General features: G+C 39.8%; 3 protein-coding genes across 3 annotated transcripts; 2 read left to right on the forward strand and 1 right to left on the reverse strand.

Moving 5' to 3' along the window:
- Positions 1–23,786: 23,786 nt before the first annotated feature.
- On the reverse strand, positions 23,787–26,015 carry LOC107767294 (dof zinc finger protein DOF1.4-like). The gene is made up of 2 exons (XM_016586241.2): positions 25,854–26,015; positions 23,787–25,689 (listed from the first exon to the last, which is right to left on the reverse strand). The coding sequence occupies exons 1-2, from the start codon at positions 25,914–25,916 to the stop codon at positions 24,595–24,597; spliced, it is 1,158 nt and encodes a 385-aa protein (XP_016441727.1). The 5' UTR covers positions 25,917–26,015; the 3' UTR covers positions 23,787–24,594.
- Positions 26,016–40,819: 14,804 nt separating this feature from the next.
- On the forward strand, positions 40,820–41,146 carry LOC142172064 (uncharacterized). The gene has a single exon (XM_075235829.1). The coding sequence runs from the start codon at positions 40,820–40,822 to the stop codon at positions 41,144–41,146; it is 327 nt and encodes a 108-aa protein (XP_075091930.1).
- A 442-nt stretch (positions 41,147–41,588) lies between these two features.
- On the forward strand, positions 41,589–43,428 carry LOC142172065 (uncharacterized). Its single transcript, XM_075235830.1, has 4 exons — positions 41,589–42,058; positions 42,399–42,595; positions 42,777–43,019; positions 43,133–43,428. The coding sequence occupies exons 1-4, from the start codon at positions 41,589–41,591 to the stop codon at positions 43,426–43,428; spliced, it is 1,206 nt and encodes a 401-aa protein (XP_075091931.1).
- Positions 43,429–72,089: the final 28,661 nt, after the last annotated feature.

The raw sequence follows: 72,089 nt of genomic DNA on the forward strand, positions 1-72,089 counted from the left end.
GAGTGGCCTTCCGGCCCCGGGTGCCAAGTTGTTGTTTTCATCTTGAAGGCCGACTTCGTGGTCGATAGGTGAAGCCATTGCTGATTTGAAGTTGCAAACTGGCGTGTACTTTAGATTTATATCAAACGATCACTGTTACTTTTATCCCTACGGTGGGCGCCAAAGTGTTTACCGAAAAAATCGGATAACGTTAGATTTGTGTATGGTTCTAAGGATATGCGATACAATTCGATATAAATCGTGTGGAGAAATAGAAATATGTGTATTGTTGACTATGAGAATGAAAATAATAAGCAAAAAGAATGAATAAGTAAAACAAGCACAAGGGGATAACTATCAATATAAGAAGTGATCTTTTGTTGCAGTGCCTTTAGCTTACAAGGATCCCCCTTTTATAGAAGAGGGTCATTACAAAAAATAATAAAATAAAACATATACTGGAAGGCCCAGGATGACTTGTCTCTTCCTTGATTTCCGCCAAGATTCTCTCTCTTGGTGCGGTTGCAACGGCTCTTGTCTGTGAGCTCGATACTGGTTCGAACTCGTTACTGGGTCGGGCCCTTCGGTCTTGGCTTGAGTTCGACCTTCGAGATGGGCGTCGCGCATTTCCGACCTCGAAGGAGTGCCTTGCGGATCGATTCGGTCACGAGCTCGATAGGATTATCGAGCCGACTACTCGAGTGACCTTCGGGCTCGAGGCTCGTTAGTACCGACCTCAGAGCTCACTCCCAAAATCTCATTCCGACTTTTAAACACTCAAACTCGATCGAATGTAGGAAGACCGAAATCTATTTCGACCGTATACAAAGCTTTTCTGGCTCATCTACATTAAAAATTTATTGCCATTTGAATAATGATAGATATTTTCTGCAAATGCATGCACTTTGCCACCTTTAACCTAGAGCAAATTGTTACTCGAATATTTAAGTAATCTTTCTCTATGCAAGAAAACACCAATCGCTTATTTTGCTACTTGTATTTAACACTTTCTGTGTCAATCGTCATCGTTTTACACTTTTACTAATAAATCTGAATTAGTTAAGCCAATAAAATTTGAATACTGAATAAGGGAAAAAAAGGAGAAGGGGTGAGGCATATCTAACGTTTTGTACTCTTAACAACAATGTTTGTCTCGGATTCTGGGGAAAGTGATAAGGATATTGTTAATTGTTAAGGTTTACAACGAGGAAACGAATTTACGTGATGATGTAGTGTTATTCCCGGTCAATATTGCTGTATTTGTAAATATTAATTCTGCAAAATATAAGTTAACGTAATGAAACAATAATAATAAATTCGAGCCCACTGAATTCACAGTGTTTCCTTAAGGAATTTAATCCCCTCCTAGTACCCAAGGTAATGGATTATTTCCTCCCGGGATAGAACGAATAACACACTGGTGTAGCGGTACTTCAAACCCCAGTGTTTCGGCGAACACAAAGTTCGGTAGCAAATCACACTTACAGTTGCTTTGTTTGAAGTTAAAAACAATGCAGAACGAAGGAGTATATACTCAGAAGAGGAAGAAATGCAATGTATAGCCAATTTGTTGAGCGAATTGTATGTTGAGTTGAGTATCTTTCTTCAACATTTGCTGCTCATATATATAGCAGCCAAGAAGGAGTGCAAGACCAAACGTCCACCCTTCATGGTGGAGCAAGCATTACATGTTTGTGGAGCAAGCACTTCATGTTTGTGGAGCAAGCACTTCACGGTGGGAAGACGTTTACAAATACGGATAATCTTACGTTAATATTTACTATTAACAAATAAATTTGGTCCAAAAAATTAATCAATTAATCAATCATTTGACCGGAGCCGGAGCCGGAGCCGGAGCCGGAGCCGAGCCGAGCGAGCGAGCGACGACGACGGCGCGAGGCTTGCTTTCTTCTTAACTCTTTAAGAGCTACAAGAAGAGCAATTATATATATACCCACCAAAAATGTCTTCCACTTCCAATATGGGACAATGTCTCATTGTTAAGAGGGGGAAACTTAAAATTTTACTCAAAATTTTATTTTCCCTCCATTTCCCATTCACCCTCATTTTAAGAATATTACATCTTAAAATGAAACCTCAACATGTAGAAAGTAGAAACGTATACTAAATTTGCAAATTCTCTTCAATTATTTTTGTGTAAGAATGTTAAAAAATCACAATACCGTAGAATTATCACAAATATTGATTCTAATCGACTATAACGTGTATTAATTATTATCAGCGCATTGAGCCCTTGAATGGAGGCACCAATTTGGAACAACAATATTATTTTTAATGCAAAAAAAAACTAATTAATCATCCAAAATAATGTATGTAATAATTATTCAACAATTAGTAATCTCGATATTAAAATTTTTTACATTATAATCCTTACGCTAATTTGTCTGTGAAACAAGATGGCTCCTAACTGTACACAAATGACAAAACAAGCAAAGAAGAGCAAAAGGAACAGAAAATACAAGAGGGGAATTGAAGAGACGCAAAAGGGACAAGGTCCCTCGGGTCAAAAGAATCTGCCTTGAGTGAGTGGAAACCCACCCCCACTTTACAATTAACTCAAATAGTCATTCACACTATCACTTAAATTAAAAATAACTTGTGAATCTTGAATGAGTGGAAATTAGTTGGGGGGTAAAGTCGTATAGTGTGAGACTTCAGGGGCCCATGAACAAAGAAGATAATGATAATCATGAGTGGAATTGGATGTATGGGGGAGATCTTACTTCTTCTTTTTTTCTATCAAAATACACCTCCAGTTTATGCACTTTGAACCAGTGTAACCCCTTTTTAAGGGATCAGTGACACATGCATGCAGGAATAATCCAGTGTGTGGCTTTATCACCACATTCATAAGTAGATGATTTTCAAGTGTGGACAATTTTTCCTCAACATCATATCATATCATCCCTGCATTTTATCCCATTGGTCCCACTTTCAATTAGCCTTTGAACACCCCCCATGGCTATGGACTTGGGACCCTACCACATCATCATTTGGTCAGCCAGTCTTATGGTTGAACAACCTGGTCCAATTATCTTTTTTTTTTGTTTTCCTTTAAAATATTTAGTTAATGAAAATATAACTCACCTAATTTGCCTAAACATGGATGGAATTGCTGGATAAATTTAGTAGGCGTTTGGACATAAGAATGGTAAAATTCCAAAAAAATGATCGAAAATATTTTTCAAGTGAAAATAATATTTGAAATTTAGAGTTGTATTTGGACATAAATTTCAGTTTGGGTTATTTTTGAAGTTTTGTGAGTGATTTGAGTGAAAATTTTGAAAAATAATTTTTTGTAGTTTTTCAAATTTTCGAAAATTTTCAAAATGTATCTTCAAGTAAAAATTGAAAATTTTATGAACAAACGTTAATTTCGAAAAAAAATAATTTTTTTTGGAAAAAAAAAATAATATTTTATGTCCAAACGGGCTCTTATTGTGTTCACTATGAGTACATAACTCACCGAAAAGATGGACTATTTATATAGCTCGAATTCACAACTTAAATTGATTCATAAAAATAATTTATTCAATTCAAAAAAACATTTGTTTTGAATTTGGTTTGTTCAATATGGTCATGATAAATAAGTATATGTAGTAACTATATAGTTAAAGAAATTATAGAAGAACAAATAGGTAATTGGAAATATATTATGACTTGGACAAATTAGATTAGCTTAAATAGATTCGTCCATCTTGTTCCAAGCAAATATTGGGTGATTTATAGCCTTTCGTTCCTAGCATATCTCGTCCGTTTGGCACCCCTATGTAAGACTTTTAACTAAGGTTTAATATGAGAGGTATGTGTTTATCTTCAAAATCGGTTAATAATTAAATTTGTATGTGATTTTAAGGATATGCGGATTAATTTGATACAAAATGATAAATTGAGTTAGAATGGACAAGTAAAGATACAATAATTTCAAACCACGCGACGAGGAGGATTCCAGCCTTGGTGAAGCATTCACCCTCGATCCGGGCTCACAGTGGACAATTTTGATGAAGGGGAGAAAAATCTTACAATTAATAGTGGAAATAATAATATATTATTTTGGAATGCATGTTACCTAGTGTCTAATGAATTATCATACCCCTCTTTATATAGTAGGGGAATCCTACTCTAAGTACAACTTTATAAAAGGTAAAAAATCTTCTATTTAACTGATTGCCGGTTCTTCATCGATACGTGCCGAGATCCACGCCGTGATATTCGGCGGTCGCGGATATTACGGCCTTCTGTTAGTCGTGTTCGATTACCCGAAGTCTTCCAAGATTTGGATCTGTCACGACCCAAATTATCCCTCCGTAAGGTATCGTGATGGCACCTAGTCTTTACGACTAGGTAAGCTTAATATTGCGAAAAATATAAAGAAAACACAACATTTTAAAGATAAACAGCATATTATGAATAGCCAAGAGTAACACGACTCGGCATATACAAAATAATTTTCCAAGACCCGGAATATCACTAAGTCACAAGTTGTTATAATCTATGTAGCTCTATACAAAAGTCTGAAGATAATAAAGAAAGTATTTAGCGAGGAAGTAGAAGGGGACTCCGAAGATCTGCGGACGCGAGCAGTGGTACCTTGAAATCTCCTAAAATCAGCAGCACGTACTAACCCCGAGACTGATAGCTCGCACCTGGATATGCACACGAAAATATGTGCAGGGAAGGGCATGAGTAAACTACAATGGTACCCAATAAGTGCCAAGCCTAACCTCGGTCGAGTAGTGACGAGGTCAGGTCAAGGCCCTACCGGAGTAGATATAATAAATTAAATAGTAAGAGATATAAGAAAAATTTATGGTGACACAGTTAAAGAGATTTTCGAAAATTTAACAGTTAAAGGAGCCCTCGGCTCAAAATAAGGTAAACACAGTAAAAAATCTCCCGGGATGCCGTCCCGTAGTTCCGAATAAATATGCAGTACAGGGAGGATTTTTTGGAATATGTCCATAGTTTTAAAGTAAATATGCAGTGCTGGGGGATCTCCCGAAATATGTCTGTAGTCCCAAAGTAAATATACAGTGCTGGGGGATCTCCCGAAATATGTCCATAGTCCCAAAATAAATATGCAAGACAAGGGGATCTCCCGGAATACGTCTGTAGTCCCAATTTAAATATGCAACGCAAGATGAAATGGCAGATTTGGCCTCGAGTTATACAGTTTATGCTGAACACAGATAAGGAAAATAGGGATTTAACTAAGCATGGGGCACAGAATGTCAAATAGGCAGTTAAAACACGTAAGCATGCTTTTCTAGTCTAAACTACACAATTAAACATATTAGTACAATTTATTAAAAGAAGCAATTTATGATTTAAAAAGGATAAATAGGATTTTTGCAATAATAGCCTGTGTACGTACTCGTCACCTCATGTACACGGCGCCCACACACCAAATAATATCAAGATATCCTAAGGGGGAAGTCCCCAACACAAGATTAGGCAAGCCACTTACCTCGAACCGCTCAAATCAACTCGATATCATGTTCTTGCGACGAGTATCCGACTCCAAATGGACCGAATCTATTCAAAACAGTACAATACCATCAATACGCGCAAATGGAATGAATCCCACAAGAAAAATTATAAAATTAGGCCAAAACCCAAAATTGGCTCAAACCCGGCCGGCCCCCGGGCCCATATCTCGAAACTCGACAAAATTTATGAAACTAGAAAGCTCATTCACTCACGAGTCTAACCATATTAAATTTACTAAAATCCGACACCAAATGGTCCTCCAATCCACAATTCAAATTTCCAAATCTCTAGCCTCCAACTTTCAATTTCCATCTTAAATATGCATTAACTAGGTAGGAAAATACAAGGCAAGGCAAGATTATTGACCAAAAATTAGCACAAGGAACTTACCTCAAGAAATTCCTCAAAACTTTTCTCAAAAATCGCCCTAACCCGAGTTTGCAAAGCCATAAATGAAGAAAATCGTGAAGCCCTTCGGCTTTAATTACTGCCAAGGTATTTTCGCATTTGCGGAACCTGGGCTCGCACCTGCGGGTGCGCTTGTGCAGAAAAAGTGCGCATCTGCGCAATTCACTTGTCCCCTCCCCCTCTGCCTTCGCACCTGAGACGAAAGGGCCGCACCTGCGGACATCCCTTCCGCTTCTACGCATCTTGCGCATTTGCGAACAGCCTTGCGCATTTGTGGGCATCGCAGATGCGAAACTTCCTCGCACCTCTGACCCTAGGCCAACTCTCGACTTCTCGCATCTGCGCTTCCATCTCCGCATATGCGAGTCCGCTGATGCACATAAATTCTCCGCACTTGAGGAGACTGCCAAGTCCAGCTCTTCTCACACTTGCGCCTCCATCTTCGCATGTGCGGCTCGCGCACCTGCAGTCTTTTTTCCTCAGGTGCGAAACACCAGAACCAGCAAAGGCACCAGATTTTACCTAAGTCCAAATTTCTTCCCGTTAAGTATTTGAAACACACCCGAGGTCTCTGGGACCTCAACCAAACATACCAACCACTCCTAAAATACCCTACGAACTTAGTCGAGCCTTTAAACCACGTCGAACAACAACAAAATCATGAATTAAGCATGGATTCAAGCCTAAAAATTTAAAATTTTTCAAATTCTACAAACGACGCCGAACTACATCAAATCTAGTCCGAATGACCTCAAATTTTACACACAGGTCACAAATGACAATACGAACCTACAGCCACTTTCGGAATTCTATTCCGAGCTCAATATCAAAATTTTCACTATCGGCCGAAATCGCTGAAAAACTAACTTTCGCCAATTCAAGTCTAAATCTACTACAGACCTCCAAAACACATTTCGGATGCTCTCCTAACCCCAAAATCACTCAACGGAGCTAACAGAGTCGACATAATTCTATTCCAAATCCGTCTTCACACAGTTCCGACTACGGACCAAACTCTAAGGCTTAACTCACAACTAGGGACTAAGTGTCCCAAAACTCCCCGAATTCCATAACCAAACACTCCGGCAACTCCGAAAAATAGAAACAAATATGGGGAAAGCAGATATTAGGGGATCGGGGCTCTAATTCTCAAAACGATCGGTCGGGTCGTTACAGAATCAATCTCAACTCATGACCCCGATATTTACGAAGGCATACAACGTGCCCCCGAATTCTGACTCGATGAGACCTTTACTTCGATCCCGATCCTTCGCATTCAACTTCGAGCCCGTTTTACCCTAATGGAGGTCGGAGTGTATCATGAGCCCAGTTTTTACCTGTATACAGATAGTCCTCTCATTTCTCGAAAAGCAAGCTGATGAGAAACGGCATGAGCATCCCGATTCCTTCTCCAATACATCATGTTGTAAAGATATGGCACGACAAGAAGCCCGAAATGTCTCGTCAGTCATGTCATAGTGGCATTAAATGCACGTTAGCCTCCGGTCGGCTATCCCTGGAGGCAAAGAGTCGCTGAACCACTATAAATAACTCATTTTTATTCATTCTTTACTTACATTAAACTGTTTACCCTCGTACCCTTAGGATTTCACTACTCTTTTTCACGTTCTAGCATTTTTACCTCTGTTATTAGAGATCCCTTTGAAATTTTTACTCATCATCTACTCTAGCCAACACATCTGAGCTTCCAGCTTTCAACCATTGTCAATCTCTTTCAAGCTTTCCCCTATAATTATGGCAAAAACGTCAAAATCTATTCCCCAAAAGGTCGCTTCTACTTCCCAAATGACTGTCGAAACTACTTATGATGTGCTCGACCTCGGGAAACCTGCTGCTAACGTGGCTATTGATGAACCAGCTCCTGAACCTCCCTTGAAGATGTTCATTCCCGGAGGTGGATCGGCGTTGCATACGAAAGTTGGAAGAAAGTGCAAGGGCTAGAGCAAAATGTACTAGTGTGTCGCATAAGGCGTGGCATAGAGCGATGCATTAATACAAATGTTCGTTAGAAATTTGAGTAGTTCATAGACTTATAGTTTTTGGGTTTGCCAAAAAAATACACTAGTGCGACACATGGCGCGTGGCATAGTGCGATACATTGGTACAAAATGTTGTCATACAAGCTAAGTTCAGAGAGCAAATTACACTAATGTGATGCACCCTGCGTAGCACTGTGCGGCGCATGAAGTGTAAAAAGTTTTTGGATAGTGTTTTTGAATGGAATTTTGACCTATGGAAGATTGGAAGAGCACTGGAGATAGAAAGCACAAGGATTCATCATTCTTTCCTCAACTCAACACCTGAGTTTGGATTGAATTCATGTTTTTTTATAATTCAACTTTATTATCAGGTCGACCAGCTCTGGGCCGAGATGGATGAAGTCAAGGCTATGACCGAGGAGTAGAAGGGCAAGATGGACCGATTGGCTTCGAAAAAGGAGACCGCCCGGGAGCAGCTGACCTTGGCGGAGGCCCAACTTCGATTGATGAAGGAGAAAGCTGAAACCCGATCCCAAAGAATCGAAAACCTTTAGTCTGGGCTGGGATCGGCTGTTGCCGTAGGGGATACCCTTGCCAAGGAGCTTGAAGCAGCCAAGTCAGCGGCGAAAATAACCAGGGCCGACACTGAAGAGATGGTGGCCCAGTATAAAGCTGATGCTAAAGCGTCTCAGGAATGCCTAAAGGCCATCGTGAAATATGTGAGGTGGCAGTCTTGGGGGGAGGCTCTCGAGGAAGTTCATGCATGGGGGTTCGATTTATCGATCGAGATTGAAAATGTTAAGAGGCTTGAGGTCAAGAAGTTGGCATACCCCGAGGAAGAGTAAGATTCCGAGGGTTCGGGCGGATCCAGGGACGGGGAAGACCCCGATAGTTCCAGTGATGAGGCGGATCCGGCGAAGATCGGGCTTCTTAGGTGCCTTCTAGATTTTCCTTTTCTTTCGTACTTTTGTATTTGTTTTAGGCCGTTTGGCCGTTGTAAAAATTTATGTATATATACAAGGCATTTTCCCTTCGACAAATTTCAAGCTTGTTTCTTTTTGCTTCTTTCTTTACTATCGCAAAGATTTTAAATGCCTTAGCACGTAATAATTAGGTCTTGTTGAGGGTTCGAACAATGGTCGTTCTTGATATTATTTTTCTTAAGACTCGTGGGGGATCGGTATGACCAGAAGCTTTCCCCGAAGTGCTTACTTAGAATGTTTTAGATTATAATTTTGACGAGGGTAGCCTTTGAAGCGATTTAGAAATTTTGAAGGCCTCTTAAATTCGGGTGTTTCCCAATGGGCTTATTACCTCGAGTCATCGGGCTTGCCCAGGATAATAGTCCTCGAATGGGGATGGCCGTAGCCTTTGAAGTTCGGGCACTGCTTAATAGGTTTTGTGCCCCCGGGCTTCATAACCTGAGCCGTCCGAGCTTGTCTATGACGGCAGTCCCCGAGCGGGGGTGATCTCTTGGATTCGGATAGAGGTAGCCCTTGGGCCCGATGTCTTTAAGAAACAAAATACAGTAATATTTTAAGAGACAAAATATGTATCTGCAAGGTAGAAACTTTCTTTTATTTCTGTGCAACATACAAGATTACAAATGTGTACAAGCTTCATGTTATGGCTTAAGTGGTCTATGTGGGCACGGTTCATTTGACCATTTGGCCCTTACAACAAATCATATCCACCAAGTCCAAACTCGTTTGAGAATAAAGTTTTCTTCCTTGCCAAAATCATTAACCGAGGGTGACGGCCCCTAGTATTCGAGGCCGATCTTAGAGAGGGCTTGGATACTATTGATGTGAACTTTGACTCCGGTGCATAGCCGGTCTTCAATTCTAAGTTAGCACGATCCACTGTTGCCTCATTAAAAACCTTGCCAGAAAACCCATTTGGGATAAAACCGGTTCAAGAGAAAAAAAGTGCAATGCGTGCTTTCAGGCCTAATAGTTGCATCATTCCTTGGTCATTACCTGCAAGCGTTAGTCCAATTCGTGATATATTTAAAGAAAAGTAATGAATGGGGTCGTACCTTAGCAGTAGTATCGTTTTTAGTGGGTTATGTTCCAGTTGTTTGGTAGTCATTCACCGTTCACCATTTCGAGTTTGTACGATCTTTTGCCTATGATTTCGATAATTCGATATGGACCTTCTCAATTCGGCCCCAGCTCCCCTACATTCGAGTTTCGGGTGCTCAGAGTTGCCTTTATTAACACCAAGTTCCCAATATTGAAGTGTCGAAGGTTAGCTATCCGATTGTAATATCTTTCAATTCGTTGCTTTTGGGAAGCAATCGAACGAGGGCGGCCTCACACCTTTTGTTTAACAGTTCCAGGTTCATACTCATAGCCTCTTCATTCGACCCTTCGGTCGCGTATCAGAACCTGAGACTCGGTTCTCCTACTTTGACTGGTATAAGAGCTTTGGCACCGTAAACCACCGGTACTGGATTTTGAGGTCGTACGATATGCCCATAGGACTTCGGGCAAGATTTTCTTCCATTTTCCTTTGGCGTCGGTCAACCTCTTTTTGAGGTTTTGGATTATAGTTTTGTTCGTGTAATCTGCTTTCCCGTTTCCACTAAGGTGATAGGCCGTTGATAGGATCTTTTTGATTTTATGGTTCTCGAGAAACTTGCTCACTTTGTTGCCGATGAACTGCTTCCCATTGTCGCACACGATCTCGAACGTCATTCTGAATCGGCATATTATGTGGTCACATATGAAATCAATAACTTCCTTTTCCATGACTTTCTCAAATGCCTGGGCTTCCATCCACTTAGAAAAATAATCAGTTATGAATAAGATAAATTGAGCCTTATCGGGCGCCCAGGGCAGGGGACCAACGATGTTCATTCCCTATTTCATGAACGGCCAGGGTGACAAGACCGAATGCAACAGTTCCCGGGGCTAATGGATCATCGGAGCATGCCTCTGACATTCATCGCATTTTCGCAAGAACTCCTTTGCGTCTTTTTCTATGCTGATCCAGTAGTAGCCGACTCTGATTATCTTCCGAACCAACGACTCGGCGCCCGAATGATTCTCGCAGGTGCCCTCATGGACTTTTCTCAAAACATACTCGGTGTCCCCCGGTCCTAGACATATGGCGAGTGGGCCATCGAATGTTCTTCTAAATAGGGTGTCGTATTCCGACAAGCTGAATCGGGCCGCCTTCGTACGTAGAGCTCTCGATTCTTTAGGGTCTGAGGGAAGTTTTCCGATCTTCAAGTAATCTATGTATTAGTTTATCCAGTCCCAGGTTTAGCTTGTCGAGTTTATCTCGGCATGGACTTCCTCCACTACCGACTTCATGAGTTGTACGGCCGTCGCTGAGTTAAATTCATCATCATCGACTGACGATCGCAAGTTAGCAAGAGCATTGGCCTCGTTGTTTTGATCTTGAGGCACATGTTGTAAAGTCCATTCCCTGAACCGATGTAACGTCACCTGTAGCTTATCCAGGTATCTTCGCATCTGTTCCTCTTTGACTTCAAACGTTCCTTTGACTTGGTTCACTACGAGGAAGGAATCGCACTTAGCTTCAATCACCTCGGCCCCCAGGCTTTTAGCCAGTTCAAGACCTGCAATCATGGCCTCATACTCGGCCTCGTTGTTAGTCAATTTTATAATTCTAATAGATTGCCTAACTACATTACCCGTTGGTGGCTTCAACACGATGCCAAGCCCGGACCCTTTTGCATTCGAGGAACCATCTGTAAAGAGAGTCCAGATTCTGGAAGAGGTGCCCGAGTTCAAAAACAAATCCTTCTCGACCTCAGGAATTAGGGTCGGCGTGAAGTCGACTATGAAGTCCGCCAAAATTTAAGATTTGATGGCGGTTCGGGGTCGATATTCGATATCGTACCCGCTAATATCCACGACCCATTTGTCCAATCGTCCCGAGAGCTTGGTTTTATGCATTATGTTTCTTAATGGGTAAGTAGTCACAACACATATAAGATGGCATTGAAAATACGGTTTTAGCTTCCTAGAGGTGCTTAGCAAAGTTAGCGCCAATTTTTATGGGTGAGGATACCTAGTTTCGGCCTCGCCTAGAGTTTTGCTAACATAATAGATAGAAAATTACGTACCTTCCTCTTCCCAGACCAGGACTCCACTTACCTCTACCTCGGATACCCCTAAGTACAGGTACAACTATTCGTCTGCCTTCAGACTTCACTTAACTCTACCTCGGAAATTGCGTACCACTTGAGTCCTTCCAAGGCTTGTTGGCACTGATAGGTCCATGAAAACTTATTCTTCTTCTTCAACAGTGAGAAGAATTGATGGCTGTTGCCAGAATACCTCGAGATGAATTGACCCAAAGCGACTATGCGCCTGGCTAACCTTTGAACGGCCTTGACATTATCAACAACGGTGATATCCTCGATGGCCTTGATTTTATCGGGATTAGTCTCGATTCTCAGGTTGGACACCATGAATTCGAGGAATTTACCAGACTTGACTCTGAATGCGCATTTCTCCGGGTTTAGCTTCATGTTGTATTTCTTCAATATATTGAAGGTTTCCTGGAAATGTTTCAAATGGTCCTCTGCTCACAGGGACTTAAACAACATATCATCAATATAAACCTCCATTGATTTTCCTATTTGCTCTTCGAACATCCGATTTACTAGGCGTTGGTAAGTGGCACCGGTATTTTTTTAGTCTGAATGGCATTACGTTATAGCAGTAGGTACCGTATTTAGTGATGAAGGACGTTTTTTCCTGGTCACCCATGTCTATCCGAATTTGGTTGTACCCAGAATAGGTGTTGAGAAAATTGAGGATCTCGTGACCGGCCATTGCATAGATCATGCGATCGATGTTTGGCAGAGGGAAGGAGTCTTTGCGGAATGCCTTGTTTAAGTTTTTATAGTCTATACACATTCTTAATTTATTCCCCTTTTTAGGGACTACTACTACGTTTTCTAACCAATCCGGATACTTAACCTCCTGGATGGACCCTATTTTAAGGAGTTTAGACACATCGTCGTTGATGAATGCGTGCTTGACTTCGGACAGAGGCCTCCTTTTTTATTTGACCGGATGGAACTTCGGATCTAGGATCCGCTTGTGAATAGTTATCTCCGACGGAATCCCTGTCATATTGAGGTGGGACCAAGCGAAATAATCTATGTTAGCTATAAGGAATTGAATGTGTTTTTCCTTGAGCTCGGGACTTAACCCCGTTCCTAGGTATACCTTACGATCGGGTAGATGCTCGATCAATATGACTTGTTCCAGTTATTTGACCGTTAATTTGGTGGAGTCGGAATCATCGGGGACAATGAAAGACCTGGGAACTCCGTAGTCATCGTCCTCACTCGTCCCCTGCTTCTCCGGTTCGATCGAGGTTGGTGTCGATAATTGCTATTTGGTTTCCTCTTTGGCCACCGGACCTAGGCCCTTCGATGTCGAAAGTGCGGATACCGGGATCACCTCGTCAACCACGAACATCTCCTTTGTGGCCGATTGTTCTCCATAAACTGTTTTAATCCCTCATGGCGTCAGGAATTTCAGCACCTGGTGCAATGTCGAGGGTACTGCCCTCATGTTGTGAATCCACGGTTTCCCGAGCAAAGCATTGTACCTCATGTCTCCTTCGATTACGTAAAGCTTTATTTCCTGGATGGTTCCGGCGATGTTCGCCGGTAATGTTATCTCTCCTTTAATGGTCTCACATGCCATGTGGAATTCGTTCAGAACTCTAACTACAAGCACGATTTGGTCTTGTGGACCTAGTTGTTCCATGACCCTCGATCTAATGATATTGGACGAGCTACCTAGATCAATTAACACACGCTTAACTCGAGATTTATTTATGAGTACATATATTACCAGTGCATCATTGTGGGGCTGCACGATGCCTTCAACATCCTCGTCGTTGAAAGACAAGGTTACTTCTAGTACGAAATCTCGAGTCCGTTTTTCCCTCATGATGGATACTTTGGTGCGCTTTAGCATCGGCCTCTGGGGAACGTCTACCCCACCGATGATCATGTTAATGACATGGTGAGGCTCCTCCAAATCGATCTGCTTACTAGAATCTCTATTCCTGAAATAGTTTTTGGCTCGATCGCTCAGGAACTCCCGGAGATGTCCGTTGTTGAACAACCGGGCCACTTCCTCTCTCAATTGTCGGCAATCTTTTATCATGTGACCGTGAGTGCCATGATATTTACACATTAAGTTGGGATCTCTTTAGGCTGGATCGGACTGTTGAGGTTGAGGCCACTTGGTGTCTTTGATGCGTCCGATGGCAGATACGATGGCAGCAACATCGACATTGAAGTTGTACTCCGATAACCTTGGTGCTTCCTTAGGCCCGATGGGCCTATCGAATCCGTTTTTGATCATGAGTCCCCGATTATTTTGACCTCGATCACTTCTCCTTTCACTTTTCACAGGGTTTCATCCTGGCTCGTTACCCCTACAATCACCGTTGTACGGTTGATACCGATCTCTACTTGACCTCAATTCATGATCACTGTCTCTTTTAGATCTGTAACTAGCTCGAACGGGATAGACAGACCCGGAAAGGGCCACAAGATGATCATCTTCGACAATAATTTTTGATTGATACCGGTTAGGCACATCGGCCCAAGTTACAGCCGGATATTCAACCAGATTTTGCTTCAACTACTAGGAAGCCAATGAGCTTCGAGTATTTAGTCCTTGGGTGAAGACCTAAATGACCCAATCGTCTGCCATCGGCGGCAGGTCCATCCGCTCTATTTGAAACCTTGACACGAATTCCCTAAGCATCTCATTCTCTTTCTGTTTTACTTTGAAAAGGTCTGACTTTCTGGTCTCGACCTTGATGTCCTCGGCGTTTGTTTTTATGAATGAGTCTGTAAGTATAGCAAATGAGTCAATATAATTAGGGGGTAAATTGTGATACCATATCATAGCTCCCTTTGACCAAGTTTTCCCGAACCTTTTCACCAGGATGGACTCTATCTCACCATCCTCCAAATCGTTCCCTTTGATGGCGCATGTGTAGGAGGTCACATGCTCATTCGGGTCGGTTGTTCCATTGTATTTAGGAATCTCGGGCATGCGGAACTTCTTTAGAATTGGCTTTGGTGTTGCGCTTGGAGGAAAAGGCTTTTGAACAAACTTCTTGGAATCCAAGCCTTTCAATATTGGGGGTGCTCCTGGGATTTGATCGACCCTGGAATTGTAGGTCTCCACCTTTTTATCATTGGCTTCGATTTTCTTCTCCCCCGATTCTACCCATTTTGTCAACTCATCGAGCATCTTTATAATCTCGGGGTTAGACCTGGGCTTGGCGTCACTCAGACTTTCCACGACCGGCTCGTTTCTACGAATGGCTTCTTGGGGCGGCTCTAGCTCGACCCTGCTGGGGGTGCGACTCTGGTTCTGCAGCTGAGCTATTGCTGCCTATTGAGCCTGCAACATTTCGAAATCATTCGCAAGTTGACCCCATCCCCTCTAATGTCTTGTGTATTTTGGGATGGCGATCGGGCTCCACCGCGGACGCTTATCTTGGGGTCGGTAGGCAGATTCACGTTGATGACCACATGTGAGTTAGCGTCGATTGGGTCCGCGACTGGAATTTTGATGGGTTCAACGGGTAGTACCTCGCCACTAGGTACTATATTGTTATTCTCTCTGTGATGACCGGACTCAGTGTCCACATTTAGAGGGCCAGATTAGGAGTTCGGCATTTTAAACTTTGACCTGAAATCAAAGACACTTCAAAGAACAGGGGTGAAGTAGGGTGTGTTATGGAAATTTATATCAAATTGCCACTATTATCCTTAGCCCCACGGTGGACGCCAAACTATTTACCCTCAAAATCGGATAACAATTAAATTTATATGTGGTTTTAAGGATATGTGAATTATTTTGATACAAAATGATAAATCGAGTTAGAATGGACAAGTAAAGATACAATAATTTCAAATAACGTGAGGAGGAGGATTCCAGCCTTGATGAAGCATTCACCCTCGATCCGGGCTCACAGTGGACGATTTTGATGAACGAGAGAAAAAACTTACAATAATAGTGAAAAATAATATATTGCTTTGGAATGCGTGTCACCTAGTGTCTAATGAATTATCATACCCCTTTTTATATAATTGGGGAATCCTATTCTAAGTAAAACTTTATAAAAGATAAAAAAATCTTATGTTTACTTGATTGTCAGTTTTTCATCGATACGTGCCGAGATCTACGCTGTGATATTCGACCGGTCACGGATATTACGGCCTTCTGTTGGTCGTGTTCGATTACCTGAAGTCTTCCAGAATTTGGATGGATCTCGGCTCATGACCCCGATATTTTCAAAGGCAGACAACGTGCCCCCGAATTCTGACTCGATGAGACCTTTATTTCGATTTCGATCCTTCACAATCATCTTTGAGCCCGTTTTACCCTAATAGAGGCCGGAGTGTATCATGAGTCCGGTTTTTGTCCGTAAACAATATGTAGCTATAAAATCGGAGCTCCTCAGTAAGGATGATGAAGCCCTTTGAATAAGTGAGTGGTAAGGTTCGAGCTAGTTGTAAATTTGGAGTTCGAAGTTCTTTAACTCTTGAATTTTCTGAAAAAGGGAAGGGAAAAAAAAGGACTTTGGTTCAAGGCCGGCTCTAATGTTTTGAATGGTAAGAAAGCTCTTTAGATAAAAGGAACTAAAGCTCTTTAGATATATAAATAAAATAATAATTTGACTTACTTAAACATGGGTAGATGAATAGTTTTCTCAACATTTCAATTTTCACTTCTTACTCATTCATTAGATAACGTGTAAAAATTTTACTCTCTATTTCTTAATTTGTCCAAGTCAATCTTTCTTTTTCTCAATCTCTTCATATTTCAGAAACGCCTACATATTTTTTGTCTTTCTCTTTAATATTATTCCTACCCTTCTTTTTCTAAGAAATTTAAGCTTTCAATAGTTCTATACTTCTATTACTCTATAAAATCTTATCTAAAATTTATAATATCTCAAGAAAGATTAAATGGATTGGCTATATAACCAATTGAAAAAGAATTATTAGAGAAAATCGATTATAAAAAGGATTTTTAACAACTTTGTATCTCAAAAAGTTAAAAGAATAGAGTTTAAATAAAAATATATCTTATAATTTTTAAAAAAAATTAGGCTTCATATTAAACTTTGGCTTTAAGCCCCGCCCCGCATATACTTGAGACGCGAAGCTTAGGTTTATGCGCTAAAACCATTTGTGCACATTTTGTTACCATAGTACTTAATTACTTATTAATGCCATAGCTTTTTCAGTTTTACATTTATAAATGTCTCGAGTACTTGAGAAGAAATTATGAAACTAAAAGGAGTGATTGGAGTACATGGAATGGACCTTAATGATTAATGTTAGATTTGCCAATTAGAGAGAACCAACTTTTTTAAGTATTGACATCTTTTACAAGTAAGCTTAAAATATTGTTGCTTTTTCTACAATGTTATCAATCGTTCTAATGATGGGTAATTTTGAAGGATACGAAATAAATTAGCTTTCCTTACAAACCTTAGCATATTGAAGCCCACGTGTATTGGTTCTCTAAATTTTTCTCTTCAGCCATAAGCTTCATTTTTCATCATCAAAAGTTTGGGGAAATTCCTAATTATGAATTATTATTAGAATAATTGAAAGAAAAGTACTCTTTTAGGACCATCCATAGCACGTTTACATCTGGCTTATTGACAATTGAGTACTACTTGAAGATGATGATCATACCCCATTTTTGGTGTCTCCTAAGTGCCATTGTTAGAATCCTTGGATCCCCAAATTAGGAGAGGCTGGCTCTTTCCGAGCATTACATAATCAATCCGAAAAATGACACGGAAAATGACACTATATAGTCACTTTCAAAATAATAGCCGAAAATATATATATATATATATATATATATATATATATATATATATATTTCTTGTATGTATATATATTATGTATGTTATATACAAAAATGATATAAATTATATATATATTTTTGGCTACTAAATATAAATAGTTTTTGGCGTGGACTAAAAGTGAAAAAACCCTAATTAGACCTAAGCACAACAGCAAAAAGAAGAATTATATTTTTGTTTGGATAAAATGGGCCTCATCATTCCCTTTTATTGTTTACCTTAGCTATTTTTGTATTTCATACGTTTATAGTGAAGAGGATATATGCTTACTTTCTCTATCTTATGTTCAGTGAGGTTAAAGTGATGCCCTACTTTACCATTGTTTCTCAAAACATTATTTAGTGAAGTTTTAATATTTTAAGATATTTGTCAAAATTAATACTGACATAGCGTCCATTTGGATTAGCCGATTTAAAATAGATGATAAGTTCTATTAAATATTAAAAAAAACACTTTTTGATATTGAAACAAATTTTATAAATAAGCAATTATATATATATTTGGCAGTTTGCATAGAAATGCTAAAACTAGTAACAAGCTAATTGTTGAAACAAGTGCTAATAAAGAATTTTTCATGTTATGATAATGTCCTTAAAGTTATTTACAAATAAATTAAAAAGTATATGTACAAGTAGAAGAACGAAAGACGAAAATAGAATGGAGAGGGAGTTAGGAGCTCTCTATTTTGAGAATTAGTAAAATTTTTAGGGATAAAATAATAAAATATTTGATCAAATCAAAAGTATTTATAAGTTAAAAAGTTAAAAGTTAAGAATGACCAGTTTAGCTTATAACGCTTCGAATGTCCACCAAACATGTAAATAAGTTAGTGTTCATAAACTAATTGACCAGATTATAATCTTTGGCTTCCTTTTCGTATGTGAACAATGGATTTGATGCTTCTCTGAAACTTGTTCGCCTTATATTATCATTAGTTTTGCTTTTAAGTTACCCTTTAATTTGAGCTAATGACCACAACTTCTTTTTGGAATTTTGTTCACTCAGAATCTTTGGTTTTCTCGGACTTCCTGGCCTCCATATCATTGGCTTTGCTTTAATCTTAATTTACATTTAAGCTAATGACTATAATACCTTGGAATTTTTTGTACATTCTAACCTCAGATTCTTTTTGTTTTCTTCCAATTTAATTCCTCAGCTAGTCCTTTCTTGATTATCTGAATATTTAAATCTTCAGCTGATCTTTTTCTAATGTGAATATTAATTACTTATTTCACATACTTTTTTCATATTTCTATCACTGTTAATCCAGGTAGGAACTTTGAGTCGCCGCGGAAACAGTCAGCAATAACAGGACAATGTTAGTAGTTTTGAACATTTGGAAGTTTCTCATTATCTTTGCCTAAAGTTTAAAATGTTGTGTAATGTTTAATTTAATTAATTAGGTAGAATGGTTGATATGCAGACAAATATCAAACGAACCAACATTCTTGACTTGTCATAGAAGATTTCATAACTTATAATTCATGCCCCTTTTACAATCGATCGAAGAGTTAGAGTAACAACGTTGAGAATTAATACTTGCATGCATTAGTTCCCAAAGGAGACAAGATTAGTTGAATTCTTTCTATTTGACTAAAATTTAGTAAATAGTAATTACTCGATACTTATATTTGTATGAAGTAGCAAATAACTGATGGACTAATTATAGTACATGCAATGTCCTGGACACTACAATTTCTAAGAAAACATTATAATCTGTAAAACATCAGTGTTATATGTTTCGTAAATTAAATCACCTATTCAATAATCTGAGCGTCAAAAATAACTCTAGTTATACCTTTCAGATCTTATTCTTTATTTTAAAAACATTGTGTTTTATTGTACTTGTTATGTAGTTTCCGATACTAAGCTAATCATTTTTCACTTTCACCAAAAAGTAATTTAGATCGATTTTTAGTCACTGCAATTGAAGATTAAATTTATCGTGGAGGTTCATATCTGAGAATCTGAAAGCTAGAGGTCAATGTAGAAGAATTGAAAATTACGTATGGTTTTTTCGTAAAAAGAAAGGAAAAAAGGTATACAATGTTGGTTTTACCAAAAGAGTAGAATAGTTTCTGGGCTTTATTCCACGACTGACGAGACATGGTGTAAGGCCCATATTTAAAAGTTCGTTGTCGGTATCATAGAGCACAAAGCCCATTATGACCTTCTTTGCTTAAATTTCTTTTTCAGAAAATACTAATAATAAAAATATAAATAATAATAATAATAATAATAATAATAATAATAATAATAATATCAAAGCAAAAAGATTTTAATGAAATTTTTGAAGTTTGAAGTTAGCGGTAGAGTTGGTATCTTAAAAAGAGAGATTTTCATAAACTTGCTATTAACTTGCTATTAACTTGCTATAGCTACCATTTACTTAATTACTTCCTATAATTATGTTTTCACTTGTTATAGAGTGTATTCGATGTATTCAAGCTATTGTATTCACGAATACATTAGCAAAATTCGGCGGAAAACAAGGAAGTCCAGCTAAACATAGACTGTATTCATATGTATTCGCGAGCTGTATTCGTGAATACAGTAATGGAAATCTGCGAAAAAAAGGTCTTCAATTGTTTAAAACGGTAAGTGATAACGCGATAGACTCCTAATATAACTCAACAGACTCCTAATATAACTCAACAAACTCAATTATAACACGCAAAAATTATATTTTCAGTTATAGAAAAGATTCTCAGCCGAAAAATACCTCAAAAACAGAGCAATCTTCAGAGATTCAATCCATCCTTTCTTTTTTTAGTGGTATCTTTACTAAAATATTTTTAATGGTATCTTTTACAAATAGATTTATATATTGAAATTATATAATTACATTGAATACAGTTAAATACATACAATAAATTGAATACATGAAGTATAGCAGGTCATCTATAGTGCAAAAACATATGAATACATACTGTAGATATATTTGAATACATATTTACATCTGAATACATAAATTATATTAATTAAAATTATATATGAATACATTCTACAATACATTGAATACATATTGCTGAATATATACTGCTGGACAAAACAGTGAAACAAAGTGAAGCTTTAAAATTATATAATTAAATTTAATACATTTAAATACAGTGAATATATTGAAAAAGTAGAAAAAACTAAATTTGTTAATACAATGAAATACATGGAATACAGCGAGATACATTGAATACAATGAAAATAAAGGTAACGGACTCTTCAAGTTCCTCAGCCCCAAACTCCGTCCCCAATCCACCGATATCCAGGCTGCCGCCATATGAGGCATCGCCGCCGGTACAGGCGCCCTCTGGGTCGTCCAAGTAGTGATTCTCTCATTTCTGCTTTGAAAATTTTGAGATCTGCACTTGTATTTCTTCAGATCTTTGTTTCTCCTTTATCCTTTTCTGTTTCGTTTTGTCTTGTTTTTTCCATTCAATTCCAATACCAGTAAAAATCTATCAACTTTAATACTTACCATAACTTTTTGGAGCAAAAAAAATATAAAATTTTGCGAGACAATGAAAATGAATCAGTGGAGAAATAAATATCTGGAAGCCTTTAATTATCACCTGATCTTCTCTTTCCTTTCCCTTCACCGACAAGCCTCTACCACCACCAAAAGAAACTATAAAAAAACACCAAAAAAATTACTATGCATGTAGCATTATTGGTTTGTGATAACTTTTAAATTTTTTTTTATTACATCAGGGAGAGGGGAAGAAAGAGGATGTTACGCTTAGAGTAGTAGCCAGATTTTCAAATTTATGGGTTTAGGATTCGAATCGTTTTAAGTCATTGGGTTTCAAATTAATAATTTATACATATTCAATGGATTTTTTAAGACAAATACAAGGTTCGAACCAAAGATATTGGGTTCGACCGAACCCGTTTCCGACACTCTAACTCCGCTCCTGATAACGTTGATGGAGGTTAAACCTTCAATCTTATCTTCGAAGGCGCCCGTTCACCAAGTGTGCTAGCCCTCAACTCCGGTTTATAAAAATTGAAAGCATAAAAAATAATTTTTTTTTCCTTGTGAAATGAATAGTCAATTTGACTATGAAGCGTTCCGTCAAAATTACGTTGCTGAGGTTCATCAAATTTGATCGATGATAATGGTTTCAATAGACAAAAAAAAAATATAGAAATTGTAGTCTACTTTGGAAATTTTCAATTTGACTAGATTCTATGTTAGTGGAGCTGGAAAAAAAAAATAGGGATAAGCAAAAAGTCCATCACCTAACGGAGGCAAAAATCAGAACTGAATATAAACTGAAGCATTTCAGTCAACAGTCAAATGATGACACATTTGAACTGGCATGGTACAACTAGTACTTAATTAGTAGTACCAGGTTTGTAATGTCTGTCTTTGACTCATGTTTTAATGAAAAGTATTACCGGACAAGATAAGAATGGTTGCTCTGGTGTGGTGAGCATCTCTCCACTTATAACTAAGAGGTTGTGAGTTTGAGTCACCCCAAGAGCAAGGTGAGGAGTTTTTGGAGGGAGGGAGCCGAGGGCCTCGTCTATCGGAAACAGCCTCTCTATCCCAGAGTAGAGGTAAGGTCTGCGTACAAACTACCCTCCCCGTACCTCACTAGTGGATGTTATTATAAGACAAATTATACCACCAAAACATTCCATCACGACATACACAGTGGAGTAAGTACTAAAAGGGAAAGCTGCGAAAGGCTATAGGTTTCCAATATGTAAAACTATTAAGTTTTTAAGTTTACCCACTGGAGATGCAAAAAAAAAAAGTTTGTATAATCATTAAATATATTTTACACTATCAAAATATAGAACTTGTACACTAATATTATATTCATCTTGACAAGGAGGCCTTGATTTCAAATTTTGGTTTAAAAAGCTTATTAAAGTATCTCTTTCCACCTCAACCACCTTTTTTTTTCTCTGTAAGGAGAAATTTAGTGACCAAAAAATCATAAAGCAGTGTTTAGTAAACTTCTCTACACATTATTGATCAATCGGATCTTCTTTACTTATTGGTTAATTATATAAAGGAAAAACACTTAAAATTAGAGCTTCACATACTTTCTTTTCCATAAAAAAGTCCGAATGTTTTTGTATCAAGAATGACGGTATATATGTATGTCTTTTTTACCAAAAGAAAAGGTAACAGTATGTAGACCACGCATTCTAGTATAGATCTTTAGTTGCAAAAATTAAAACGTATTGATTTGTTCATGTATTAGATTTGTCACAGTTGATAATCAAACTATAGATACTATAATTGATGCTCGAGCCACGATGAATAGTGTCATTCGTTGAATATGGAAATTTATATGTATACATACATATAGTCATATACGTGGATAATATATTTTTCTTTAAAAATACGCATTTGGAGATAGTCTACAAAAACAATTACAAAATAAACATCATTTTGAAATAAAAAATAAAACCTTAATCCCTCAATGCCCCCAATTTCAAATAAAATTATATACAAGTCGAATGGTAACAGGTCGCTAAATACTACTCACGCAAATTTCTGCTAATTACACTAATGTGATAGGGATAAGATGAGTGGGCTGGTACAATGTCATAGGATAAAAGTTGAAAAACGTGACATAACAAGTTTTTTATTTATTTATTTATTTCTTCTGAACAAGCTTTTAGAATGTGGTATGTCTTGTTTGAAGCTTGGAGGGGAAAAGCAAATTGTCAGGTAAAGAAGAATATCCCCACACAAATATTGAATCAACATGAGCATGCTTCCCACTTTTAAATATGTAAACAATTATTTTAAATTATTTTAAAGTTAAAGAAAATCAATTCACCCCGAAAATTATGTGCAGTGCCACTGTGAAATCAATGGTTAAATCAAATCAATGTGTCCTTTCGCAACAAATTAAACCGCTTTTTCTGTGTAAATTATTATGCATTTGAGTCAAATTCACATAGGAAATCAAGAGTGCTAGTATGTGAAAGTCGTAAACAAAAATGATGAACGAAATAAGCAAGAAAATGGCAATGCCAACTTAATAACATGATAATCATATTAAAACAACAACGTCTCTCCCTCTCTTCTATACCCAAATATACCCAACCATTTTCCCCTAAACTACAAGGAGGAAATTCTTTCCAGTAAAATGGAAAAAAGAAAAATAAAAAATTTATCATTGGTTCCTCTTGTACGAGAACTCCAACATTGTAACCCCCACCCAAAACCAAATACACATTCTGAAAAATACATCAAGAAAAATCGCAATGTCATGCATCTATATACATACAGCATAAGATTAACATTAAAATTAAAATTCACTCACTGGAATTAGAAATGGTACTCAGGTTCCTCAACTTCAGCTTCTTCGTCAACTCTGAAATTTGTCTTCATATATAATTAAGTAAACTTGATTTGACGAGATGAAAGGGATCCGAGGTTCCTCTCAGCGCAAAATGAGAGATTTCTTTCAACCCTTTGACTGTAAAAATAGCAGGCTGAAATATTCTTGCAGCTGACATGATCACTCCGATCCAACTCCTCCCATCAATATGAAGTCATGTTGTTCTCTTTTTTCTACAGTCTTGACATTTTAGTAGAAGGAGAAAAATAAGACAAACAAAAAGCTATGCTGTTCGGATACTCTAAAAATTTCGTCAATGCATTTTCTAAGGTTTCGAAACATGTTCGACGATATTCTTGAAGGATCCGAACAAGATAGCTAAAAAGTACCTACCTAGCTACGAAAGACACATGTTAATAAAAAGGAGAGGGAGATCAAGATAAAAGAAAAAAGAAAAAAAAGAGACAAATGCTCTTGTCCTAGATGAGAGAAGGGACTGAATTAGACCCCATATTAGAAGGATCAAGCCAAGCACCATTCCAAGAAAGTGAAGGATCAGAGGTATTCATTATTTGTTCATGAATCTGATGATTCTGATGGTTAGAAAGATTATTCCAGTTCAGCCTGTTCTGACCACCACTTTCCATTTTCTCTTCTTTCAACATTGTCATCCCATTTCCACTTTCAACATTATTATTATTATTATTATTCCCTGACATTTGCAAATCCTCAAAAGGAGCCGAGCCATGAAAATTGTTACCGTTGGAGATGAACTTCTGTCGCTGAAGGCTTGAAGCTATGAGGGAAGCCATAGTTGAAGTTGAGCTTGAAGTTGATGAAGATCCAAACATGGGGTAGCTCGAAAGAAGTGAACTTGAATTAGTGGCATTAGAATTAGTCATAACATCTTGGATTTGCTTAATGGAATTGAATCCATGCCCATAATTATTCTCAGCCATGAGCCCTAAAGAAGAAGAAAACCCTAGCCCCAGACGACGATCCAATCCAGGGATACTGTCCGTTAGAGAATACACTTGTCCCTCATCTGTTGCACTCGAAACCCTAGAACTGAAAAGCCTTGCAAATGGATTGTTATTGAGATCAGAACGCTCAGTGGTTAACCCATAAAATAAAGGATTAAGATGATTTGATGAGGTTGTAGAAGATAGATCAATATTATGAGATCCGTGAATCTGATGATGATGGCTAGGGTTTGGAGCTGAAATATTATTATTTAGAGCTGAAGATGAAGTAATAGTTATATCATGAGTAGAAGATGAAGAAGCTGATGGTCTCTTGATTCTCTTGTTTTTCCTACAGCCACCTCCCACTGGAACATTTCTTAAGGTTCCTCCTCTAGTCCAATACCTTTTACAAGCCTTGCAAAAGTGTCTTGGCTGAGACAAACTGTAATTATTGTAGTAACAAAACTTAGTATTTGATGAATCACAACGAGGACATTTAAGCGGCGGTTGTTGTTGATGTTGCTGCTGTGGATCTTGAATTGGTTTCTCCATATCACTACCACCATTTGAGGACATCATCAATGTTTTCTCATCTGTCTGATTATTTTGCTACGAAAGAGAGAAAGAGAAATCAAAGAAGAATAGATGAGTGGTAGGTTTAGAGTAAAAATAACAACAGAAGTAAAAAAAGATATTCTCTTCCAAAAGCTAAAAGACAAAGATGGGGTCATGGGGTTTTTAGTCTAATAATTGAGAAAGAGAAAGGAAAAAACCTGTGGCCATTCATTAGTAGTGGAAGAAGGGATGAGTACCATCTTCTCACAGTCTCCTAGCATATTTTTTTTTTCTTGCTTTCTTCTTTGATCTTCTCTTCTAAAAGGAATCTCTTCGAAACAAAGAGTAAGCAGACAAAGCTAGGTGGCGACGTGAGTCTTCTTTTGTTGACGGTTTGAACAAATATTTAGAGAAAGAAAAAGAAAGAATTAATTAAACAAACAATTTTTTTTGTAAATCATTCTTTATTGCTAATTTCACGTGAAGGGTTTGGTCTTGAATAAACTTGTCTATTTGTTAAATAATTTTAGGAAAGAGAAAGATTAAAATATATGGAAAGACATTCTTAGTATAAGAAGAGGACAGAGAAGTAAAGCAAGCAGCATATGATAGATGAATCTCGAGAGTTTCAAGAAAGAAACAAAATATTCTCTAGTAGTTGAATAAAGTAAAAAGCCAGAAACCCAACATCACTAAGTAATGTAACTATACATTCTTTGTTTAAATTTAGATGAACACAGACAGATAGTAGTAGTTGTAGTCTTAGCTAGATAGATACGAGGGAATCCCTAGAGCTCAATATCCGAGGCACAAACGCGAGACAGTAAATCCCACTCCACTTTAATTAATTAATTTATTACATTCATCACTAGTTATAGATTATAAAAGTACGTAGTATCGCATGTAACTACAGCTTAATTAATTAAATTATGTTGTGATAATGTTATAAGATATACGTTCCTAATTAATGAACAAAGGTGTGTATATAATGTATTGTGCAACCCCTATATATATGGAAATGTCACTTCATCTTATATCTAGTGTAGTCTATTACATGATCGGTTGTCATCCAATATCGTGGCATAATGTCATTATTATTGAGCCTGTGTCCACAATGCATCAAAATAGTACAATCTGTACTTTCCTTTCCTTTAATGTTTTTATTGCAAATTTGTTGACATCACAATTTTGAGTGAGGGGATTTGGAAATATGCTTCAGATTTAAATGACACGAATTCCAACCTTTACATATTAATCGTCTTCATAAAAAAGATTGTTTATCTTCGATTTAATTGATATAAAGATTTTATTTACCCGAAAAACGGATAAAGTTAAATTTGAACGTAGTTCTAACGATATGTGATATAACTTAATACAAATTGTAAGGATAAATAGAAATATCAAATACGGATTGCAAAGAATGCAAAATAAACAAGGTTGGAAAGAAGATGATTTTTAGAACTAAGCAAGATGAATCAATTTATAAACTTAAAAAAATATCTCCTCAATATAGGAGTGTATGGTGCTTGAACTTACAATATAAGCAAAGAACTGTGTATTTACAGAAATGTAGTCATCCTCTTTATAGTGGAGGGTCCTACTTTTAGATATAATTAAAAATACATAACGGGAGAACCATGATAAATCAGCTTTTCCATAATTCCTGTCAGGATTCTCTCCTCTAGTGGGATTGCAACGACTCTTGTCCGTGAATTCGATATGGACTCGAGCTCTCGATCTTGACTCGAGCTTGATTCTGACTCGGAGTCTGGTATCGATTCGGGGTCGGTATCGGTTGGTCTATGCATCTTAGGCTCGATAATTTCGCCTCTCCCCGTAGTTCGATTTGGATACGAGCTTGATAATGATGCCGAGCTTGTCATTGATCGGTCCCTTGAACTTGAAGCTTGATGACCTGACTTCGAACCTCGACCCGGTATTACGAAGCCGCCTTTCGATCAAAGTATCACCATACCGACCAGTCCATACAACGGACTAATCGATTTTGACCGTATACGGTCCTTCCCAGTTCGGTCCTAGTTTTCCTTCGTTTGGATTTCAGGAACTGAGGGTGACTTTCCTTAGCACTAAGTCCCAGAGTTTAAAATGGCGAAGCTTGGTTCTTCGATTATAGTATCTTTCGATTCGCTCTTTTTGGACGGCCAATTGGACGAGAGCAGCTTCTCATTTCTCATCCGATAATTCGAGGCTAGTGTTCATTGCCTCGTTATTTGACTTTTCTGTTGTATATCGAAACCTGGAACTGGGTTCCCCGACTTCGACTGGAATCAAGGCTTCAGAGTCATATACTAAGGAGAACGGGGTTGCCCCCGTACTAGATTTTGATATTGTTCGATATGCCCAAAGAACTTCGGGTAGGATTTCTCTCCATTTTCCCTTAGCGTCGTTCAACCTTTTCTTTAGGTTTTGAATGATAGTTTTGTTCGTTGATTTGGCATATACGTTCCCACTAGGGTGATACGGTGTTGATAATATCCTTTTTATTTTGTGGTCTTCGAGGAATTTCGTCACTTTGCTGCCGACAAACTGTTTCCTATTGTCACACACTATTTCGGCGGGTATCCTGAATCGACATACGATATGATCTCAGATAAAGTCTATAACCTCTTTCTCTCTTACTTTCACGAACGCTTGTGCTTCAACCCATTTAGAGAAATAGTCAGTCATAAAAAAATGAACTTAGCCTTACATGGGGCCGACGACAGAGGGCCGACGATATCCATTTCCCATTTCATGAATGGCCATGGGGATAGGACTGAGTGAAGCTGCTCTCCGAGATGATGGATCATTGGTGCAAACCTTTGACATTTGTCACATTTTCGAACAAACTCCTTTGCATCTTTGTCCATATCGATCCAATAATACCCCGCCCTGATTATTTTTCGGACTAAAGAATCGGCACTAGAGTGATTTCCACAAGTGCCCTCGTGCACCTCACGTAGGACGTAGTCAGTGTCTCCTGGACCCAAGCATACTGCCAATGGTCTATCGAATGTCCTTTGGTATAATGGTCCATCTGCAGTCAATGTGAATCGAGCAGCTTTGGTTCGTAGGGCCCTCAAATTTTTAGGGTCCAATGGGAGCTTTCCATTCTTTAAGTATTCAATATACTTATTCCTCCAATCCTAGGTTAAGCTTGTAGAATTTATCTCGACATGACCTTCTTCGATCACGGATCTCGAGAGTTGAACGACAGTCCCCGAGCTTATCTCGCCTTCCTCGACCGATGATCCCAAATTTGCAAATGCATCGGCCTCACTGTTTTGTTCTCATGGAACATGCTGTAAAGTTCATTCTCTGAAATGGTGAAAATTGACATGCAGTTTGTCCAAATACTTTTGCATTCTATCCTCTCAAATTTTGAAGGTTTTGTTTACTTGATTTACCACCAGTAAAGAGTCACATTTGGCTTCAATGACTTCCGCTCCCAAGCTTTTAGCTAGCTTGAGACCTGCAATCATGGCCTCATACTCGGCCTCGTTGTTAGTCAACCTAGTAGTTTTGATAGATTTCCTAATGGTGTTACTCGTGGGCGACTTTAAAATGATGCCTAGCCTGGACCCTTTTACGTTCGAAGCCTCGTCCATAAAAAGGGTCTATACCCCCGATGATGTATCCGATTTCAATAAGAGTTCTTTGTCAACTTCGGGTACAAAGGTCGGCGTGAAATCGTCCACGAAGTCCGCTAAAATTTGGACTTGATGGCCGTACGGGGTTGATATTCGATATCGTACTCACTGAGTTCGACGACCCATTTGGCTAATCGGCCTGATAGTTCGGGCTTGTGCAAAACATTACGAAGTGGGTAAGTGGTCAATACGCATATGGGGTGACATTGAAAGTACGGTCTTAACTTTCTAGAGGCACTTATTAGTGCAAGTGCCAATTTTTCTAAGTGTGGATATCTAGTTTCTATTTCTCCTAAGGTTCGACTTACATAATAAACGAAAAATTACGTGCCTTGCTCTTCTCGAACTAGGACACCACTTACCGTGATTTTCGATACTGCCAAGTACAAACAAAGTTTTTCGTCTGTTTTTGGAGTATGAAGCAGTGGTGGGCTCGATAGATATCACTTTAATTCCTCTAATGCATGTTGGCATTCCGAGGTCCAAGCGAAATCGTTCTTCTTTTTGAGTAGAGAGAAACATTTGTCACTTCGATCTGACGACCTTGAAAGGAATCGGCCTAAGGTAGCAATCCGTCCCGTTAGCCTCTGCACGACTTTTACACTGTCCACGATGGCGATGTCTTCGATGGCCTTGATTTTATTGGGGTTAATCTCGATCCCCCGATTTGATACCATGAAGTCGAGTAACTTTCCCGAACCGACCCCAAAAGTACATTTCTTGGGGTTGAGCTTCATGTTGTATTTCCTTAAAATCTCCAATGTTTCCTGCAAATGAGCCAAATGGTCCTCTGCGCGCAGAGAATAACTAGCATGTCATCAATATAAACTTTCATTGATTTACCTATTTGTTCCTCGAATATTTTATTTACTAGGAGTTGGTAAGTAGTTCCTATATTTTTAGCCCGAAGGGCATCACATTATAACAATATGTTCCATACTTGGTGACAAATGAAGTCTTTTCCTGGTCTTCCGGGTTCATTTGGATTTGATTATACCCGGAATAGGCATCGAGAAAAGTAAGGATCTCATGGCCAGCCGTGGCATCGATCATGCAATCGATGTTAGGCACTGGAAAAGAATCTTTGGGGCATGCCTTGTTTAAATCCTTGTAATCTATATACATTCTAAGTTTGTTCCCTTTTTAGGGACTACAACTACATTGGCTAACCATTCGGGATATTTCACCTCCCGAATGGACCCTATTCTGAGAAGTTTCGTTACCTCGACCTTTATGAATGCGTGCTTTACCTCGGATTGGTGTCTTCTCTTTTGCTTTATCGGTTTGAACCCAGGTTCTAGGCTTAGCCAATGCGTCGTTATATCCGGTGGGATCCCTGTTATATCTAAATGGGACTAAGCAAAACAATCTATGTTATCGATAAGAAATTGAATAAGCCTTTTCCTGAGTTCAGGGGTTAATCCCGTTCCCAGGTATACCTTTCGTTCGGGCAAATGCTCGATTAGTATGACTTGCTTCAACTCTTCAATTGTTGATTGGGTAGCTTCGGAATCATCGGGAAGCACGAAGGATAGAGGGATCCTTTGATTATCATCTTCATCGATCTTCTGATTTTCTGGTTGGGTTAAAATTGATGTATGTGATTGCTATTTGGCATCTCGTTCCCCTTTTGAGTCCGATCCCTATTTTGGCGACGACGAGGATATCAGATTCGCTTCCTCGACGACAAACATTTTTCTAATGGCCGGTTGTTCTCCGTACATTATTTTGACTCCCCTCGATGTTGGGAATTTAAGAACCTGGTGTAGGGTCGAAGGTATAGCTCTCATGTTGTGAATCCATGACCTTCCAAAAAGTGCGTTGTACCTCATGTCGCCTTCAATTACGTGGAACTTCGTTTCCTGGATGGTCCCGACCACATTTATCGGCAGAATTATCTCGCCTTTGGTGGTTTCACATGCCATATTGAATCCATTTAGAACCAGGGTTGCGGGTACGACCTGGTCCTGTAAACCAAGCTGTTCTACAACCTTCTATCTAATGATGTTGGCCGAGCTACCTGGATCAATTAACACACGCTTAACTTTAGTTTTTTTCATAAGTACGGATATTACCAATGCATCGTTATGAGATTGTATGACTCCTTCTGCATCTTTATCATTGAAGGACAAGGTTCCTATGGGTGCATAATCCTGAGTTCGAGATCGCGTTTCTCTCATAATCGATGTCTTAGTGCGTTTAAGCACCAGCCCTTGAGGGGTATCGACATCGCCGATGATCATGTGGATGACATAATGTGGTTCTTCTTGTTCGTTTTGCTTGCCGAAATCCCTGTTTTTGAAATGGTTCTTCGCCTTGTCACTTAAAAATTCTAGAAGGTGCCCTTTATTGAATAACCAGGCTACCTCCTCTCTTAGCTGCCTGCAATCTTCCATTCTGTGGCCATGGGTGCCATGATATTCGCACAATTGATTGGGATTCCTTTGGGTAGGATCGGTCTGCATGGGTCGAGGTCATTTAGTGTCTTTGATGCTCCGATAGCCGACACGATGGCGGATGCATCAATGCTGAAGTTATACTCAGAATAACCGAGGCGCTTCCTTAGATCAGGTAGGCCTGTCGAACCCACTTCTGTTCATCAGCCCCCGAGACCCTTGACCTCGATCACTTCTTTTGTTGCTTTGTCCGGGGTTATGTCTTGATTCATTGATTATGTGGTTTCCACTATACCGTCGGTATCGGTCCCTGATCGGACCTTGTTCTCGATTGATATCTCTTCGAGCAGCAGGTTCAACCCCCAACTGATTATCTTCGACTCTAATTTTTGTTTGGTACCGATTGTGTACGCTGGCCCAAGAGATAGCTAGGTATTCGATCAGGTTATGTTTCAACCGCCGTGAAGCAGTCAAACTTCGTTCGTTCAAACCTTGAGTGAAAGCCTGAACAACCTAATCGTTTGTGACTGGTGGTAGATCCATTTGTTCTATTTGAAAACGAGATACGAACTCCCTTAGCATCTCGTTATCCTTTTGTCTTATCTTGAACATGTCCGACTTCCTGGTCTCGACTTTTATGGCCCCGGCATGTGCTTTTACGAAGGAATCTGCAAGCATAGCAAAAGAATCGATAAAATTAGATGGCAAATTATGATACCATATCATTGCTCCCTTTGACAGGGTTTCACCGAATTTATTCAACAATACGGATTCGATGTCATCATCCTCTAGATCGTTCCCTTTGATGGCACATGCGTATGAGGTGACATATTCGTTGGGGTCCGTAGTTCCGTTATATTTAGGAATCTCGTGCATGCGGAGCTTCTTCGGGATCTGTTTAGGAGCCGCGCTCGGGGGGAAAGACTTTTGTATGAATTTTTTTGAATCTAAGCCCTTCAATATTGGTGGTGCCCCCGGGATCTAATCAACCGTGGAGTTGTATGTTTCCTCATTTTTGTCGTTTGCTTCGATCATCCTTTCTCCCGATTCTATTCATTTGATCAGTTCTTCGAACATCTTAGTAATTTCGAGATTAGTCCCCGACTCCTGCTCATTTGATTTCACTATAGCTGGTTCCGTTGTATCGGCGATTTCTCGGGGTTGACTAGGCTCCGACCTTCTCGGTATTTAGGTTTGACTTTGCAACTGAGATATCGCTGCCTGTTGAGCTTGCAACATCTTGAAAATCATACGCAAGCTTACGCCGTTTTTCTCGATGTTATGGGTATCTCGAGCTGCAGATCGAGTGCCACCATGTATGCTATTTTCAGGTTCAGAATGTAGGTTCGCCTCAATGGCCACATGCGAATTAATGTCTATCGGCACTTGGATTTGAGCTCCAACGACGTTGACAAGCGGCCTTTCGGTACTGGGTGTCAAGTTGTTGTTCTCATCTTGAAGACCAGCTTCGTTCTCGATAGGTAAGGCCATTTAATTAATAGTTTAGTCATTGTTAATCCGAAATCAAAGACACTTCCGGAAACAAGCGCAAAACGGCGTGTTTTTGCAGATTTGTATCAAATAACCACTGTTATCCTTAGCCCCACGGTGGGCGCCAAACTGTTTACCCGAAAAACGGATAGAGTTAAATTTTTACGTAGTTCTAAGGATATGTGGTATAGCTTAATACAAATTGTAAGGATAAATAGAAATATCAAATATGGATTGCAAAGAATGCAAAATAAACAAGGTTGGAAAGAAGATGATTTTTAGGACTAAGCAAGATGAATCAATTTATGAAGTTTAAAATAATAACTCCTCAATATAGGAGTGTATAGTGCTTGAATTTACAATGTAAGCAAAGAACTGTGTATTTACAGAAATATAGCCATCCTCTTTACAGTGAAGGATCCTACTTTTAGATATAATTAAAAATACATAGTGGGAGACCCATGATAAATCAGTTCTTTCATAATTCATGCTAGGATTCTCTCCTCTAGTGGGATTGCAACGGCTCTTGTCCGTGAACTCGATATTGACTCGAGCTCTCGATCTTGACTCGAGCTTGATTCTGACTCGGAGTCTAGTATCGATTCGGGGTCGGTATCGGTCGGTCTATGCATCTTAGGCTTGATAATTTCGCCTCGCTCCGTAGTTCGATTTGGATACGAGCTCGATAATGATGCCGAGCTTGTCATTGATCGGTCCTTGAACTGAAAACTTGATGACCTGACTTCGGACCTCGACCCGGTATTACGAAGCCGCTATTCGATCAAAGTATCACCATACCGACCAGTCCGTACGACGGACTAATCGATTTTGACCGTATACAGATTCATCTAATGTGTCTTAACTACTGTTTGTTCCACGAGGAAAAAATAATTTTGTTTGAAAATTTAGAGTCTTATTATCTAAATACAGCTAGACTATCAAAAGAATGATGGTAAATTTTATTAGAATACACGCAAAAGTTGGATAACAAAAGGATTGGAGTACTGCATAGCCAAATATGTAGCTCTGGCAGACTCAATCTAGATTCTAAGTATGGACAAAGTGTCCCCGCAATTGCACTAGTTTGTGTTGGTGGGTTTGAATGCGATGTGTATACACTCGGTTTTTCTCCTATCTTTAAATGGTTTGTGATATTCTTATAAATCTGACAAAAATTTGGGAGGGTAATATATGATAGTAGCTGATAATAAATATGATGAAGAGAAAAGAAGGAAATTTTGCTGTTTGCAGAAAACTGTCCAACTTGTATTAAACAAATACATATCCTAAGATACTGGAAAATTCCAAGAGAAAGGGACAAGAGCCTGCATGTGGATGTCCACATCTCCCTCTCAGTCTCTATAGTACATGATTTATAGTTCAGGCCACGCTTTATTCCCAAGGATAACTTTTTTTTATTTTTCCTTTTTTGGAATTCGATTTTAATGTCATTATTAGTTCGATTAAGTTAAATTCGTGCTGAATATGTTTACAAAGGAGTTAAGTCTTCTTACTAAACAATTTCGATTTTCAAAGCTCGAACTCAAAATATATGATTATGTGATATAAAAATAGTTTAACCATCCCACCCAACCCCCTCTAATGGTCCATTGTTTACTCTTTTTTCTTCATTAATTCGAAGGGTCAAGATAATTGAATTTTCTTAGGATTTGGCTCTAGCGACTTATCTTTGACCAGTATCAAATCGTCATTGTAACAAAACAGAATTTAAAGAAATACTTTAACAGCCAGATTAAGGCTGAAAATTGTGTTAGCCGTCTGTCCAATAGGATGCAAGAAGACCTCAATTAATTGAAAACGAACGTCTTGGTTGGAATGCTTTACTGGCAAGCATTTCTGATGCAAACACCTCCACTACAGCTACAGTCTGTTTTTATTTCGTATCACATTAGAACTACGAAAGTCTTAGTTGGAATACATTTTGTTTATCTTATCAAATACTATATCTCGAGACTTGGACATGCACTGTACAATATTTCGTACTATGTACGTATACGTATGAGGGAGACATTTGGAGTAATAATAAAGTCATCTTTGTTTGACTTAACAATTAGACGTTCGAGCCGAAAAATCAATTATTAATGCTTGTATCAGAGAAGATTGCTTACATTACACGTGTGATCTGTCCCATAATCTTGCATTATCGAGAATATTTCATGCACCCAGACGCACTCTATATACGTATATCCATATGCATAAAACCGTTAATCATGTTGGTCCGTCTTAATATAAATTCCTATCTCTTGTACATTTCAAGCTCTTTTTTTTCACTCTTTTATATTTAATCTTCTCCTACTATTTTGTGTAGGTGCGAGAAGAGTGGTTGGGAGAGGCAAAATGGTCGAAAACCATGCGGTGGCAGCTAGGGGTGGTCATAAAAAAACTGAAAAATCGAACCAAACCGACTAAAAAAATCGATACTTTTTAAGTTTGGTTTGGTTTTGGTTTTAAATTTTAAAAACCGATCAAATTTGGTTTGGTTTTGGTTTTAATAAAAAAAATAATCAAAAAAATCGAACCAAACCGACTATAAAAGTGGCTATATAAATTTATTATTACACCTATATATATATATATATATATATATATATATATGTATATTTTTATATAAAGCTTCTGAAATTTTATGGTACATATTAGTCATTTATATTTTTGGTCTAGTTCTTTGCTATTATAATAATCTAATTCTTTGCCTTCTAGTTTGATTGATAGTTTTCTTTTGCTAAGTACAAGAATTTATTTCATGTTAAAAATAATCGATTTTTAATTGAGTACTTAAATTATTCATCACTATTTGAGTCAATTATCATCAATATATCTTGGTAAATAATAGATTTCTCAAAGAGCAATTAGTTTGATAGTGTTACGTTGAAAATGTAGTCGCCGGAATATGCGTTTGGTAGTGTATGTCTCATATTTAAAAAAAATTGATAAATAACAAAAAAAATAAAAAACTGACAAAAACCGATTTGATAAAAACCGACTTAATTGGTTTGGTTTGATTCCAATATTTAAAAAATTAACTTAATTAATTTGATTTCTTTTTAGAGAAAAATCGACCCAAACCGAACCATAAACACATTTAGCGGCAGCTAAGCTAATAAGGAGAAAAAGAAGGGAATTAAAGAGGAAAGCAAATGGCTAAGGGGAACAAACAGATTTTGTAGTCTCCCAAGGGATTTTCTCATTCTCCAAACATCCCATCATTACAATTCCTCTATACTACACTATTCACTCTCTTCTCTAGATTTGGATCTTATTCTCGTTTTTAATTAATATTACAGTTATCAGACGGCTTTTTACCCATCCTCATCGGGTTTTGTCGTTCAAAAAGCAATAGAAAAATAATGGCTACGTATTATTTAATTTCAAGTTCTTACCCTGCCTCATATATATTAAATCTCACATTTGACAATGGAACACCATTTGCGATCTTTAATAAACCCAAGTTGTAATGAATTAATCATTTTTCAATTGGTAACAGTAATGGGTTTATCGTTGCTATGCATATCACTTAACTGACATATAGATAAAAGAATATCAGCATTTTTTTCTAAGTAAAAATAAACAGTAAGACCCGTAATCGTACGTTGTTTTAATGATATATTTCGTTAATTGTCGCAATTTATGTTAAAAATGCAAAATAGAAACTACTTAACCGACAACACAAAAACTTTTGAATATATTGCTAGTATTTGTATGATCTCACATCTAAACTTTCAGTTGTGACAATATATGTATGTATACATTAGCGTACAATCGCGGCACTTTCTTAGATGAAACTATTAAAATTGACCTAAATCAAGACCAATACGATTCAGACATATAAAATTTGGATTTTATAATCATTAGTTGTTGAGAATGCATGGATGATTATGTTAATGACCGAGGATTTATCATATATCAATGTCGGGTCATATAACAAATGAAAATGCCCTAAATAAACGACAAAATAAGAGTACAGTAAACATAAAAGAAGAAAAAAAGGAGTATAGCATTAGTCAAATCAACTGTGGAAGTACATCACACACAATTCTCTAAACACCAATGGCCTTCTGTAATATGGTGGGTGGTTAAACCCTTGGCTCTTAATTATAGGGAATTCTCAAAATGTATTAAGTATATCAAAAGGAAGAGTTTTACTCTTTTAATAGTCATACTCGACATGAATTCAAAATCTATATAAGATTAGATTTGTGAATTTTTAATATGGAATGCATAAACTGAATTAAAGAAATGTATACTCACTTATCCACACTCAACAAACCTCTCCACCAACGAGTGCCTGACTGCCAAAGGGACAAGAGATTCCAAAATGGAGAGCATGAAAGAAACCCAACGCGCACGTTAAAGGGGAGTCTCGTTTTATTGTAGGGCCAAAGGTACTGATTGAGGAAGAAGGAGAAGAAAGAAGACTGAAGACTCAGCCACTAAGGAAATTAAAGTTGATTAAATAACACCAACAAGGGTTACCGCAGAGTGAAAAATACTCTTTCGATTTTTGGTCATAAAGTTATTTTTGTCAGGGAGCACTTTAATCTCAATGTGAAATTTTTTGACGCGAATTCAAATTTAATCGGACCCGTCCGAATATTATAAGTCGAGGGGGAAAACCATAAAAAAGTTGATTGAACAATATTGGAAAAAATATAGACAAAGGAAAAATTTTGGGGGACCAAAAGCATCAAATCCAAGCCATAAAATCAAAGGGGCTGGATCACATTGCACTCCTAACAATGTGCAGACAAAGATTTCTACCCAACTTGTTTTGTGTGTGCGAGTTCTTCAAATACCTGTTACATAGTCCACCTATTCCTCCCCAACCCTAATAGTGTACATAAGATTTTGCGCAAACTGTGTCAATATGTCGTCACACTCAGCTTATACGCTGGGGTTGTGGCCTGGGAAGGCTCTAAGATTTTACTTTCTTTGCATATTGTTTTTTTATTCTGCATTATTTTCTATAATTACTTACGTTGAATTTGACCAAACTTTTTATAAATAATTTTATATAATTCCAATGTCTTTTTGAGAATAATCAAATGGTTAATTAGAAGTCATAATTCGAATTAAAGTATCACTAATTCAAATAAGAGGTGGCCATTATCCAACTGAACCTTTCTTATTCCTAGTTTAACTCTGTCGAATATTACAATACTTTCAATCAAAATTGTAGGAAAAAATCATCTTAATATATATCAATCTTGTGTGATTTTTATATTTCTGACAAAATTATCTTATGTAACGAATTTATTGACTTACAATTCTAAAGTAGTAACGTACTTGCTCCGTCATTCGAATTTCCACTTATACGGTTAGTTATTATATGGACTTAATTGCATATTCGTGAAAGAAAGGTAGTGTTTCTTCTCTTTGGTTTTAGACTTTTAGGAATCGCTATACGAATATAGTATAAGTTATAGTTTGAGTTTTGTGCTCTATGATCACCTCGAATTGCATACAGAGTACCTCGCCTCGAGGTCATGGTCAAGTCCTAACTTTTTTTTTTTTTTTTTGAATTTTAATACAAAATACTATTTGCTTATGAATTGTGATCGAGATTGATTTTAAATATTGAATAGTCTATAAATAATCTTTAATATTTTAATACGTGGCAACACCCGAAGGCGCCATTAAATATCAAATAGTCATGATCATTGTGAATTTGTGATTGAAGCATAGATATGGGTGAGAGAGATTGAACCTACCACTTAATAATCTTTAGAATAAAAGTATATAACTAATTAATGATCTTATACTCAAAGATTTTTCCATTTCATGTACGATAATACTATGTCAATATAATATTTTAGCAATCAAAATCCTAGTTTAGATTGCTTAACAAAGAAGTGATCATGTGCACACTTAATTTGGGGAAGCTTGTAAGAATGATTCCTAACTCCTAACCAATTTTCATTCTTCTTAAACCTATTTTCGAAATCGTAGATAAGTTAAAACTCCTACCTTTAGTGTTTGTCCAAGTCATCACTGCTTTTCTTTTTCGACTTGCTTTTGTGATATTATCTGATTTGCTATTTTATTGGTTTCAGATCACCAGATGAGTACGTACTATATACCGAAATTATTTACCCGTGGCCTCAAACCAAATAATTTAACTATAAGCGGTATAAATCAAAGTGAGAATCCTGATGATATAGGAATTACATGAAGCATTAGTGTATAGTAGTAGAAGCTTATTATTTCAGTTTGTTAGTAGTAAGTATGTGTACACGTGGAATGTTAGTTAGGTGGTTAGTGGAAGTGAGTTGTCTATATATGTAGTATAGTTAGCTCAATGTAACAGAACACGTTTTCATTTTTCCTCTCAAGACAATACTCTGCTTTTTTTCTTCTCTTAAGCTCAGTTATGTCATTATCAGATTAGGATCTCCATTGTTGATTCACTCAAGTTTCACCATGGTATCAGAGCGGTAAAATCGCGATTGCGAGTTGAAATCATTGATCCTGTTCAAATTCATATCAATCTCAATTTTCGTATTGCAATTTGTGTGTAAGAGTTAACAATGGCGGCGAAAACTGACCTTGACCATAATCACCCACTGTTTCTTCACCCACCGGACATCACCGGAGCTCCGATCATCTCAATTCAATTGACTGGTTCAGAAAACTATTCCACTTGGAGTCGTGCGATGGAGATCCAGCTGTTAGAAAAGAATAAGTTAGGGTTAGTCGACGAAACTCTAAAAAAGGGGGATTTTGACGAGGAACTAGGTCATCAATGGGATAGATGCAACACTATTGTGGAAATGTCACTACTAAAAATTCGGCAAAAATCGACCAAGGTCGACCGACCAACTTTGGTCGGTCAAAAAACCGACCAAAAAACCGACCAAAGTTGGTCGGTTTTTCAAAATATTTTTTTAATTTTTTTTTTTACGAAACCGACCAACTTTGGTCGGTTTTCTTTGGCGCAAAAATGCGGGAAACTATTTTTGAGTCCCGCAAAAAAATGCGGGAAACTATTTTTGAGTCCCGCAAAATTTATGTTTCAAGAAACCGACCAACTTTGGTCGGTTTTTCAATTAAAATAAATAAAAATTAATATTAAAAAAACCGACCAAAATTGGTCGGTTAATTCGGCGGGTCATTTAAAAAAACCGACCAACTTTGGTCGGTAATTTTACTTTTTAATAAAACCGACCAACTTTGGTCGGTTATTTTCGTGCGAAAATACAATTAAAGAGTATAAATCAAATAAAAGACAATCTTAAAACAAAATGTACCAATGGTCTAGTGGTAGAATAGTATCCTGCCACAGTACAGACCCCGGTTCGATTCCCAGATGGTGAATTTTTTTATTACATAATTAAAATACCGACCAACTTTGGTCGGAAAAAACCGACCAACTTTGGTCGGTTTTTTTTTTTAATTGACCGACCAACTTTGGTCGGTAATTTCAGACCAACTTTGGTCGGTATTCCTTTCCGACCACAAAAATACCGTCCACACGTAAATGATCGCATTTTGATCGGTTTTGGCCATTACCGACCAACGTTGGTCGGTATTTTTGATCAGTTTTTACCGAATTTTTAGTAGTAGGTGGATTATGAGCTCAGTATCGCAGGAATTGATTACTGGATATTATATGCAAGAGATGCGAGAAAAATGTGGGAGGATTTGAGAGAGCAATTTGATAAAGTGAATGCATCACGAGTGTATCAGTTACACAAAGCGATATCAACAATAACTCACGGAACAGACAATGTTTCAGTTTACTTTTCTAAGCTCAACAATTTGTGGGATGAGTTTGACAGCATGGTTCCTCCTCCATGTGACTGTGCCAGATCAAAGAACTTTATTGAATTCATGCAAAAACAGAAGGTATTGCAGTTTCTAATGGGCTTAAATGACAACTATGAGCAGGCTCGTAGCCAAATTCTTATGACCAGTCCAACACCAAGCATCAACAAAGCATATGCAATGTTTGTTTAAAGGCAAAGTCAGAGGTTAGTAGCTAATGCCTCTGTACTAGCTGTTTTGCTAGCTGGTAAAGGAGGAAATTACCAAAGCTATCAGAAACCAAAGAGAAACTGGAATGTACAATTTGATTTTTGTCACATATAAGGCCATACAAAAGAAGGATGTAATAAGATAATTGGCTACCCTGAGGACTTCAAGAATAAGAAGAAAGGAAACACAAACACAACATAAAATGTTCAAGTTGAGAATCTTAATCCAAACTTTACAGGTATTGATGATAGAAGAGGAGAGATACCAGACGCAATAAGAGAACGGAACTGGCAAAGAGCACCTCAACTCATAACAGATCAGTATGATCAAATCATGAAGCTGCTCAATAAAGATATAACCCATTCCTTTATGGCTAAAGATAGCAAGGAAAAATTTGATAGTCAATATAGGAGCAATCAACTATATGGTAGCTGATTTAGGAATGCTAATAGATGTTAAGGACATTAGTCCTACAAGAGACAAAAGAGTTCACTTGCCTAATGGAGATTGTACACTTGTGTTACATGTTGGTAATTGTAAAATCACAGAAATAGGGGAAGTACACGATATACTGTATGTTCCTGAGTTTGCATACAACCTGCTTTTTGTGTCAAAGATAACAAAAGACTTACCATTTGTCTCCTTTTACCTCGATTTTTGCATATTCCAAGACCTCTCAAATGGGAAGGTGAGGGGGATTGGTAGGGAGAAAGAAAAACTTTACTTGCTGGTCCCAAAAGCTTCTCTTAAGGCTGTAAACAATATACAACCAACAGTTAAAGGACTAAGTGTACAAACAATAAATGAGGATATATTTCTATGGCATAAAAGATTAGGACATGCATCTCGAGGATCTCTAAAGGAACTGCTGGGAGATAAATTGGAAGATTGCAAGTCTGTAATAGATAGTTGTGATGTTTGTCCAATTGCTACGCATGTAAGACAACTTTTTCCATTTAGCAACACTAAATCTACTAGAACTTTTCAATTGTTGTATTTAGATATTTGGGACCTTGCAGTACACCAATATTTGATGGTAATAAATTCTTCCTCACAGTTGTATATGATTACTCTCGTGTGACTTAGATCTTTCTCTTGCAATTTAAAAGTGATGTTATGATTGTTTTATGTCATTTCTTAAGCTGATACAAACACAATTAAATGGAATAGTACAGACAATTAGGTCTGACAATGGTGGAGAGTTTATGAATTCAATAATGTAAGACCTATGTAGGTCTATGGGAATAGTTCATGAGAAAACATGTGTTTATACACCTCAGCAAAATGGTGTAGCTGAGAGAAAACATAGACACCTACTTGAAGTTGCAAGAGCTTTCAAATTTCAAGGTCATAACCTAATGGAATTCTGGGGACACTGTGTCCTGGCTGCACCATATGTTGTTAACATGCTACCATCACATGCACTTGATGGTAAGTCACCATATGAGTTTTTCTTTGGCAAGAAGCCTTCTATTTCTCATCTAAAAATACGAGGGTGTTTATTATTTGCAAGTGCCCTACCCCAAGACTGATAAGTTTGCCAGTAGAGCTGTCAAGGCAGTATTTATGGGATATTCTGGTGTCACTAAGTGATATATCCTCTATGATTTAGATAGACACAAGTTCTTTATCAACAGAGATATAGTATTCAGGGAATATGTGTTTCCCTTTAAGGTTCAAAATGATGACTTAATGAAGCAAATCTGTCCCTGTATTCCCAACACTACTGATGATGATTTTGGTATTGAAGGTGCAAATACAGAAGATCCTATTGCTACAACTGAGCAGTTGTGTGTCTCAGATGAAAATGCAGATGATTTTATTCTTGCTCTTGAGAAATTACATGGTTCAGACAGTATTGCACATCACCTGCTACTAAAGATCAACCTTCTATTATCACTGAAAGCTCATCTCCTATAATCAGTGATTCAGAGGCTATCACAGCCTTACCTTCTCCTCCTATTGCAGGCACATATCCTAATCTCCTAAGAAGATCACAGAGGGAATCTAAGGAACCTGTCTGGCTGACATATTATATTACCACAAAGAAATTAGTTAACACTATCTTATATCCAATCCATAACTATGTTTCCTATGATCATCTTTCTCCTTCTTACCAGGCATACTTGGGTGTTTTGTCTTCTGTTGTTGAGCCCAAAACCTTTCAGAAAGCTTCTAAGGATGTAAGATGGGTTAAAGCTATGCAAGCTGAGATTCAAGCTCTGCAAGACAAAAAGACTTGGGAACTAGTTCCTTTGCCTTAAGGGAATACAACAATAGGTTGCAAAAAGGTATACAAGATCAAACTCAAGGCCAATAGTAATGTGGAGAGATTCAAAGCTAGGTTGGCAGCTAAAGGCTACAATCAAAGGGAGGGTCTTGATTACAATGAGACCTTATCTCCTATAGTGAAGATCACCACTGTGAGAATTGTACTTTCCTTGGTAGCAATGCACAATTGGTCAATCCATCAACTAGATGTATATAATGTATTTTTGCAAGGTGACTTACATGATGAGGTCTATATGCACTTGCCACAGGGTTTTACAAGTCAGGGAGAGTCTGGGTTAGTATGTAGACTTGTAAAATCTCTCTATGGTCTAAAACAAGCAAACAGACAGTGGAACTTAAAGCTAACAGAGGCTATGGTGCAGTCTGAGTTCAAACAAAGTAACCTAGATCATCCATTGTTCATCAACAGGAATGGAACATATATAGTGGTGATACTGATATATGTGGATGATATGTTGGTTACAGGAAACAATCTACAGTTGATTGAAACCACCAAAGACTCCTTACAGCAGGCCTTCAAGATCAAAGATTTGGGTGAATTAAAATTCTTTCTTGGCATGGAGTTCAATAGGTCTAACAAGGGTATTTTGATCAACCAAAGAAAATATGCACTAGAAATAATATCAGATTTGGGATTAGGTGGACAAAACCAGCTTGGATTCCATTAGAGGCAAATGTCAAGTTGACAGTTCCAGAACTGGATCAATTGGTGGGTATAACAGAAGATCAACTGTTGGAGGATGCATGTCAATATCATAAACTCATCGGGAAGCTGTTGTATCTGACTATGTCCAGGCCAAACATTGCATTCTCAGTACAGACTCTTAACTAGTTTGTGCAACAACCAAAGAAGTCTCATTGGGATGTAACTATAAGAGTGGTGAAATACATTAAAAGGGAACTAGGACTAGGAATCTTATTGAGCAGTCAAAGTTCAAATGAGCTCAATATTTTTTGTGATGCTGATTGGGCCTCATGTCCTAACACTAGGAAGTGAGTGTCAGGATATCTAATTAAGTATGGAGAATCCCTAGTTTCATGAAAATCCAAGAAGCAAAACACAGTCTCTAAAAGCTCAGCTGAAGCTGAGTATAGAAGCATGGTCAGTGCAGTCTCAGAAATTGTTTGGCTAACAACATTGCTAAAGGAGTTGGGAATAGAAGTAAAATTGCCAGTACATGTGCATAGTGATAGCAAGGCTGCTATACAAATAGCAGCAAATCCAGTGTTTCACGAAAGAACAAAACACAGAGATTGACTGTCATTTTATTAGACAGAAGATAGAGGAAGGGCTGGTGACGACTCAGTATATCTCTTCAAAGGAGTAGCTAGCAAATGTTCTAACTAAAGGCTTGGGAAGACCACAACATGAGTATCTAGTTGGCAAGCTGGGAGTGCTCAATATTTTTGCACCCACCAGCTTCATGTTTCCTTCTCATTTTACTGTTACTCATTCTATTGAGAGGGTATTTAGTTTTACATACTAGTACTATTCCATATGTACTGTTACGCGGCGCCTTCCTGAAGTTCCTTGGAAGGGCGACGTAAGGCTAGGCAACCGATGTCAGTACGGTTGCTGTCCGCCAACTGAGGTCCCCTCCGTACGCTAGACTAGATTGTCAGTGCCGTACGGGAAAACCAATGTCATGAGCAATTGAAAGAGAGCAGAAAAGAGAATTGAGAATGAAAGAAAGCTTGATTGCATTGAATGAAAGCTATTACAGAAAACAAGACGGTGTCGGGGGGAGAGACACCAGTACAGAGAATTGTTTGCTTGCTTGAAAGTTTTGATTGCTTGGTCCCCCTTAATAATGCTTAAAAAAAATAAACCAAAGTTACATGACTAGACCTATGAAAGCTGGAAAATCACACTTAAAGAAAATGCAGCAAAACTACTCTATATTTACAATGAAAAGGACTTAGTCTTCTACAAAGCAGCAGCAAGTCCGTTGGCAGCAACTTTGTCTTTAGCATCAGGGTCTGCGCGCGCGGCATTGTCTGCGCGCGCGGCGCTGTTGGCTTTTGCCTGTGGCTGGGCACTGGCGATGGCTATCGGTGGGGTGACAGAGGCACATGCGCGCTTGTCACTTGGAGCTGCCGAGACCACGGGGCCGACCGTGGCGACGGGCGTTGGGAGGCTGGCCAGGACGCCACGGGGCGCGTCCAAGGGATCATGGGGCATGGCTGGAAAGCCGCCCATGACATTCTCCCCCACCTGAGTTGGCGACGTCCTCGGTGCCTTCCTTGCAAGGTAATCATCAATCAGGATCTTGTAGGCTTTGAGGTTTGTTCCCCTCTCCCAAGTATTCTCCTCTGCATCACATCCCTGCCATTTCACCAAGAACTCCTGGTGATCTTTTCTTGAGGCGTGAATCACTCGATCATCAAGAATAGCTTCAGCACGCCTTTTTCCGGTTGAATTGGGGCCTCGAATACTTGGTATTGTGAGTTGGCTTCGTGAAGGATCCTCCATATCTTCCCGAAAAGGTTTCAGGAGACTGACATGGAAAACAGGATGGATTTTCCACCAAGCTGGGGTATCCACCCGGTATGCAACTTTCCCAATGCGCCTTTCAATGGACAAGGGTCCAATATATTTTTGCAATAGGCGAGGGTCATGGACCCCTGCAAACAAGTACCGCTTTGGAATTTTGACCATCACTTTGTCTCCCACCTGGTATTCCACAAAGCGGCGATTCTGATCAGCATGCCTCTTCATCCGCTTTTGGGCTTTGACAAGATAGCTCCGCACTATCTCCAAATTTTGCTTCCATTCTTTTGAGAAGCTGGCAGCCCGAGGAGATTTTGCCATGTTTGGTGCATTCACTGTGTGTGGGAGTAGCGGTTGCTGTCCGGTAACAATTTCAAAAGTGCTTTTGTTGGTACTTGAGCTCTTTTGTGAATTGAAACACAGTTGAGCAGCATCCAGAAGCTTCACCCAATTCTTCTGCGATCCGGTCACAAAGTGCCGGAGATATTCCTCTAGCATGCCATTAAATCGCTCCGTCTGGCCATCAGATTGCGGATGAAAACTTGAGCTATGACTCAATTTTGACCCGAGGCACTTAAAGAGTTGGGTCCAAAAATTGCTAGTGAAGCGTGAGTCGCGATCACTAACAATGTCTTTAGGTAAGCCCCAATACTTGACGACATGAGAGAAGAATAGTCGAGCTGTATCTTCTGCTGATATATATTGTGGGGCTGCTATAAAGGTAGCATACTTGGAAAACCGATCCACCACAACCAAGATAGTTGTGAGATCTCCGACCTTGGGCAATCCGGTGATGAAGTCCAGGGAAACGCTTTCCCAAGGTCTTTTTGGTACAGCTAGTGGTTCCAAGAGCCCTGCCTGCGTCAAGCGGTCTGACTTATCTTTCTGGCATACTAGACAAGTCTTCACATACTGAGCGACGTCATCGACCATTTGAGGCCAATAATATGCACGGCGAAGCAATGCCATGGTGCGTTCCTCGCCGGGATGACCGGCCCACAAAGTATCGTGGCATTCTGCAAGAAGAGTCCGTCGCAGATCTCCTCCTTTAGGAACATAAAGTCGGTTCCCTTTCACCTTCAGGAACCCATCTTCGGTGTAGAACTGGCGAGTCTTGCCCTGTCCTACCAAATCAACCAAATACTGTGCAGCTGGATCCTTGATGAGTAGATCCTGTATCTGGTCTTTTATGGTGGTGGTTACTTCGCTTCCCTTTAGGGCGGCGAGTACACACATCGATGCTAGATCAGCTCTCCGACTGAGTGCATCAGCAACATGATTGGTCTTTCCACTTCGGTACTCCAGGTTGAAGTGAAATTCCGCTAGGAGTTCCTGCCACCTAGCCTGTCGTCCATTCAGCTTTGGCTGGGTCATGAAATGGCTAACGGCTGTGTTGTCTGTCTTGACCACGAATGGGGCTCCCAGTAGATAATGCCTCCAAAGGCGTAAGCAATGAACGACAGCCAATAATTCTTTCTCATGGGCGGCATAGCGTCGCTCTGCATCCTTCAGTTTCCGGCTCTCGTACGCTACGGGATGCCCTTCTTGTAGCAATACTCCACCAAGTGCATAGTCGGAGGCATCCGTTTGCACTTCGAATGGCTTGGCCAAGTCAGGGAGGGCCAAGACTGGGCTACTGGACATAGCCATCTTCAATGCGTCGAAGGCCTTTGCCCGCTTGGGGCCCCAATCCCACGGGGTGGCCCTCTTGAGAAGTTCTATCAACGGCACTGCAATGAGGGAGTAACTTTTCACAAACCGCCGATAGAAGTTGCATAGGCCAAGGAACGACCTCAAGGCATGTATATCCTTAGGAGGCGGCCATTCTGTAATGGCCTGAATCTTCTGCTGGTCCATCTTGATCCTCCCTTCCTCGATGACATGTCCGAGGAAGTCAATTTGTTTCTGAGCAAAGGAGCATTTGGATAGCTTCGCATATAGTTCGTGCTCCCGCAATCGGGCTAGGACCTTCCGCAAATGCTCCAGGTGTTCTTCTAGTGTCTGGCTATATACCACAATGTCATCCAAATAAACCACGACGAATTCATCAATGTATTCTCGGAAGACTTGGTTCATCAAGGTGCAAAATGTGGCTGGCGCGTTAGTCAAGCCAAAGGGCATAACCAGGAAGTCGTACGACCCATATCTTGTCACACAGGTCGTCTTGTGCTCATCACCATCGGCAATCCGAACTTGCCAATAACCTGTCCTCAGGTCTATTTTGGTGAATACCGTCGCACCACCCAGTCTATCAAACAAGTCTGCCATTAGCGGAATAGGGTACTTGTTTTTCACGGTGATTTTGTTTAGAGCCCGGTAATCCACGCAGAGTCACAAACTACCATCATGTTTCTTTTGGAATAGCACAGGGGACCCGTATGGGGACTTAGAGGGCACAATGATCCCTGTGTCTAGCATTTCCGTCAATTGTCTCCAAAGCTCGGCGAGTTCGGGTTGTGACATTCTGTATGGCGCCCGGGCAGGTGGCTTCGCACCCGGCACCAACTCAATCTCATGGTCCACAGTTCGCCTAGGCGGAAGACGCTTTGGCATGTCTTGTGGCATGATGTCTTCAAATTCCAGAAGCAACTCCTTCACGGGTGCAGGAATGGGACCCGAGGAGCGTTCTATATCTTCCATGCAGAGGGTAGCCAGGAACGTGGGTTCATGTCTTTTTACCCCCTTCTTCAACTGCAAGGCCGAGATGTTCTCGGCTGCCATCTTCATGGGAATGCACGGAATAATGCAGGGCTTGGCCCCATTTGCCCCCATCATCAGTAGCATGTCTGCATACGGTGCGGGCATGGTATTGGTCTGTCTCAGGAATTCCAACCCCACGATTAACTCAAAGTCATCTATGATCACTACGCGCAGGTTGAACTTTCCTTCATAAGGGCCAAGCTTCACTGGTACTTCTTTGGCTATTCCACCCACTGGTTGAGGTGGTGAGTTGATAGCCTTCACACGACCTTTGCCCTTTCCTACGACTAGTCCAAGACGCTCCACCTGAGTCGAGGCTAAGTAGTTGTGGGTGGCACCTGTGTCTATCATTGCCCGAATGGGCTTGCCATTTACCTTCATGTCAACGAACATTAGGGTCCTCTCTTGATGAGGAGGAGTCCTCAAATTCGCCTTCTTATTTCCTTTCCCGGCAATTGGATATGGGTCCTTCTTCTTGCGGATACCGGCACTGGTACCCGCTAAGGGCTCAGAAATGGAGCCAACAATTGCATTGAATGCACCTACTGGCTCGGTCTGGTCCGCATCATCGGCGTCGTCATCCGTCCCATCCTCAAAAGCTTGATGGGCATTCATCTGTGCATGTGGACATTCATTATTCCAATGTGGTCCGCCGCAATGGCGACATCCTGAGGGGGGTTTCCTCCCCCGATCATTGTTGTTAGATGCAGCACTAGTACTGCCGGAAGAGGGAGTCTTGGATTTGGGTGCAATCCGGTCTCCTCCACTTCTGCTAGGGCCACTAGTGTTTGGTTGGCCCCCTTTGTATCCTCCTCGGACAGGCTGTTGAGGCCTATCCTTCCGGGCTTCCACTTGGTAATCCCCAAGGCACTCTGCTGCTTGGATTGCCTTAGGCAACGTGTCTACCCTTTGTCTCTGCAACTCCATCCGGGCATAAGGTTTCAACCCTTCCAGGAAGGTGAAGAGTTTGTCTTTGTCCCCCATGTCACGGATGTTCAGCATGAGCGCGGAGAATTCCCGCACGTAATCTCGCACTGATTTGGTCTGGCGGAGCTCCCGCAACTTTCTCCTGGCATTGTACTCAACATTTTCGGGGAAGAACTGTAGGCGTATGGCTGCCTTCAGTTCCGCCCATGTGTCGAGGGCATCTTCACCTGCCTTGATGGCTTCGTACTTCACCCGCCACCAGAGTTTGGCATCACCCTGAAGATACATGGCAGCAGTTGCTACCTTCTTAGCTTCTTCCAGGCTTCCCACGGCATCGAAGTATTGCTCGATGTCGAAAATGAAATTTTCCACTTCTTTGGCATTCCGAGCTCCACTGTATGGCTTTGGCTCAGGAATTTTCAGCTTTTGTGCCATGGGGGCGAGGTTCACACCACCCCCAAATTGGTTTCCGCCTCCTCGAAGTAGGCCTTGTAAAGCAGCATTGACAACATTGAGCTGGCCTGTCAAGTTGTCAATGGTTTGTTGCATGGCAGTCACCCTGTCTGCCTCTTGTTCCCTGTTGGCTAAATCCTCGGCACGCTCCTGCTGGAGGACCTCAAATTTACCAAAAATTTCAGCTGCCTCTGTGGCTGCTGTTTGCCGGTCTCCTTCAGAGACGCGGCTGATGTTTTCTATGTCAACTTCAGCCTGGATGAGTCTGCAGTCCAGGTCGTCCAACCTTTGCACTAGGCTGGTTTTTAGATCGGGCACCATTTCCACGATGGGCCGTAATGCGTCAACCGTTCCCTCAAGGGTCGCGATGCGATCCCCATAATTCACCATGGTCAGAAATGGTGGTAATTGCAATGTGATCCCTCGTCCGATGTCGAGCCTAGGCTCTGATACCAACTGTTACGCGGCGCCTTCCTGAAGTTCCTTGGAAGGGCGACGTAAGGCTAGGCAACCGATGTCAGTACGGTTGCTGTCCGCCAACTGAGGTCCCCTCCGTACGCTAGACTAGATTGTCAGTGCCGTACGGGAAAACCAATGTCATGAGCAATTGAAAGAGAGCAGAAAAGAGAATTGAGAATGAAAGAAAGCTTGATTGCATTGAATGAAATCTATTACAGAAAACAAGACGGTGTCGGGGGGGAGAGACACCAGTACAGAGAATTATTTGCTTGCTTGAAAGTTTTGATTGCTTGGTCCCCCTTAATAATGCTTAAAAAAATAAACCAAAGTTACATGACTAGACCTATGAAAGCTGGAAAATCACACTTAAAGAAAATGCAGCAAAACTACTCTATATTTACAATGAAAAGGACTTAGTCTTCTACAAAGCAGCAGCAAGTCCGTTGGCAGCAACTTTGTCTTTAGCATCAGGGTCTGCGCGCGCGGCATTGTCTGCGCGCGCGGCGCTGTTGGCTTTTGCCTGTGGCTGGGCGCTGGCGATGGCTATCGGTGGGGCGACAGAGGCACATGCGCGCTTGTCACTTGGAGCTGCCGAGACCACGGGGCCGACCGTGGCGACGGGCGTTGGGAGGCTGGCCAGGACGCCACGAGGCGCGTCCAAGGGATCATGGGGCATGGCTGGAAAGCCGCCCATGACAGTACACGTGAAATGTTAGTTAGGTGGTTAGTGGAAGTGAGTTGTCTATACATATATGGTTAGCTCAATGTAACAGCACACGGTTTTATTTTTTCTCTCAATACAATACTCTGCTTCTTTTCTTCTCTCTTAAGCTCAATTATGGCATTATTAGATTAGGATCTCCATTTTGATTCACTCAAGTTTCATCAAATACAATCATTTAAAACCGAGTGCGTATAATTTTTTCCCCGCTATATTCATAGTCTATTAAACTCTTTAATAGTTCTCACGTTTGAGTTTCTTTAAGGGCAATGTTGCTTGGTTATTTACGCAACTTCAACACTTGGAAATGTACAGATCATTTGAAGATTATTCCAAAGGAAAAGAATGTCAACTGCGAAACTGTCGTTGAATTTATTCGGTTGGTGCCTTTTCATTAGAAAAGAAAGACAAACCGAAATAAAATTAGTTGAAGCATAGCACTATGACGACTATCTTACTTCCCAAAAAAATTAAAAATGTTCGTGCAAATGATTTTTGCCATTAAGGTACCATGACCTCGTTGGGGTTTCTATAAATGTGGTTTGCTTAAAACTAGTATTCAGTTCTCTTTTTACGTAGGTAACGTTTAAACTTCGATTTTCCCCTTTACCGGTTCATTATCCATTAGCTGCAAAAAGAAAAAAAGGGGAAAAAGGTATTTTACCCATTAGTTTTCGTTTTTGGACTGTTGAATGTGTAACTACAATCTTTTGTATCTATATGATATTCAAATTCACATGTTTGAGGAAAATCGAAATTTGGTTTGAATCTCAATACTATATCGAATATAGCTTATATATATATATATATATATATATATAATATATATATATATATATATATATATATATATATATATATATATTGTATAGGGTAAAATATGATATGACATGTGGTTGACCAAAAGAACACGTGGAATCCAAGATGAGATGGATAAGCACCGAACTCAGTCACTTCGCTTGTCACCGGAAAGAATAACGTTCATAAAGGTGTATTAAATATTCTGCTCTCGTAGCATTTACTAAGGATTATTATGCAACATTAAGAGCGACAATCCGTTACAGAGAATTTGACATTTATGTTCGCCATTACATCTTCATCAATGACCCTTATAATTGACATTAAAGGAGTGCATGATCCTAGGACCTCTTTCTCTAGGCATAACTATAAATACCGAGTTCAGTTGCCATTGTAAAAGACACACAAATTCTCTAGCTAAACTTACACTCTACTCTATACAAAGTTTTATACCATTTCACTTTCTTGTTTTTTTGATCTCATCATTGCTATGTTCGAAAACTGTGTTCACGGAATCGCCATCTTTGCTATTTCATCTACAATCCAAAGCTAAGTATTGTGAATTTCTTCAATTATTATATTGTTTCAGAATCAAATTAATTCATTTGTTTAGAAATCACGTATGAATTCAATTGTAGCAGTTTGTCTCCGTCCTATGGTTTGGCGTCGAGCTTTTCGTTTTCATGAACAAAACACGTTAATTTACATAATTAGCTATTTCAATGATGAAAAGGAAGTTCATTAAGACGTGACAAGGACAGAAATAAGATTCTCCCACTTTTCACTAGTAACTAGTAATAACATTCTAAATCAATTTAATAATCTTAGAATAATATATATACTATATGATACAATAGAATTAATTGATAGTGCTAGTGAGAATGTGGTATCTTTCAAATAAGCTGTCAACCGCTCTTGTTGACTTCATTGAATTGGTTGTCGACAAATATATCATTTTCACAACAATTTACTTGCATTAAGTGATTTTTTTCCTTTCACAAAAGTCTTTATTTTTGTCTATCGTTTCCTTCTCGTCAAAATTAACACGCCTTAAGCATGAAGTAAGGTACTTTATCTTTGTGAAGACGAGACACAAGTCCAAGAAATTCGGCGAAACACTCACGAGGGTACCCTAACGTGGTATTCATTACTGTCCGAGCATTCCATAGATTCCTTTGAGATGTTCGCGGATTCTTTCATTAAAGCTCATGTCGGAGCCAGAAAGGTACAAGCCCAGAAGGCCGACATATTCAGAATCGCACAAGGAGAGTCTGAATTATTACGAGAGTTTGTTACCCGATTCTAGAAAGAAAGAGTGTTGCTCCTGGCCGTCCCGGATGAATGGGCAGCTGAAGCATTCACCAAAGGATTGAATCCGAGAAGTTCAGACGCTTCCCGGAAGCTGAAGGAGAGCCTGCTTGAGTTTCAAGCAACAACTCTAGTAGATATTCACAACTGGTACGAGTTAAAGATAAGGATCGAAGATGACCAGGTCGATTCTACATCATCGGCTAAAGGACAAGAGAAGAACAGAGAAAAATCAAAGGATGATTACGACGGGGATATGCGGACTTCGAGGGGTCGATTTTTGCCCTACGGACGTACCGAAGGTCGTGGCAGAAATTTTCGAGCAGCAAACAAGTTCACCGTTGAAGGAAGGATTGATCGTGGTTGAAACAATAGATCACTTCAAGATAAACAAACGTCGAGGCCTCGAGATCTTTCTTACCCCAGGTTGTCAGAATATAACTTCAACGACAGTGTAGTGGAACTGGTGTCAGCCATGAGGAACATTAAAGAGGCACGATTTCCAAGACCTATGAGGTACGATTTCATCTAGAGCGATCCCAATTTATGGTGCAAATACCACGAGACGAACGGTCACCGTACAGGGGATTGCCGACATCTTCAGGAGGAGGTGGCAACGTTATTGAAGAAAGGTCATCTCCGAGAATTCTTGAGTGATCGAGCCAAGAACAATTACGGTCGCAACAAAGACAATGCAGTATCTTCGAAAGCAGGAGAAGAAACCCTACGCCAGACGATCAACGTGATCGTTGGGGGGAACGAGATTAACGGGGTCACCCTTTTGGCGACAAAAAGACTAAAGTAACGATAACTCACAACAAAAGACTCCGGGAGAACGACATCACTTTCACGGAGGAAGACGTGCAACGACGCAGTGGTAATATCTTTAAATGTGTTAGATTTTAAAAATAAGCGTGTTCTAGTGGATCAAGGAAGTTCGGCTAATATCATACAATGGAGAGTATTGGAACAATCTAAACTAACCGAAAGTATTATTCCGGCAACAAAACTCCTCGCTGGATTCAACCTTGCGAGCGTGACGACACGGGGAGAGATCTTGCTGCTCACGAACGTTGAAGGAGTAATAAAAATAACTCTCTTCGAAGTAGTGGATGGTGATATGAGATACAACATCATCTTAGGAAGTCCATGGATACACGAGATGAACGTTGTACCTTCGACGTATCACCAATTGCTGAAGTTGCCAATGCCCGAAGGAATCAAGCAAATAAGGGGTGACCAACCGTCAACAAGGGAGATGGATGCAATCTTAGTTTACAGTAACAAAGGGAAGGAGCGCACGGCATAGAAATTATAGGAACCGGCGCCTACTCTAGAGTAAGAAGAGGTTATTCCAAAAGCAGAGTCGTCAGAACAATATCAGGTCACGAGATATTTCCAAATTTCGGAAGAGACGGACGCAATGAAACCCACGGCAAAGGAACTAGAGCAAGTGGCATTGTTCAAAGAATTCTTAGAAAGAAAATTTCACTTGGGAATAGGACTACACCCCGAGCTCAGGTCTGGTTTTATTGAATGCCTTAAAATTAACGCTGATTGTTTTGCATGGTCACACGCGGATATGACAGGTATCCCGACGGAAATAGCCGTGCACAAGCTGAGTTTGGATCACAATGTACTACCGGTAGGACAGAAGAAGCGCCCTATTGCCGAGGCCATGAATAAATTCGTCAAAGAAGAGGTAACCCGCTTGCTTAAAATCAGTTCGGTGAGAGAGGTAAGATATCCAGACTGGCTATCCAATGTAGTAGTAGTTCCTAAGAAGAACAATAAATTTTGTATGTGTGTAGACTATAAAGATCTTAATAAGGCGTGCCCGAAAGATTCGTTTCCATTGCCAAATATCGATCAAATGATTGATGCTACGGCCGGGCACCAGTTGATGAGTTTCCTTGATGCTTATTCCGGGTACAACCAAATTAAGATGAACCCGAAAGATCAGGAAAAGACTTCATTTATAACAAATTTTGGTACATATTCTTAGAAGATGTTTGAAAAGCAAATATGATAAACCATGGAAGTTTATATAGATAATATGCTCGTTAAGTCTTTTAATGCAGGTAATTACCTTAAGCACTTACAAGAAACATTCGATATCCTGATGGAGCATAACATGAAACTTAACCCCGAAAAATGCGCGTTCGGGGTCAGCTCCGGTAAGCTCCTAGGGTTTCTAGTCTCACAAAGGGGAATTGATGTAAACCCCGACAAAATTGATAAGTAGGGATTTTAGTCTCACAAAGGGCCGGTAGGATCTCCAAAAAAAATGAGATGCCTCTCACCACCATCCTAGAGATTGATATTTTTTATGTTTGCGCATTGATTTTATGGGTCCGTTTGTGAGCTCACGTGGGAACACCTATATATTGGTAGCTGTGGATTACGTGTCCAAATGGGTTGAAGCTGTGGCTTTGCCCAACAATGAAGCTCGGAGTGTGGTAGCTTTATTGAAGAAGAACATATTCACAAGGTTTGGTACTCCAAGGGACATCATTAGTGATGGGGGATCACACTTTTGCAACAAAGCTTTTGATACTTTACTCTCCAAGTATGGTGTCACTCACAAAGTGTCGACCCCCTATCATCCTCAAGCAAGTGGACAGGTTGAAGTCTTCAACCGGGAGATCAAGAGTATTTTGTCAAAGACTGTGAATGCCAACCGGACAAATTGGTCGAAGAAACTTGACGATACTCTTTGGGCTTATAGAAAAACTTACAAAACACCAATTGGTATGTATCTGTATCAGTTAGTGTTCGGGAAAGCTTGTCACCTTCCGGTGGAACTTGAGCGTACGGCTATGTGGGCGTTGAAGAAGCTTAACATTGTGTGGTATGTAGCTACAAATATTAGGGTGGAGGAACTGAATGAACTTGATGAGTTTCAATTCTATGCATACTCTAGTTTTTCCTTGTATAAGTACAAGATGAATTACCTCCATGACAAGTATATCTGGAACAAAGAATTCAAAGCAGGTGATCTTGTGCTTTTGTTCAACTCTCGGTTGCGGATGTTTCCGGGAAAGTTAAAATCAAAGTGGAGTGGCCCATTTGAAGTTGTACATGTGACACCCTTTGGTGCTCTAGATTTGAAAAATAAGAATGATGAGGTGTTTAGAGTCAACGGGAACTGGGTTAAACATTATCTTGGCAAGGTTGATGATAGCCACGTTGTGGCATTGCTCCATTTTAAGTGATTGATGGTAACATGCGTCGTACCGCGACGTTAAATCAGGCGCTTCTTGGGAGGCATCCCATGTGTCTTTTTCTTTGTCTTTTTTTCTTCTTCTTTAGATTAGATAGGCTTTGTTTTGTACTAACTAGTTTTGAAGTGTATGCAGGAATGGGTGTGCATTGCAGGAACTGAGCATAAAAAGTTTGGCTAAGTGTCACAAAAGTGCGGACCGCACTTCCACTCTGCGGCCGCACAATTTTGTGTGCGGTCGCACAACTGGGAGATGAAAAATATATGGTCTGTGAAGTTTGGCCTGACAAATATCCTTAACAAAATCCGGCCGCACCCATGTTTTGTGCTGTCTGCACTAATTCGGCGGCCACACTTATTTTTGTGCGGTCCGCAGAAAGTCTTCACAAGGGTAGGTAATGAGTGCGGACCACACTCAAAATTATGCGGCCGCATTCTAGGTAAAATTGTGGGCCCGACGGGTAAAGGTATAAATAGGGCCTCCCATAGCTTTTTACACTTTACGCTCTTTCGAAACCTGAAGCTAAGCTAGCACAATGCATTCCCTCATTGTTTTCAATCTCTCCTCATTTCATCAGTGTTGAATCTCACCTGCATCTTCATTACTGGTATGCTAATTTATTCTTTAGATTTTTCCTTAATTTTATTCTTTTGCCTAGGGTTATTTCCATGCCTAAATATGTCAATGGTTAGTTGTTTGTGCTTAGAATCATGTGGGTAGCCTTTTTAAACATTAATTTGGGTCTTGGTAAGTAATTAATGATGTTTAATTGCTAAAAACTTGAGTAATTTGTGAATACAATTCCATGAACCCTAAGTGAGTGCCGCCTGAATTCAAATTGTGCGACCGCACTCAAATTGTGCGGTCCTCACCATGACCTTCTACGGCTGCACACATTTTGTGTTATCCGCAGTTCTCTGAACTAGTGGACTTGTGCGGCCGTACTGATGAAACATCAGAGACCCCAGTAGTGTGAACCTAGAGTTGTGCGGCCGCACTCAAAATTATGCGGTCCGCAGTGGACTTGTGCGGCCGCACTCATTTTTGTACGGTCCGCACAGATGAAACATCAGATACCCCAGTAGTCTGAACCTGGGGCTGTGCGGCCACAATCGAAATTGTGCGGTCCGCACGTTTTGTTATGCGGCCGCACTCACTTTTGTGCGGTCTGCACTGGCCAGTTTATGGCCGCACTCACTTTTGTGCGGTCCACGCTGCCCCTTCTGATACTGCTTTACTGCAGTTGTTATGCATATACCTGTGATTTACAAATCTAACTGACTCTTATCCTTATGCATTGCAGACAATGGTTCACTCACGTGGTAGAGGAGATACATCGCAAGGGAGGGCAGAACCCTCCCGAGGCCGAGGTCGAGGTAAAAACAACCTACCTCTAGCACTTCAATGGGTTATAAGTAAGAAAGCTACAGCCAAGAGACCACCCGAACCCTCGGAAACCAGTGAGTATGTCCCATCTGGGGAAGCTTCTGAGGGTAACTCCGTGCAATCACAACCGGAAGCCCAATCACAGTTTCCTGCTAGATTCCATCTAGTAGATGAGTCGTATTCTTCTGCCAGTTCCTCTGATGGTTCGGAAGAGGGTAGTCAAGCCTCTGAGCCCTCTTCCTCACATACTCCAGCTGATCCAATTAATGTGGACAATGATGATGTCCCGTATGATGGGAGAGGGGGGATACTACAGTAAGAGGTTTGGAGAGATCAAAGAGACCAGAGATATGGGAGGACAGATTTGTCAGTGTTGCTACCTTTGCTAAATTTAGGGAATGGTGTCCACAGCGGTCTCTCACTTTTGAGCGGCAGTTCTTGATGAAAGATCTCGACAAGCACAACACCAATGTCCTCCGATAATTCCGGGAGAGAAAATGTTGGAAACGGTTCACCCACCGCATTATGGATGCCAATGAGTATTTGGTCAAGGAATTCTACACCAATGTAGCTCATATAAAAAAAGGTGCCAAGGTGACATAAGTTCAAAATTTGAAAATCAAGTTTGATGCATGCACCTTGAACACGTATGTGGGGTTTGAGGAAGTGGAGGCAGTCCAATACCTGGAGAAGCTGGCTATGGGTGACGCAGCTCGCCCATGGCTAGCTGATATTCTGGCAATTCGAGGGTCAACACCTCCGTGGCTCATAGCAGGAGTTCCAATAGTCCAAGCCACCCTAAACTTTGAAGCAAAAGGGTGGCAAACATTTGTATATAGCCGCATTGATCCATGCCTCAATGAGAACAATCTTCCCCTTCCCCGTGCAGTCTTGGTAGCCTCTATTATGGTTGGGTACCCAATTAATATGGGTGCTATCATATCCACAAACATCACTCTGGCTGTCCAAAAAGATGAAAGGTCCTACCCATACCCGAACTTCCTCACAGAGTACTTCAAGGACCAAGGGGTGGAGCCAAGGCATTATGACATCGAGGTGAAGGCCAAGAAGCCTTTCTCTTAGTACCAACTTCAAGGAGCTGACAACCCGAAATTCAAGGGTTAAGCTACTACCTCAACTGGACAGTCTGAGGAGCCAGCGGTAGTGGTTAGTGATTCAGCTGCCGAGCCATCCACTGCAGCCGGTACTTCTACCGGGACAACAGCTATGCCACCTTCATCTTCCGAACCACCTGCTTCTGCTAGACTATCAGAGCCATTATCAGTGTCGGCTTCATCTACATATCCTCAGACTGCACTACGAGTCTCCCAGACATTGTCGAGTCTCAACAACTGGATGCAGGCAGCTACTACAAAGCTGACTGATATATCCAGTGCTGTTGCAGCACAGTCCTCAGCCCCAGCAGAGCCACATGTACCTCCGTCAATGGAGGAAATATTGAAGAAGATTCTGGAAAACCAGAAGAACATTATTGATACTATGGCGACGCGTGGGAAGGTCATTAAGGATTTGGGCAAATAGGTCAAGAAGGTGCGTAGATCCCAGGCATCAAAGAAGCCGGTAGAGAAGCTGAGCAAAGAGGTTGCAACGATTGCATATGCCGAAGATCTTCCATTAGACTTGCTTATGAAGCAGATAGTCCCAGCATCATAGGCAGCAGCCGGCCAGTCTGAGGAGCCGGTTACGACTACACACACTGCTGAGGAGATGATACAGATGCTCAGCAACCCAATTGTAGCTCAGCGAGAAGATGATGACATACAATGAGAGGAGACAGAGGGTACTGATCTGATGCATACTGAGACCACATAGGGAGTTCTCTTGACTCTCTACCCCTTCCATGTTCCTATTTTTGTTAAGCATTGGGGACAATGCTTATTTTTCATTTGAGGGGTAGTCTATTTTCATTAACTGACATTTGACATTTGGTATGTAATAACTCTGATACTATTTTTCTTTCATTCTTATTTTCCCTTTGGTATGTATATATTCTCCCCATTTGATGTAGATATTCATTTCCCTTATGTATATATTCATTTGACTTCGGTTTGTATATTCATTTATCTCGCTTCCCGTAGTTTACTTCATAGATTCTTTAGTTTGCTTTTTCTTAGTAGTATAACTTTTTATTTACTTTAGTAGCTTCTTTTTACATTTTGAGTGAACAATAAGCCTTTGGTTTTCTTAATGCTACGGTTCTTTCCAAAAGTGTATTTTGTGTGAACCGGGTGGCTCTTTCCAATGATGGATGGCGTGACAACTTTCTTAAGGGATTGAGTGCATTTTCTTTTACGTTTTGACAAAAATATAGTAGTAATGTATAAAAGTATCTCGAGCATGATTCACTTGATACCAACACATTTAACTCTGACCTTATGGTTAAAAACAAAGTTGTTGGCATAAAATAACTCTAGTTATGACCTTTAAACTCTTGTGTTGACTCAAACAATCATCGAGTGGTTCAGTCGATTCTAAATCTTAGCTAGGGTTGTTGTGGGCCCTTGACTCTATTCTCTTTAGCAATCCAGCAGTGTGAGAGGTGAGGTATTGAATTACAAGTCCAAGTTCCCGTGCCAATAGTCTAGAACTTGCCCCGAGTATTTTTCTAGGTGAAATTCTAAGTGTAGCTTGGCTTGAGAAATAATTGTAGGCTCTCCTTGATCCAATTTGAAATTGAAATATTCCAGAGCCTACCAATGTGATAACCCTAGTCAACCCCTTTGAGCCGAAGCCTTTTTCTTTCAATAACCATGTTACAAGCCTTTATCCGTTCTGTAGTGACCCTCTCTGGAACCCGATCTTTCTTTAGCATTCTTGAGAAACACTGGGCTAAAACATAAGTTTGGGGGAGATACGAAGAGTTTGAAGTGATAAAAAGTACAAAGAAGAGAAAGAAATGAAGAAAAGGGAAGGCAAAGAAAAAAGAATGCCAAAAAGAAAGTGAATAAAATGAAGAGTTGAAGGGAATTCAAAAACAAGTAGGGATAAAAGGCTAAAGTAAATAGAATAGGAGAAAAATGAATTCCATGATCAAGAAAGAGTGACGTTACGTCTCTATAGTTCCCCTGAGGAAGAAGAAAATGAATCAAAGAGTCGAGAAAGTATGAGCCGAAAAGAAAAAATGAAGTGCTTAAGGAAAGATGAAACCATTCTATTCCAACAAGTCCTACCTTGGTCCAAAAGCCTTCATTACATCCCGCAAAATCTCCATATGATTTCAAGTTGAGTGAGCTTACATTAGTGGTGATTTACATGAGGGGAAAGCTTATAGTACTTAGAGCCGGACTTGTGGAATTCTTTTGAGAGAGATGAGCGAACTTTTCACAATCCTTGTATCGAGTGTTGCATTCTAAAGTGAGATGTGCTAATAGAGAGTAGAGGAGGAGGAGTTTGGAATCCACAATGACCTACGCGAAAGAGAGAACTTCCTTGATGAATAGAGTTAACTCTTGATGCTCTAGTGTCACATTAGAACTATTGTACTCAAAAAATAAACCATTGCATTGTTGATAATTCATATGTGTTGTGGGTAATTGTTGGTCCCAATTGATGTGTGATTGATTCACCTTAAGCCAGCTGAAATATCTCTTTTTCTAGTGGATGTGGGAATTGCCTTATTTGCTTGAGGACAAGCAAAAGCTTAAGCTTGGGGGAGTTGATAAGTAGGGATTTTGCCCAATTATTTGCTCTCTTTTACTTGCGATTTAGCTCAAAATGCTAAAAGGCATTCCCGAAAATTAACAAAATGTGCTTACTTGCAGAAATATTGGTATATGAGCCAAAGAAGTCAAAATCAACTCATAAAGGAGTCAAAAGTGAACAAGATACGGTCCGCAGAGAGGAGATTCAGAGAATGGTATTTGGGCAAGCTGAAGGAGTGCAGACCGCACCAAAATTGTGCGGCCGCACTCACTATTATGCGGTCCATAGGAGTGAAGAATCAGAGAGTTGGATTCAAGTTCAAAATCAAGCAATAACGACCGTATCATTTTTATGCGACCGCACTCATTTTTATGCGGACCGCAGAAGCCCCGAAGTTCCAAGCCCAAAATTCCAAGAATGCGGGCCGCATAATAATTATGCGTCCGCAGAAGCTTAATATGCGGACCGCACCAGAATTATGCAGCCGCACAACCTCCGCAGGGATATTTTTGTCAGATATTTTCAGCTTAGTATAAATAGAACGTTTTGTCATTTTTAGGGCAAGTGACGTTGGAGAAGAGCACCTGAGCCATTTTCTTTGCTATTTTGAGGATATTTTGTATTAGATTAACATCTATACATTAGATTTTCTTTCCCTAATCAATTAATATGCATTCTATCTTAATTTCTTTTTTGAATTCTGTACTTTTCATGAGTAGCTAAATCTTTAGCTAGGGTTGTGACCCAACCCTAGTGTGGGTATTTTATGGGTGTTTAATTTAGGGCTTATTTTTGATTGGGTTAGTGATATTTATCCTTGTTCATGATTGAACCCTAGAATCAATGGTTGCAAGCATTGATTCATGCCTATTCGACTTAGCCTCTAGTTGAGAAAGAGAGACTAAGTCTAGAAAAACTTGGCTAACAAGAAATTTAGGTGAACTCAACAAATTGATAGCCCCAATTAAAGGGTTAAATCTAGAGATAGTAATACCCGACTTGAGCTAATATTACTTGTATTGTGCAAATACCCAATTGGACTTGAGAAAACCAAATTGGGTAAAATCACTCAAACTACCGAGAGGTATAGAGTGAGTACCCGGATGTGATTGCTACATCACGACCACAACTAATCAAATTTTTCCTGGATTTTACAACCCATTAAATAACCACCTAGGTAGAAGTCATGACCCTAGTCCCTTTTAATCATTTGAAAAACTCAAAACCAAAAAGATTGTCCTTAGTTTTATACTTGCAAACAATAGAGTAAAGTAGAAATAGAACACCAATCAAGTTTTGGAAGTGTAATTGGAGCCAAAACTTGCAATTAACTTAGATATACACCTAATCCCATATTCTAACTCTCTGTGGATTAGATCCCGACCTTTGTTGGGTTTATTATTGCATCGACCGCCTCACTATTTAATTGTGGTGTGGGTTTGGCCGAGATCAAAAATCAAGGCCATAGACGATATCTCGGATCAATTATCAAACGTGAAGGAATTCCAAAGACTTACAGGAAGATTAGCAACTTTGAGTAGGTTCATTTCTCGGTCGTCGGAAAAATGTCATCACTTCTTTACATTGCTCAAAAAGAAGAACAATTTCTAATGGACACCGGAGTGCCAGCAGGCTTCGAGGGACCTGAAGAAGTACTTATCAAGCCATCCATTGCTCTCAAAACCAAAAGAAGGCAAAAAATTGCTAGTCTACCTCGCGATTTCAAAAGTTGTTGTAAGTGCGGTTTTAGTCCGGGAGGACGAAGGTACGTTGTTTCCTATTTATTACGTTAGCAAAATTTTATCTGGAGAAGAAACTCGCTACCCACATTTGGAAAAAACTGGCCTTAGCTCTCGTAGTCGCCGCTCGGAAGAACGTAAATCAATGTGACTCATATCTGGTGGTAAATCAGGTTTACGAGATCTCTGATACCAAAGAAGAACATATGCAACAATACGTGGTAAAGGTCCAGCTCTTTTGGAACGATTCCGTGAGTGGTCAATAACTTATATCCCGAGAAAGGATAATACAGAAGCGGATGCAATAGCAAACTTAGGTTCATCAACGAAAATAAAGGGATCAGAGTTGAACGGTGGTGCAACGGATGAGCTCAGTCCTTTATACGGATGGTTACTATGAGGTGAATTCGGCTAGTCTGGTCTGGGACTAGAGAAACGAAATAATCAACTACCTCGAACACGGAAAGTTGCCCGGCGATTCCAAAGCATCACGGGCATTATGCACCAAAGTTGCACATTATAACTTCAGGAAAGTCCAATTGTATAGAAGATCTTTCCAATGCCCGCTGGCCTAGTGTTTAGAAGCATCAAAAGTTGGCTATGTCATGAGAGAAATCCACGAAGGGATATGCGGCAATCACTCATGCGCAAAGTCTTTGGTGCTGAAATTAGTACAAGCAGGATATTATTGGCCTCGCATGGAATAAGATTCCAAAGATTTCGTATGAAAATTTGATAAGTGTCAATGCTACGCATCACTATTACATCAACCGGCAGAACCCTTACATTCGGATTTGTCCCCATAGTCATTCATGAAATGAGGGATGGATATCATCGGACCGCTGCCACTGGCTCCCGAAAAGGTAAGGTTTCTTTTAATTTTGACTGATTATTTTTCTAAATGGGTGGAAACAGGTTATCAAAAGATCGGAGAACGCGAAGTGGTCGATTTCTGGTGAAAAAATATAATCTGCAGGTTCAGAATACCAAAAGAGATAGCATGCGACAACGGGCCACAGTTTATCGGTGCGAAAGTTACAAAGTTCCTTGAAGACTTGAAGATAAAGAGAATCACATCTTCGCCTTATCATCCTAGCACAAACGATCAAGCGGAGTCGACAAACAAAGTGAACATTCAAAACCTCAAGAAAAGGTTGGAAGCAGCAAAAGGCAAATGGCCCGAAGAGTTACCCGGAGTTCTATGGACCTACCGAACAACGGCCAAATCAAGTACAGGAGAAACTCCTTTTTCCCTCATGTATGTTGCCAAAGCTCTAATCCCGGTTGAAGTGGGCGAACCCACTTTGAGATATTCTCAGAAAAATAAAGAATCGAACAATGAAGCAATACTAATCAATTTGGAACTGCTCAAGGGATGCAGGGACTTGGCAAATGTAAGAATGGCAGCTCAAAAGCAGAGGATGGAGTGATATTACAATCGAAGAGCCAACTTCCGTTTTTTCAAAGTAGGAAACTTGTTTCTAAGGAAAGAAACACAAAATACCCGGGAGCTCAACGCGGGAAAGCTAGGTCCAACGTAGGAAGGTCCCTACCTGATTTCGGCTGTCACCAGAAAAGGTTCATACAAATTGGAGAACCATAATGGAGACAAGTTACCCAGCAACTGGAATGTGGCCCACCTCAAAAGATATTATTGCTGAGGAACAACGCTCAAACGGAAAGTATGTGCTGCACTCTTTTTCCCTTCATTCAGTTTTTGTCCCAATTGGGTTTTTTCTGGCAAGATTTTTAACGAGGCAAAGATAGAAAGCATACTACGAAGACAGAAGTAGTAAGACTTTTGATATCAAGGCAAATGAACAAGCTTTCACTCAAGGACAATTAGGTAATCTTTAGTTCGATAGCAAATTCCCACCGGGAAGTTAAGTTTGCTACTGAACAGAGGTTACCCGACCATTCACAGGCGCAAACCGCCAGAGGTCTGTTAGGTATTCTGTCGCCCTGTAGCATGGATTCCTAAGTAGAAACAACATATGCTGCCGTGTGAAGGATTCCCTAGCAATTCATTGGTGGGACCTTTGAAGATACAAGACTTACAGTGTTCCAATTCGCATTCTTCGCAATCAAACACTTAAGGGGGGGATGATATGAGGATACGACAACAATGACTACCATGTCAACCAGGAACAAAAATCCGGAAATAAGTTGTACAAGATAGCCACAAGTAATGGCAATATCATTTCTACATAGCAAGATGCTTATGTATTTTTTGAAATAGAAGGAATAAAATGAAATCCTTTTGCTTTTATCTTGTTTCTTGTCCAAATGTTGAGCTAATTTTGTCATTTGAAAGTTAAACAAGTACTTCAAATGTTAGTGCCATAATAAACAGAAGACGTCCTCTTCAAGAGTATTGTAAACATAAAAGAGACCTCTATTATAAAAACCCTCACGTTAAAGGGTTGGTTCCGGAAGAACCAATGCCCGGTATCCAAAATACCATCGGGGAACAATACAACCGAAGTCGCATATGAAAAGGATGCAAAAAGAAAACTTGCGCAAATATTCATATAAACCCTCACGTAAATAGGAAACTTGCACAAATATTCATACAAACCCTCACGTGAAAGGGAAACTCGTGCAAAAATTCATAAAAACCCTCTTGAAAAAGGGACAATACACGGAACCAAAATGCTTCGAAGAAAAGGCATCTGAGACTACACATAGTAAAGCACAAATTGAATAACATACGCAGAATGCTTGAGCAAATGCAAAAGTCAAAGGCTTGCATGGATATTCAAACGAAAGTATGAGTCAAACAATATTTGAACATAAAATATGTCTTTATTCACAAGAACGGGCCAAAACGTTAGCAGTACAAAATGAGAAAAGAAAAAAAAGCTAAACTGTTGCGCCTCTAGAACCAGGAAGAAGAGAAGTATCCGCATTACTGGTAAGAAGAGGTGATTCCACTAATGGCTCAACGCTTTCCCCAGTTTGGTCTCCGGCCTCATCACCTTCTGATCCATCTTTAGTCTCCAAAAACTCGGAACTAGAATCAGAAGAACCTAGAGCATCAGACTGCGCCAGGAGTCCATTTTTTGCAGCTAATTCAAGCTCTCGGGCCTTAGCAATTTCGGCATCAACAACAATAATACCATATATGGCCTCTTCCAAGGTTTTTCTTCTCGTGCTATACATGGAATAATTTTTTTCAACAATGAGGGAAGCCGCTCGGTGCTTAAGTTCTTCTTTGAGTTGAGTAACATCGGGTAAGGGTTACCACTTCTTGCTCGCTTTTCCAGAAACGAGCCTCCAAAACAACGGCCTCAGTAGCTTTGTTTTCCAGTTCTGAGAGTCGGAGAACAATTTATTCTCGTTCCACCAAAAGATGATTCCGTTCAGAAGTAAGTTCTTGCTTTTCACGAATCAACCTTTGAAGGCCCTTAGAAGCAAGAAAGTTGGCCTACAAGACAAAAAGAAGTAAAACTTAGAATATATCCATACAAAAGTAGAAGAAGAATGAAGGAAGAAAAGAATGTACCGTTGCGGCATTGTGCATAGCATTGTTTAACAAGCACCCTCTCGAGAATGCCTGAATCTTTTTCCAGTCTTTTTTTGAAGCCAAATTCTTGAGATAGTTACCAAGCTCCACCGGTCGGGATAGCAAATGGCATCCGGTAATGACCGAAAGAGTAACGTTCCTCCTCCTTTTTAGATATTCAGAAGGGGCAGCAAAATTCTGCCCAAAATTCCCATAAACTGGGGACTGTGGAAGAGGAACACTTTCTTCATGGTCAGGTGCGGCCGATGGAGGTAATGTAGCAACTACCGGTGGAAGAGCGGACGAAGATGAAAGTGATGTAGCAGTTGCTGGTATTGGTGAAGGTGGAGATGAAGCTAATGGAGTTGAAGAATGAGAGGCAGATGCATCAAATGCAGTGTCGGTTGTTTGATACTCGCCAACCAAAGATGGCAAGGACCCGGTACTCAGCCTCACAGCACTGGTTACATCATTTGGGCCCCGGAAGCAGGAGTTGCATATTTCGCTAAATCATATTCTCCCCACAGTGATAAGACGTCGTCTTTAGTTGGTGAAACTATCTCAACAGGTTGAGCATCATGTTGAGATGATGATGATCGTCGCTTTCTATGTAAAGAAGCTCCCTCATCACTAGCTTCTTCATCATCATCGATCATCACAGTGTCTATGACCAGCCCAGAAGAAAGACCAGTCATCATTGCCACCGGAGACGATTCGGGGGCATTAATTTTTGCCCTTTTATTCTTTTCCCCGGTAACGGAGGAGCGTCTTGTCTTTGTTTGTTTATCCTCCGGCCGGGGACTCCGTAAAGAAGTATTTACACCCAAAATAGGCCCGGAGATACTCGTTCGAGTAAGTGCTTCCTGAAGTAGCATCGCTGTATCGGTAGGATCAGCCAGAACGTCCTACTCGGGGACAACAACAGAGCCCGCAGGTGGACCTAATTTCATAATTAAAGTGAGAAGGGTTCTACCAATTTATTCATATACAAAAATGGAAGCAAGGTAAATTAAAGTTACCATGATTTTTGGCCTTCCACCCGCATTTAAGGGCTAGTTCTTTCCATAAATGAGTTTCGAGCGTTGTGACGTCCAAGATCTTTTGAACCCACCGGTGGAGGCCATCGAGTTGCTGAAATATGCAAAAAGTGAAGAGATGATACGGCCATAGAAAAATATCTAGTAAGAGGAATATTATACAAAGAACTTACGAGTGCGGTTCCAAGCAACCGGAAAGGATGAAGCCGTTGTTCGAATGATGTCGTTGGTGGCAATTGCAACGAACCGCTCCATCTACCCACGGTTGTTGTCATCATATACGCTAGACAACAAAGCATGATGGCCATGCTTTCAAAGGTTTATCGTTCCGCCGTGGAAGATTTTGTGGGACTAGAGATTCATCACATGAGCTAAGGTTAGTTCCTCTCTAGTTTCTTGGCACAAGCGTCGGAGGCAGGCGATAGTCCTCCACACTGAAGGACTTACCTGTGCCAAACATACATGGTAGCAAAGGCAAAACTCCGCAACCATGGAATCAAGCTCTCCGCTCAAAGAAAACGCACCCAAAGTAAATGGATACGTGAAAAAGTATGCAAAAACTTCCTTGGGAAGGGTCACCCGCTCCGATAGATCAGGAGCAATAATTTCTAACTCATTACAGCGGCAGTCTTCCTTTACAGCAGAAATACTAGAAGGGTGAATGGAGGAAGGGTACCTACTAACAGCCCATGCACGTGGGTTAGCAGTAGGAAATTTCTCTTCGAAATCCTTCGAAGTATTAAGCCTTCTTGGGATGATGGAACCCACCGTTGGAGGAACAGAATCATCAATTTTGTTCTTATTCTTTGTAGAACCAACTCGTTTAGAGGGAGAAGCCATTGAAAAAGAAGAAGGTAAAGAGTTTGTGTTTAAAGAAAATTAGAAAAAAGATGGAAAACAAGGATGCAAATCAGAAGCACGAACAATTGTGAAACGCAAAGGAAAAGAAAGTTGCGTATAAGTAAAATTTTGGCAGCTAAATTCATGGCCCTGATTATCTCGATAATCGGCAAAAGCTGTGCTAAATCATGAGATGATGCGTGTTCGGGGCTTTAAATGCGGAGAGACGTGCGTCTAATTAACTATTGGAGACCTTCAGAGGGAATTATAGTAATTCCCGCCAAAAGGTATTTCTACCAACTTTCCGATAATACAAAGTTATGTCACCAGAAAGCAGGGGGACTATCTGTATAGGGTAAAATATGATATGACACGTGGCTAACCAAAAGAAGGAAATGTAGAATCCAAGATGAGATGGCTAAGGACCAAACATAGCCACTCCGCTTGTCACTAGAAAGGATAACGTTCTTAAAGGTATATTAAATGCTCTACGCTCGATAGCATTTACTAAGAAATATTCAAGAGCATTAAGAGCTACGGTCCATTACAGAGAATTTGGCATTTATCTTCGCCGTTACTTCTTCATCAATGACCCTCATAATTGGCATTAAAAGAGGGCATGATCCTAGGACCTCTTTCCCTAGGCATAACTGTAAATACTGAGCTCAGTTTCCATAACTGCGAAACTTACACTCTACTCTATACAAAGTTATATACAATCACTTTCTTGCTTTTTTTATCTCATCATTGCTGTGTTCGGAAACCGCGTTCACTTAATCACCATCTTTGCTATTTCATCTACATTCTAAGGCTAAGTATTGTGTATTTCTTCGATTATTATATTGTTTCAGGATCAAATTAGTTCACTTGTCTAGAAACCATGTATAAATTCAACTGTACTATTTTACGGGTAAATAGTTTGGCGCCCATCGTGGGACATAGGGATGCAGGGACTTGGCGCATGTAAAAATGGAAGCTTAAAAGAAAAGGATGGAGTGATATTACAATAGAAGAGCCAACTTCCATTATTTCAAAGTAGGAGACTTGGTCCTAAGGAAAATAACACAAAATACCCGGGAGCTCAACGCGGGAAAGCTAGGTCTAACGTGGGAAGGTTCCATCGGATTTCGGCTGTCACCGGAAAAGGTTCATACGAATTGGAGAACCAGAATAGAGACAAGTTGCCAGACAACTATAACGTGGCACACCTCAAAAGATATTATTGCTGATGAACAACGCTCAAACGGAAAGTATGTGCTGCACTCTTTTTCCCTTCGTTCAGTTTTTGTCCCAATTGGGTTTTCTGGCACGGTTTTTAATGAGGCAATGACAGAAAGCATACTACGAAGACAGCAGTAGTAAGACCTTTGATAGCAAGGAAAACGAACAAGCTTTCACTCGGGGACGATTAGGTAATCTTTGGTTCGATAGTAATTTCCCGCCGAGAAGTTAAGTTTGCTACCGAACAGAGGTTACCCGACCGTTCATGGATGCAAACTGCTAGAGGACTGTTAGGTATTCTTTCGCTCAATAGCATGGATTCCTAAGAGAAAACAAGATATGTTGCCGTGTGAAAGATTACCTAGCAATTTATTGGTGGGACCTTCAAAGATACAAGACTTTCAGTGTTCCAATTCGCATTCTTCGCATTCAAACACTGTGGAGGGAATGATATGAGGAAAAGCCAACAATGACTGCCACGTCAATCGGGAACATAAATCTGGAAACAAAATGCATCATCGGGATCGAGAATTGCGTAGCCAGCCCCGTAGAAATAAGTTGTACAAGATGGCCACAAGTAATGTCAATTTCTTTTCTGCATAGCAAGATGCTTATGTATTTTTTGAAATAAAAGGAATAAAATGAAATCCTTTTGCTTTTATCTTGTTTCTTGTCCAAACGATGAGCTAACTTTGTCATTTGAAAGTTAAACAAGTACTTCAAATGTTAGAGCCGTAATGAACAGGAGACGTCCTCTTCAAGAGCACCGTAAACATAAGAGGGCCCTCTCTTATATAAAACCTCACATTAAAAGGTTGGTTCCAGAAGAACCAATGCCCAGAATCCAAAATATCATCGGGGAAAAATACACCCGAAGTCGTATATGAAAAGGACGCAAAAAGCAAACTTGTGTAAATATTCATAAAAACCCTCACGTAAAAGGGATACTTGCGCAAATATTCATAGAAACTCTCACGTGAAAGGGAAACTTGCACAAAAATTCATAAATACCCTCACAAAAGGGATAATACTCGGAACCAAAATGCTTCGATGAAAAGGCATCCGATACTACACATAGTAAAGTGCGAATTGAACAACACGCAGAATGCTCGAGCAAATGCAAAAGTCAAAGGCTTACATGGATATTCAAATGAAAGTAAGACTCAAACAATATTTGAACAAAAAGTATGTCTTTATTCACAATAACGGGCCAAAACGTTAAAAGTAGAAAATGAGAAAAAAAAATAAAAAGCTAAACTGTAGCGCCTTCGGAACCAGGGGAGGAGAAGTATCTGCATTACCAGGAAGAGTATGTGGCTCTACCGATGGCTCAATGCTTTCCCCAGTTTGGTCTTTGGCCTCATCACCTTCTGATCCTTCTTCAGTCTCCGAAAACACGAAACCAGAATTAGAAGAACGTGAAGCATCAGACTGCATCGGGAGTCCATTTTTTGCAGCCAACTCAAGCTCTCGGGCCATAGGAATTTCGGTATCAACAACAATAATACCATATATGGCCTCTTCCAAGGATTTTCTCCTCATACTATACATGGAATAAGTTTTTTCAACAATGAGGGAAGCCGCTCGGCGCTTAAGTTCTTTTTTGAGTTGAGTAACCTCGGCGGAAAGGTTTTCCCAGGCGGATCTAGCAGATTTGAGGCTGACATCAAGCTCGCGGACAATTGAACTAAAGAGCCTATTATGCTCAATAGTTTTCCTGTACTTCTCTTCTAGTTGTGCATGTTTTAGCTCCACAACAGCAAGCTCTTCACTTTTGGAGTTCAAGGCTGCTCCAAGTTAATCACTTTTCAACAGAGTCAACCTCGCGCTCGGTTGTAGCAAGGACGACGTCCTAGACTTTAGTCCATTTGGCCTTGGATTCATCAAATCTAACCCTCAGCGGCCCAACTTCTCGGCAAAGGGTTACCACTTCTTGCTCGCTTTTCTACAAACGAGCCTCCAAAACAACGGCCTCAGTAGCTTTGGTTTCCAGTTTTGAGAGTCGGAAAACAGTTTGTTCTCCTTCCACCAAAATATGATTCTGTTCAGAAGTAAGTTCTTCCTTTTCATGAATCAACCTTTGAAGGCCCTTAAAAGCAAGAAAGTTGGCCTACAAGCCAAGAAGAAGTAAAACTTAGAATACATCCATACAAAAGTAGAA

The sequence above is a fragment of the Nicotiana tabacum genome, chromosome 17 (assembly GCF_000715075.1).
Source record: "Nicotiana tabacum cultivar K326 chromosome 17, ASM71507v2, whole genome shotgun sequence".
Taxonomy (NCBI): Eukaryota; Viridiplantae; Streptophyta; class Magnoliopsida; order Solanales; family Solanaceae; genus Nicotiana; species Nicotiana tabacum.

Coding starts and splice junctions, on each gene's coding strand:
- LOC107767294 (XM_016586241.2), bottom strand. CDS start 25,916: ATGCTAGGAGACTGTGAGAAGATGGTACTCATCCCTTCTTCCACTACT. Junction 25,690..25,853: donor CTACTAATGAATGGCCACAG/GTTTTTTCCTTT, acceptor TCTCTTTCGTAG/CAAAATAATCAGACAGATGA.
- LOC142172064 (XM_075235829.1), top strand. CDS start 40,820: ATGTGGGAGGATTTGAGAGAGCAATTTGATAAAGTGAATGCATCACGA.
- LOC142172065 (XM_075235830.1), top strand. CDS start 41,589: ATGGTAGCTGATTTAGGAATGCTAATAGATGTTAAGGACATTAGTCCT. Junction 42,059..42,398: donor GATAAATTGGAAGATTGCAA/GTCTGTAATAGA, acceptor AGACCTATGTAG/GTCTATGGGAATAGTTCATG. Junction 42,596..42,776: donor ACCATCACATGCACTTGATG/GTAAGTCACCAT, acceptor TCTATGATTTAG/ATAGACACAAGTTCTTTATC.